Source organism: Felis catus, chromosome B1 (genome assembly GCF_018350175.1).
Source record: "Felis catus isolate Fca126 chromosome B1, F.catus_Fca126_mat1.0, whole genome shotgun sequence".
NCBI lineage: Eukaryota > Metazoa > Chordata > Mammalia > Carnivora > Felidae > Felis > Felis catus.
The window spans coordinates 160,989,175-161,060,997 of NC_058371.1; the positions used below are offsets into that span (position 1 = coordinate 160,989,175).

General features: G+C 42.9%; 1 protein-coding gene across 1 annotated transcript; it reads left to right on the forward strand.

Annotated features, from left to right (window-relative positions):
* Positions 1–10,353: 10,353 nt before the first annotated feature.
* On the forward strand, positions 10,354–57,111 carry KDR (kinase insert domain receptor). The gene is made up of 30 exons (XM_011281879.4): positions 10,354–10,726; positions 14,932–15,025; positions 17,007–17,203; positions 20,447–20,577; positions 20,808–20,976; positions 21,567–21,706; positions 22,411–22,588; positions 24,016–24,130; positions 24,223–24,386; positions 26,487–26,643; positions 27,510–27,633; positions 28,177–28,285; positions 29,627–29,968; positions 32,047–32,193; positions 32,521–32,652; positions 36,331–36,437; positions 36,871–37,006; positions 37,378–37,482; positions 38,805–38,918; positions 39,495–39,583; positions 40,636–40,789; positions 42,691–42,788; positions 45,201–45,323; positions 45,475–45,586; positions 45,785–45,884; positions 46,285–46,390; positions 47,492–47,643; positions 52,676–52,775; positions 53,509–53,594; positions 55,421–57,111. The coding sequence occupies exons 1-30, from the start codon at positions 10,660–10,662 to the stop codon at positions 55,641–55,643; spliced, it is 4,071 nt and encodes a 1,356-aa protein (XP_011280181.3). The 5' UTR covers positions 10,354–10,659; the 3' UTR covers positions 55,644–57,111.
* Positions 57,112–71,823: the final 14,712 nt, after the last annotated feature.

A 71,823-nucleotide genomic window follows, 5' to 3' on the forward strand; every position in this document is an offset into this window, starting at 1 on the left:
GAAGAGTCTTGAGGCACAGAGGATAGTTTGGGGTGAATATCTGAGATTGATTGATCCTCAGATATATTTTTCTAGAAGCCTAGTCAAGAGATGGTCAAAACTTAGATGGTCGATTTAATATAAGAACAAACTAGAAAGAACAGATATGTTAGAAAACAGTAATCGACAAGAGTGTGAGATGTTCTGAATGGGGGAGTTGAAAGACAGGAAGTAGCTTTTGTGACTATTTTACCAGGAGGTGTATTTTATTGAGCGATGAACAAGTGTAAGAGTCTTCTCTTATGTGTAACTTTGGATTCATTCTGCTCTCGCTCAAGCCCTGGTTCTACCACACAAGCTACATGGTATTGGGCAAGTTACTTAACCTCTCTGAGCCTTACTTTCCATATCTATGAAATAAAGAGAGTAATAGTACCTACCTTGTAGGTTGGTGGTGAGGATTAAATGAGTCAACACATATAAAGTGCTTACAACAAGGCTGACACATGGTAACTTAGTAAATGTTGATTATTGCTATGATAATACCATTGGATGAGGGGGATGTATTTCAGTGCAAGAATGAAAAGTCATGTCTTCAATTAATTGGAAGTTTAGAGAAAACAATTATGAAAACTGCACTAAGCCTGACCTCTATCTCACAATATGTTGGGGAAGACAAGACACACATAACCCAAATAAATCTGATGTAAAGTAGAGTATCACATACGCTACAACAGATATTGAATAATGGGTTCTTGGAGTATGAGGAACATTGTCATTAGTTGGTTGTCTCCTTAACAACCATTCCCCCTTGCTCTTTAAAAATCCTTGAGATTTTTCTTTCAGAAATAATCCCTTCTCCATTTCAATGATATGTTTTGATGTTATCAATCCCACTCTGAATTGCAGGGGTGGACTCTAATTGATCTAAGCCTACTGGCATTCTTCCTGCCTCCTACGACCTGAATGTTCAGGTCCCCCCATCCCTCCATATCCATATGTTGAAATTCTTACTTCCAAAGTTGATGGTATTGGTAGGTGGGGTCTTTTAGGGGTGATTAAGTCATGGGGGTGGAGCTCTCATGAATGGGATTAGTGTTTTTATAAAAAAGATCCCAGAGGGCCCTCTCAACCTCTTCCACCCTGTGAGGTTGTAGCAAGAAGATAGTTCCGTATGAAGCAGGAAGTGGGCCCTCCCCAGACATCAGCATCTAGAACTGTGAGAAATAAGTTTCTGTTGATTAAGAGCAACCGAATCTATGGTGTCTTGTTCTAGTAGCCTGAATGGGCTAAGACATGGCCCCTGGTAACTGGTGTAGGTATGTAGGCAAATAAGATGCTCGGAGACACTTGCTGAAGACAAAGAGTCTTCCTTAGTATTTCTCAAGCACTTCCAGCAAGAACTTTCTCTTTCTATAGACAGTGTGTTGTGAGGATGTACAACCATTTTTTTTTTTCCGCAACTATGACGAGACTCTGAGAGTAGGATTGAGAAAATCACAGAAAAATGGCAGGATGACACGCTGAGACTATGGAAAAAGTATCTGAAGCCAGTCTAACTTAATGCAACATGATCTTATACATTTAAGCTAGCTCAGGTTGGCTTCTCTGTTGCTTGCAACCCAAGAAGTCTTACTGTTTAGGCAAAGAGACAGTAATTCACATGGGCAGGACAGGAAAGGAAGGAATGGAGGAAACTTTCAGGGCCTGGTTTTGAAGGGATGCCAGCCTCCTACGGGCAGATACCAGAATGCAGTACATTCCAAGCAAAGAGAACACCTTGGGCATAAACCTGATGGAGATAAGAGACTATAAGACATTTTCTGGAAGTAGTCAGTGGACCCTGTCTGGCTGTAATATACAATATGTATGTGGTATACTGGAAGATAACCTAGAAAAACAGGAAGCAGACAAAGAATGAAGCCTTTGAACACCAGGCTTAGGGTTTGGGGCTTTATGCTGTGTGTAAATGCCAACTGTCAAAGATAAAAGACAGCTAAACCTTGTGTTTTAGAAAGATAACTCTGGCAGCAGAGTGATGGATAGATTGGAATATTCCAGGACAAAGGAAAAATGGTCATGAATCAGGGCAGTCTGATGAACAAAAAGTGGGGGTGGAATATGAGAGACGTAAAGAATGTAGACCAGATTGCATTTGGGTGGAAGGGGAAAGGCAGGGGAATATTCATGTCTGCAAGATATGAAGTATAAGTGTCTAGAAGGACTCTGCACTTGAGAAAGCTGGAGTAGAGAGACAAAGAGTTCAGTTTTGAATACATTGAATTTTAGAGACCAGTGGAACATACACTTGGAGATGTGTAGGAAGGGTTGGAGATGAGAGTCTGGAGTTACAGCAGGAAATCAGAGCTGGAAAACATAATTTTGCAAGTGATTCCCACGAAGGAGATAACTGATGGCACAAAGGAGGATGAGATCCCTGAGAAAGTCATGGAAAAGCACACAGGACAATGACCGAAGTAGATGTGGAGATTCCCTATGTTTAGGGTGGAGCAAAGGAGCCCACTTCCCTGAAGGGGGTTGGATGGAGAGGTAGGCATGTACAATATTAGGAACGTCCAACAAAGGCGGAGCTTCAGCAGGGGGTGGACAGGGGAATGGATGGTGTGGAGATGCTGGGCAAGGTCAAGACCTAGAAGAAGCTATTGTGCTTGAGGAGAGAAGGTGAAGGATGACCTCTGCTCTTTCAAGAGCTTCTCTGATGAAGGAAAGGTAAAAGTAATAGACCACAAAGTAGCTTTAGAGAAAAACAGGGTCAAGCTGTCTTAGGGTAAGAAAATGTATGTGTTTTTGTATACAATCCAAAGACCATTTTAATGTCTAATATTTTCGATGTGTTGCTTTGTTACTAGACTCATTTTCTCCACATCTGGAACTTCTATTTATATTATGTGGTCAGATGCATGAAATGACTCCCTTATGGCCTTTCATCTGCCTATAACCAGCCTGACCAATTTTTGGATGATTATCAGTTAGATCTGAGTTTGTATTTTTTATCTTATTTAAAAATTTCCCTCTGTGTGAGGTTTTCCTTGGTGAGTTGTTTCTTTCTTTCCTTCTTTTCCTTCCTTCCTTCTTTTCTTTCTTTCTTTTCTTTCTTTCTCTTTCCTCTTCCCTCCCTTCCTCCCTCCCTCCCTTCTTTCTTTCTTTCTTTTTCTCTTTCTTTCTTTCTTTCTTTCTTTCTCTTCCTTCCTTCCTCCCTCCTTCTATTCTTTCTTTGTCTTTCTTTCTTTCTTTCTTTCTTTCTTTCTTTCTTTCTTTCTTTCTTTCTTTCTTTCTTTCTTTCTTTCTCTTTTATGTATACCAAGGTAGTGAAGTGTTAGAAATGAACATTCAGAAACACTGCTCAGAGAATTTTTATTTGTGTCTCAAGGGACTACTCACCAATGTTTTGGAAAGTCTAGAGACTATATTTATATACAAAGAACATAAAACTTTTCTGCTGTCATTGACTAGCTCTTAATGCTGGTGAGGTGACATTACTGGGAAACACTCTCTTCTGTCAACATGTGAATAGGATTTTTCACGTTTGCAAACACATATAACTAGGTTGGAAGTGTATACATTTTTCCTGTGAAGGATGAGTGACTTGTAACAATTCTCTGGGAAACAAAGGCTTTTTTTTTTTAAATTCACTCTTCAGTTCTTGAAAATTTCGATAAGCTTTCAAAGGGGGAGATGGTCTTAATTCACTGGAAAATGGTTACAATCTGCAAAAGGCACAGACGTGAAATTCAAATCACACATTTCTTGCACAGAACATGCAAATCTAATAAACACTTTTTTTCTTACCCTCATTATTCAAAATCAAAAACGAAACTCCAGTCACCACAGCTTAATAAATTAAGACCTTTTTCATTCTGTTTGTGTCTATGCTGCCGTTGTAGAGTTCTCCTTATTTCAACGACTCACTCTCTGCAAAGATAACTGTGATGGGTACCCAAGAGGCATGTGATTCTAGGGAGGGGGGAAAGCAAAGCAGAAACAAAGACCACCAGAAAAGAAAATGGCAAAAATTATTTGGAATTTGTCCATGTTATGAGAAGTGAGTATGCACAGACGCTGTTAAGTGCTGACAGCGCAAAATGAATTTGATCTAATTTCTGCTTTTGAGGGAGAATCATTCATATAAACATATGACTATATTATGTATGATATATCATATCATATAAGTGCTGTGTGTACATAGGACAAGGAAAGAAATTTCCTAGCTCTGTGAATAACAAAATATTATTTTGTCTAGGACAAAGTATAAACTCAGTATAGCTCTGGATATATTTATTAAATGTATGACCATTATTTAAATGTGAATTTAAGGGGCACCTGGGTGGCTCAGTCGGTTAAGCGTCTGACTTCAGCTCTGGTCACGATCTCACGGTTCATGAGTTTGAGCCCTGCATCGGGCTCTGTGCTGACAGCTCAGGAGCTGCTTCGGATTCTGTGTCTCCTCTCTCTGCCCCTCCCCCACTCATGCTCTGTCTCTCTCTCTCTCTCTCTCTCAAAAATAAATAAACATTAAAAAACTTAAAAAAAAAAAATCGGGGCGCCTGGGTGGCGCAGTCGGTTAAGCGTCCGACTTCAGCCAGGTCACGATCTCATGGTCCGGGAGTTCGAGCCCCGCGTCAGGCTCTGGGCTGATGGCTCAGAGCCTGGAGCCTGTTTCCGATTCTGTGTCTCCCTCTCTCTCTGCCCCTCCCCCATTCATGCTCTGTCTCTCTCTGTCCCCAAAATAAATAAACGTTGAAAAAAAAATTAAAAAAAAAATTAAAAAAAATAAATGTGAATTTAAGAATGATCATGTAAGATACATACTACATACATAGCTAGCACATATAATTTTCACCCCATAGTTTCTTTGACAATAGCTCTATTTAATTAGACATATCGCTGTAAGTCTGTAGTAGACAAGATATATTTTATTAAATAAGCATCATCATCATGGATTTCACCATTCTTATTAAAACTTAGCAACCATTCTTTTAAAGTTTTATTTTTAAGCTTATTTATTTATATTTTAGAGAAATAGAGTGTGTGCACATGAGCGAGGAGGGTAGGGGCAGAGAGAGAGAGGAGAGAGAGAATCCCAAGCAGGCTCTGTGCTGTCACAGAGCCCAACGTGGGTCTTGAACCCACAAAACCATGAGATCATGATCCGGGCTGCTTAATAGGCTGAGCCACCCAGGAGCTTCTTAACAACCATCCTTTTAAACTCAACTACCTGCTCAGGTAAGATTTAAACCCTGCCTATTTCTTCTGGGAAGATTTCAATTGAAGAAAACAGCTTAACAAAATATGAAAACATACCACTTGGGAAGGACATTTGAGCTGCGTCATGAAGGTTGAATAAAGGTTTCCTAGGAGACTAAAGGATAAAAAAATCCATGATGGAAAAGAAATGCCCCAAATGCACAAATGGTTATGTATATAGGAATAGCTACCTTTCTTTAGAGGAAAAGATCAGTGGTACAGAGGTTGGGTAGAAAGTGAAGATCAGTCAAGCTGGGACTCCTGGTGTGGGTGATGGGGAGATCTAATTACCCGCCTTTCATTCTTTCTTGGTCATTTGTCTGAGAGTGATTCTCTAAGTCACCCTTGGCTTTCCATCTGCTCAGGAAAATGGAAGTGATCATCCTAGAGAGGCTGAGGAAGCCACTGGTGTTGACTGACTCAGCGTCATCCCTTGGAAGGGACCTGCCCTCAATAAGAAGCTGTATCTATGTGCTTGGAGGGGTCTGCCTTAAATGTTTAATACCTCTCTGCCTTTCAGTTCTGATTCTACCATTTGTTGTCGAATTTTAGAAGAGTTAAACCTGGTGAATCTCACTCCTCGCCCCTGCCACAAGCCACTATGAGAATAATTACAGCATCTTCTACATTGAGATGGCCTTCTTACTGTGAACATTAAAGTAAGATACTCCAAGGAAAGTACCTGGCACATAATAAGTGTTCCCCAAATCTCTTTCTCCTCTTCTTTTTAAAACAATTTTTTTTTACGTTTATTCACCCTTGAGAGACAGACACGGCAAGAGTGCGGGAGAGGTAGAGAGAGAGAGGGACACAGAATCTGAAGCAGGCTTTAGGCTCTGAGCTGTCGACATAGAGCCTGATGTGGGGCTCAAACTCATGACCTGAACTGAAGTTGGACATGTAATTGACTGAACCACCCAGGCGCCCCTCCTTCTTTAAAAGCCCAAAAAACATCTTGACTTTTATCAGGTCATTAACTAATGGTGAGCAAACTATGCATCAATTGTTTGCGAACAAATAAGACAACTTTTTTGGCAAGACCTTTAGGAAGGCGAAGGAATAGTCAAGTAGTTAAAAATAAATGATTTCTTGTTTTTACTTTTCTTCTTCACTAAGAATTGCTAATAGTGCTTGCTGCCCTCTTGGGAAGTTGTAAGGATAAAGCAAGGGATGAAGTATTCAGAAAAGTGCCTGCTCAAAGGATGTGCTCAATGAGTGTTGTCTGCTTTTGTTATTTTCTAACTTCCGTCTCCGTGCTGTGTGAATTTTCAGTTAATTATTTGAATTCCCTGCATGCTTTCTACATGTAAAAAAAGTGTTGTATTAATCCTTATGTAAGATCTAATAAAAAACTATATGGGATAGTTTCAGGAGCGCACATAGTCATCTATATTTAACTGGGATTTTTCCTTTGCAGGTGACAACTAATGAAATTCTGTTTCATGTTTCACAAAAAGGATGAGGAGTTTGCTTTATTTTATTAGGATGTAAGACTTTACGAATAAAGCCAACCACTGACAGGAATATGCAAGGTGAGCCTGCTTTGTGGTGCCATAGCCTTTTTCCCTCGAACACACAAACTTATTTTGAGTTTAAGTTAAAAATATAAGTCACACAGACGGTGAAATACATATAAGTGTGTAAGGAAGGTGAATGAGAGATGAAGGGTATGATAGTCATGAGTACTGACAAGCTATGAAATCAAGCCAACATCTGGCAAGGTCGTCACAGGCTCTGGTAAGTTACAGCATAAATGAATATTGGGAACAAGTTAAATGAAGTAAACATGAGAAAGTGTTATGCAAATATGTAATCAACAAATGGCAGTATTTGAAAATAGAACATAGAGTTGATCTTGATTTATATTTTTTATCTGCAAAAGTAACACTTTCTCCTTTTGACAAAGTGTTATAGAAACATACGAAGTAAAAAGTGCAAATTCTCATCCATCTGCCTCTTTGCCTCAACCGTTTCCTAGAAGTAATGTCAAGACACCGACAGTGGAAAAGTTAGTGATAATGTAATAGATCAGACATCAATTTGGTTATAGCTACTTAAAACAAAATTTTTTTTTATCACAGCAAATTTTAAATATGTAAAAGTAAAGGGAATAGTAAAATGAACCCATACATACTTGGCATCCAACTTCCACAATTATTAAACTTTTGGTAGTCTTACTTTTTAACATACGAAGTCCAAAATACTTGTGGTGCCAGAGCCAAATTTGGCATCACAGAGTATAATTTATGTAGGGTGCTCTGGTGATATGAACAATGTATATTCTGTGTACACAAAACCCAAAGAAGTGGCTGGAATACAGAGCACTCTGTGATTAAGTTAAATTTGCCCTGGATGGAGCTACGTGACGACCGCTCATTTATGCTCATATTGCCTTTATTTTCACCATTGTCACTCTAGTCTCTATTATAGTGCTAGCACATAGTAGGTGCTCAAAAATGGCCATTGCAGATTAATGAGCCTTATTTGCAATGTAGAGCTCTGTAGCATGATGGAGGCCACACACTGTGGTATGACTGACCTTCACAGACTGCTTCCCACTGTATCAGATGCTGACTATGTGCTAGGTCTGGGCTCACCAGCTGTTAGGGTCCTATTCTAAGTGCCTTACATGCAGTAACTCATTGAATTCTTACAAAAAAACCCAACAAAGTAGGTACTATTATCCTTCATGTTTCATAGGTAGGCAACCAGTAAGTGGGTCAAGATCACATGGATAGTAAGGGGGCTTAAGTCCAGTTAGTGTGGCCCCGTGGTCTGCACTTAGTGACGCTCTGCTGCCTCACTCCCAAATGTGTCTGAATCCCATCTAGGATCACTGAATACACTTGGGCACTTTGATAGGGGGTGGGTGTACCTGTACTGCAGGATTAACTCACAAAAATCACTCCAGTGGTACCACATAATGGGAAGGTGTTGCCCAATGACTAGACCTTTTTCAAAAAAAAAAAAAAAAAGAGAGAGAGAGAAACAAAAAAACAGACTTTGTCATTTTTCATGAACATAAGGCACTTCTAAGTACTGTGTGGGAGGGAATGTGGTAGACTGATTTCATTGCAACCCTGCCAAATTCTGGTCTTGTGACCATCAAAGACGCATCATTTCCTCTAAGACTGCTAAAGGGGGCTATTACCATGGGCCTGCAGGTTCTGGTTTGCATTGGGAGGAGACACTATCTTCCTAAGTGAGACCTGGAAGAGGAAGTGTCATGAATTGTAAATAAGCCTGAGCCTAAAGAATTGTTTGGAGATAGAAATGGAAAGAAATGGCCTCCTTCAAACCAGGTTCCGCCCCCCCTCCCCTTGCCCTCCCCCCCCCCCCCCCCCCATCCAGCTTTGTCAGGGCTGGTCCTGCTTTATTTGCTAAGTTTACTAGCAGGAAGGGAGGGGATTCTTCAAGGATACTCCTGACTGTGACAAATATAATTACCTCCTAGATTAAATATGAGTACAGCTCTACAGTGGAGCATCGTGTCACTATTAAAAAGAATAAAATGGAACCTTATGGGTCAACGTAGAGTGAGCTTCAAGTTCTAATTTAAAGTGAAAGATGCCAACATGGTATTTATACCAGGGCCACCCTTGGCGATACACCTATACCTATATGTGCAAACATTTGCTTGGGAAAAAAATAAAAAGGTGAAAGGCTTGCCTCTGCTGAAGAAGGGCTTTTCATTCTCAACTTTTTCATATGATAAGAAATCTTAAGCATAGACATTCATTGTATTTCAGAGTTAAAGTGTTTCAGTTGTTGAGCCTGCAAAGCAGAAGAGTAACTACAGCAAATATAAACATAGAAGAAGAAAAGCAACACTTCACGGTGTATATTTCAGGAAGCAGGGTTTGGCCTAGATGCGGAAATAATAATTCTACCTCTCCATCTCTCCTGAAGGATGGTGCCTTAAGACAGAGGGATCCGCAAGATCCCTATTTAATGAAGTTGGGGGTTGTTCGATGTCACTTGCTAAGTATGGGGAGGCATGGAGAGAAAAGAAGGGAAAAAAATGTCTAAAGGAATCTGCCTTCTCCAAACAGCTCCACAAGGAGTCGATACATGCAGAGAGAGTCGTGTGAGGAGAGGTTTGGTAAGCTGTTCTGGATGCCCCGGGTCCGGGACCAGGGGGCATTCTCTTCATTGCTTCAGTGAAGCCGGCCTTCTTCTCCTGGGCCTATGGGTATCTTGGCTAGGAGCTCTGTTCTGGAAAGGGGCCTGCTCAAAAGCCCAGGAAGAGTCATGTAGTCCTTGTCAGGTAACACGGTGGACAAAAGCCCTGTCTCAAGGAGAACGTCACTCACGGATGGGTGTCTCTCATGCCATGATGCTAGGGCCCTGGCTACCGACAGCTCCCCGGAGTCCTGATGCAGGTTAATGGTGAAAGCCAGGGTCTCAAATTTAAATGCCTTTGGGGGCTAGGCTGGTAACTTAAAAACATTTGAAGCTGCCAGGTATAAGAGGAAATAGGGGGAACTTTGGAGAACTGAGCATGTGTATATTCTGACTACAGACATTCAGATTCAGATTTTTAAACTACAATTTTGCTGGCCAAGCAAAACACTCAGTACTGGCTGGAGTCACTGCCTGCCGATTTGCGATCCTGCATTCGCCTGGGTTCTGTATCTGCTTTTCCCTGGTTGCTTCAACCTGCTGCTGCTGATCCACAGCCTGTCGCCCAGTCACTACGGGAACGCGCGGGCGCTGAAGACGGTCCCAAATTCTGGCGCGCCTCCTGAAGGCTCGGTGTCCCTCGCCTGCGCTCACGGCGCTGTCCCCTCCTTCTGCACCCCTACCCTCATCTCGGAGGGCCTCAACCTACTGAAGCTTGGAGTTTCTCAGAAGCCGTTACGGGCTACATTTTATCTCTACGGAGATAAACAACGGAGTTGTTGCACCTGGGACGTTCTGCCTCGGGCGACCCGGGGCCAGATGCAGTCCCAGGCCAGCGGGGAGACGGGGAGACGCAGTTGGCCAGGGGAGCCGGGGATCCAGGCCCGGTACCCGGCTGAGAGGCGGGACCTGCGGCAGAGGGGAGCCCCGCCCCGGCCCCGCCCCTCAAGACCCCGCCCCCAAGCTCTAGAGTTTCGGCCTCCGCTCCTACCCGGCACTGAGTCCCGGGACCCCGGGAGAGCAGGCGGTGTATGGTTGTGTTTCCTCTGCCCGCGCGGGGCATCACTTGCGCGCAGAAAGCCCAGAGCTGTAGCGCAGCCGGGATTTCCTCTCCTCCCGGCACCCGCAGACGCCCCTGCAAGTCGTGGCCGGAGCCAGAGCACCCTCCCCTTTGCGCCTCACAGTCCTGCGCTGCGGCGCGCGTTCCACCTCCGCGCCTTCTTCGCCCGGCAGGCCCGGGGAGAAAGAACCGGCGCCCGAGTTCTGGGCAGGGCGCCCGGCGCGAGGTGCGGGATGGAGAGCAAGGCGCTGCTGGCCGTCGTTCTGTGGTTCTGCGTGGAGACCGGGGCTGCCTCTGTGGGTAAGGAGCCCACTCCCCAGAAGGAAGACGGAGAGGTCGGGTGCGGGCGGAGAGATGGGGATGCGGAGAGGTCCTGGAGGCCGGATCTAACTCAGACTCAGAGAGCTGGAGAGTTGGAAGTGACTTGACACTTTGTGGTGTTTCATTTACCAATGAGGAAACTGAGGCTCTTTGGTGGGCCCAAGATGATCCAGAGAGCCGGTAGTCTCCGGAGCGCAGTTCCTTTTCCACGACTTTGGTCTGCGACAGGGGCCTCGGCTGGAGCAAGTCCTGCAGAGCCGACACACCCTCGGGCTTTCGGGAGGCGGGGGTGGGAAGGCGGGCGCCCGGGGCTGGCAGGGGAGAGGTGTTCCCGCAGGCGGGAGCAGGCGCTGGAACGCTGTCCGGCTGGGCGCACCGCACTAGCCCGGACTCGGGGAAGGAAGCCTTGCGGGGAGCGCAAGCCGGTTCGCTCGGATCTAATCGTGCACTAGGCTCTGCCTCTGTAGGAGTCGAGCAGGGACCCCGGTGTGCCGTTCCCTTCTGGCTGGAACCCACAAACACACCCACTGTATGAGCTGCATTTCGGGGAGGGAAACTTTTTTTCCTTGCTTGGTGCGGGATGCCGCTCTCCTTGCAGAGAGAAGGTGAAATTGGGCTCGGACTCGGGATTGTGACAGCTTCCCAAAATGTCTCCAAGAAACACTCACCTTCTTATGTAAAAGAGTGACATCTTTTAAAGCTTTGGTCTTTGGGATTAGCGCATGATCAGAAGTTCACAATCTGAAAACTTACTCTGCGGGACTCCGTACCTGGATACAGCGCCACTCGCCACTTTCCTTGCCACCTAAAATTTCAGTCCCCTTCAGGATTAGGAACACACATGCTCTCGGTGCAATGAATGTCTTTCTCTCTCTCTTCGCGCTCCCCGTCACCCCTGCCCGCTCTCTTCTCGTATCTCTTTTCTGTAGCCACAGTTTGCGGATTTCCAGATTTCCACTCTTTGGAGGGTGAGAAAGGAGAGAGGGTGGAGAAAAGGAAAAAAAAAGAAAAAGGTCAAATGATTCAGGGAAAGTTCCTTATATTGAAATAAAAGAGTCTTAAAAAAGACACACTCGTACACTGTTAAGATCATCTGTCTATAGTTATTGAATTTTCTTGATAATGACTTGGTTCATCAGGGCCCGCTTCGCCGTGGACACTCATTTGTCCCTGACAAGACGTCTCTCTCCCCCTTTACAGTGTGGAACATGTGGTTGTTCTGTATCCCACAAAGAAGTGAGTTGCTTCTAAGCCTGGGGTGTTTCATAGCGCAGCAGTGTAACTGTAATCGGGTTGCCCTGAATATAATGATGAGGTTGCCCTTTTGGAGTGTGTGACTTACTTAATTGGATTGGACTATAATTGGTGCCATCAAATTCTAGAGACAGAGGCACTGTTGTTTTTCCTTCCTGTCTTTGAGCTGGAAGGGTAATAGCACACACATGAATTAATTTTGGTTAGGGGATTTGAACATAGAAGGGCTTTTTATGGACTAGCAACATATGCGCTTCTTACAGTTATTTCTTCAGAATTTCTGAAGAGTGGAACTTAAACCTGCCAATGAAAATGAATGAAGCTTAAAGGAGCAAAACAAAATTGAATGTTGGTTGGTCTACGGATATGAATTTGAAATTATCATTATTGATACAGTCTTGCTGAAAAAGATTTTTGTTGTGTGCACGTCTCTAGAATAGTGTGGTGTTGTCTTAGCTTCCTATGAATGGAGAACATATCTTTAATGAATTTTTTTTAACATAAGAAAGTGTGGCTAGAGTGTGAGATAATCTGGGACGATAATTTATGAGAGATCTTCAAGAACTCTTGTTTTGGCTGTAGGGTGAACATAACTATTTAGAACTTTGCCTTTACTACCATTTTTTTTCCCTCACATAAATGTGTCCAAATAATGGGCTCTTTCTCATTTGGATCATTGTACAAATTGTTTTAAGTTACTGTTTTCAACACGTTTCTCAACCTAGTGCTTCCCAGTCATGTTTGATATTTGTACGCATCCAACTAAGTTGTTTTCATTTTCCTTTTCTTAAACAAAGTGAGACTCCATTGTTGGGAGGCTTTTCTGTTGCTTTTAAACACGTTGCTTTATTGTTTGTCTACTTTGGGGCAATTATTTCCTTCCATATTGAAAAATGTTGTGCTGATTAACTGATCCTGATATCCCAGATCAATAGCTGTCCAAGAGTGTCCCGTAGACCATGTATGATCAAATCACCTGAAATACTTGTTAAAATGCAGATTTGTAGGGCTAGGGATATCTTACACATCCTAAAGTTTAAGAATTACTACCCCAAACACAAGTCAGTACCAATACCAATTAGTTTCTGAGATTTATTGATATAACTTAATTTCTGTTTTTTTTTTTTAAAAACAAGGATATTGATCAACAAATCTACAATTATATCAGCAACTATTTTGCACATCTGGGTGAGTGTGTAGAAATATGTGTGATCAGTTGTTCATTTTACCTGTAGCTGTTCACACTGGGGTCCGCAGATTCAGTATATTGGGTATTTGCACTCAGTATGTGCTCATTCTGTTTACTCATACTTTTTCATATTTGCTAATACTGTCTTATTTACCCAACAAGATCAGTGCCAGTTTAGGCTTAGAGAATCACTGGTTCTCTTTTGAAAATTATTTATTTATTTATTTTGAAAATTCTAGTGTAATTAACATACAGTGATATATTAATTTCAGGTGTACAGTATAGTGATTCAGTAATTCTATACATTACTCAGTGCTCATCATGATAAGTGTATTCTTAATCCCCTTTGCCTATTTCATCTACCCCCTACCAACCATCAGTTTGTTCTCCATATTTAAGAGTGTATGTTTATTTGTCTCTTTTGGTTTTCCTTGTTCATTTGTTTTGTTTCTTAAATTCTACATATGGGTGAAATCTTTGGTACTTGTCTTTCTCTGACTTAGTTCACTTAGAATAATACTCTGTAACTCCATCCATGTCCTTGCGCATGGCAAGATTTCATTCTTTTTTTATGGCTGAGTAATATTCCTTTGTATATATACCACATCTTCTTTGTCCATTCATCTATTGATGGACACTTGGGTTATTTCCATATCTTGGCTAGTGTCAATAATGCTGCAGTAAGCATAAGGGTGCATGGATCTTTTTGAATTAGTGTTTTCATTTTCTTTGGGTAGGGAGTCATTTGTTCTTAGTTGATACGACTTAAGGACCATATTAAGATTGGTGCTTACCCAGCATCCGTCACTTTTTAAGGTGGTGTTTTGGAGATCTGGATATTAGTTAAGGCCCTATCATGGTGGACGGTTTTTCTTTCTCTGACAGTTTTTCAATACTTACTAGCTCTTTGCATTTTGTTCACAGAGAACTCTGTTGTTTCTTGTTGTGGAGTGACCCATGGTGAGAATCTGTCCCGTTGTATTTGTGGGTAAAGACAGCTTTCTTGTGTTACAAGCTTGGTATCAGAAAGCTCAAAGTTTTGTTTAATAAGTCGAGATTCCTCAATTGTAATTCATTAGCATCATACTTTTTTAGTCTCATTCTCTGAGGAAAAGTATATTAATGGGCATGTTACATGGACACTGGCAAATGTTTTCTTTTCCTCAGTTCTTCTTGTCTAGTTTTAATGTACCTACCATCTTCCAACTCTGGCAGTTCATTTACCAGAGGAAGTGCACTAGAAAATTGATAAAGGAAAATGAGACAATGTCAGGGGCACTCCTCCCCCCTCCAGGGTACATAGACGAACTGTATAGAAATCTCTCTAAGTAGTATTCATTAATCAGCAATTTAGTCAAATGTGTGCATCCTATGCTTTATAAGAAATGTCAGTGGGTCCTTTCCCAAGGGAGTGAGATCATCAGATGAAGGTTCATTTGGTTTCAATGTCCTATATCCTTTTGTAAGACCTTGAAGTTGGCAATGCAGGAAAACAGGAACTCCACCCTAGCTCCGTGAATTGCAGAACTTTTGTGTTGGTTTATGACCATCTGCCCATTCTTCCTGTTATGACACAGCTTGTGAACTTTTACTGGGAATGGTGAAAAGTAAATTCACAGTTTTACACAATGAATTGCTGAAGAGGCCTTTTAAAGTATAGAGTGTGCATTGTTTATAGAAGGTGTTTCCTATTGGGTCTGACTCAATGGCAACTACATTCATTTATTTAATTTGTTTCTAGGTTTGCCTAGTGTTTCCCTTGATCCACCCAGACTCAGCATACAAAAAGACATACTTACAATTATGGCTAATACAACTCTTCAGATTACTTGCAGGTAAGGATTAATTTTAGATTCAGATCTCCTGTGTGAAGTAACTCAGTGTTTATTGAGGGAAAATAATTTCCTTAAGCAGAATTATAATAGAGATGTAATTATACATGATGAGGTTTCTAATAAATGATTTAATAATGAAAAAATGAGAACGCACTTCTCCCAAAATTTTTGTATGATTTTGCTGGCATTTTTTTCTGCTGCCCTCTGCCAACACACACACACACACACACACACACACACAGAATAGCACCTGGAATATAGTATAGAATAGACGTTCATTAAATATTGGATAAACAAGTGGCATTGAGGACTTATCCTTAAGGGATGCAGTTGAAGGAATTTGGGCCCTATTTATTCTATTCAGGATGGCTCTTGGACATTTTATTTTATGGTTTTCCAAGAATTTTATTTTATGATAAAATTACGACTGGGGTAGCAATTTAATATTCAGCCATTAATATTACTGAGTATGTGTTCTACACAAGTAATGGACTTCATGCTTTGGCTTGATGTTGTGGAATGCCTCTCGTCTCATTTGGTAGCAAGAAGTCCTGCCCTTGATTTTTGTAACTGGGGAAGCAGGCTTCTTTGAAAAGAAGAAGAAGCATTTAAGCTTGTCTTACAGCCCCTACCCCGGAAGGAAAGGTAGAAGACTTTGGTGTTTAATGTAGCGACCCAGAGGCTTTGCAGGAACCTCTCAGTGTGTCTTTGGCAGAGACAAACAGGTGGAGAGATGGCTGGAGGTGATGTTGCCCTCTGAGAAGAGAGCTGGGGATCCACAAAGAATCTTGGGCAGCTTACCGCCATTGAGAATGCTTGATGAACACCAGGTGTTCACCACAAGGACACAGATCTATTTTAGACTGCAGAGGTGTAAAGGATACCCCTGTCCCCTTATCAAGGGTGGGTCACCAATACCCAGCCCTCGAGGAAAAAACACGGTAACAGTGCTATTTCTCTAGCTTTGCTATTTGAAGACATATTTCTTAGTGGATTTTCCTCGCAACCATCCTCAATAACAGAGGTTATTTAAAATCCCCACAGATCCCACATTCCCTTTTAAAAGTCATTCAAAAATTTTTTCTTATGTCCTAAAAAAGCTATGGAGTGTGTTAAAGTAACTTCATTAATGTAGCTGCAACTTCATGGAAATTTCAGATTCTTTGAAAGAAGAATCAATGATGTTGCATTCTTCTTTATGTGGACTGTCTTTCATAGGGCTTTGCCGGGAAGTGCTGCAGTGAAAATAACCTTTGTTTGAATGCAGCCTGCATAAGATCTACGAGACTCTTAGAAAGTTGCACCCTCTTCCTTCAGAGCCTCACTTCTTACCTTCCTGTGTGCCCACTCTTATCTGACCACTCTGGCTTCCTTGCCATTCCCCTGATACTCCAGATATTCCTGCCCCAGGGTCTTTACATTTTCTGTTCCCTCTGCCTGGAACACTGTCCCTCCTTACGTTCAAATGGCTTCATCAAGCCCCATCCCTCCAGAACTCTTTACTCTTTGCGTATTCTGTATTTGCTCCATAGTACTTATCACCGCCTTACATTTTATTTACACCATTTATTTTACTTACTTTTAAAGAATTTCGGCTTTAAAGAGGTTTACTCACTAAGTCATTGCCTGTTTCTTCTAACTACACTAAAGTTCCATAACGGCATAGATCTTTGTCTGATTTGTTCACTGCTGTATCCCCCAACTTTGTCAACATTTGGCACGTAGCACATGTTGAATGAATATTTGTTGAGTGAATGAGTTAATTAATAGGAAACCCAGGAATTCTTATCAGTGATGTCTGAAGCCGAGTTCATGGCTTTTTGTCATTGGTGGCTCCAGCCTGTCATTGTTGGTAAAAAAAAGGCTGTGAATCTGTCTGTTGAGTTTATAGATGTTTGAGAACCAAAACCTTCTGTTTTCTTAGAAACAGTCTCCTAGTGTGGCATTTCACATGAATACTTCCCTGGAATTAATTTTTCAGGGGACAGAGGGACTTGGACTGGCTCTGGCCCAACAATCAGAGTGGCTCTGAGAAGAGAGTGGAGGTGACGGACTGCAGTGACAGCTTCTTCTGTAAGACGCTCACGATTCCAAAAGTGATCGGAAATGATACTGGAGCCTACAAGTGCTTCTACCAGGACACTGACGTAGCCTCGGTCATTTATGTCTATGTTCAAGGTAAGTGGGTAAATGGAATGCATTTCCCAAGTTGATTTGCCAGTTATAAAACACAAGAGGCGCAAAGCAGAATTGAGTACAATGGAGTACAACAAAAGGCTCGCTCCAAAGGCTGTCTGCCAACAGGAATACACAAAATTCTCTCTCGAGGCTTCCCCCGAGGATAAGACTCACTGATTTGTTCTGGAACTTGGGCCCTGTTGACATCTCTGTTGCCCACTTGGTGTGGTTCTGATCTTTGTTTCTGAGGGAAATCTGTGTTCACAATTGGCGACGGGGATTTATACAAAGCCTTCTGATGTTTGAGAAAGAGAACCTGCAATCCTTGAAAAGGAAGATTCAGGAGTGAGTTATGGAGAGGTTTCAATGGAGAGATAGGTTATCTAAAACAGGGTAGGAGATTTTCCCAAGAATGCACCGGGAAACAGCCAAAGGCACTGAAGCTTTTTTTCTACCTAAGAACTTTTCTTTTCCCACTTCTACTTTGTGAAAAAACATTTTCATCCTCTTGTGCAAATGAAGACACTACCTCAAAGAGCGTTTCGAGGACAGTGTTTCTTTCCTTCACTTGTGTGGTCTGAGATCTTGGATGATGTGCCACATCTTTCTAGAGTTTGCAATTTGGGATTGACATCATGGAGGTCAATTTAACATCCATGTAGAATAAAACACAATGTTACATGTATTAAGTATTTTTGATATAAATGATTTTTTCTTTTGTGTTTCAAAAATCTTACACTACCTTAATTTTCCTATGCAAACCTAGTTATAATCCTGTCAGATAATTTTGGGGAAGGTAAGTGTTATGTAGTATTTTGCTTGGATATACTAAATATTTTCCTTTACAGTGAAAATGAGCTGTTAAGACATTTTATTTATACATTTATATATTTTTTTATATCCCAGAGGATTTGAGGCAGGTGAAGATGGTTTAGACTTATTTTCAGAAGCATCTTTTACAGAACAGGAATTTCATTAGCTTCGGGAAACACACTTGTGTCTCTCCATTTACATTTCAATAGTTCAATATGGTCAGTGCCGTGGAAGACCGGAGACGACATCAAAATAACGTTGTGTCCCTCCTGGACTGCACAATATTTGAGAATTATTTTTGCCCAGTGTAAGCACAGTCCAAGGTAGATTTCTGTGCCCTCCTCCTTCCTTTGCAGAATTTGAGAGAGACAAGGCTCAGATCTTCGAGAATTTCGGGCTCCTTTTGATCTGGCAGTCTTGGGAGATCAGGCTTTCTCAGAAGATTGCAAGGATTTCCTGCTTTTAGCCTGTCTGGAAGTACTACAAGATGAACCTCTCCCATAATATCTCGTTATTTCCTTCTCCCCGAGTCAGGAAACCTGGAGACATGTGAAAATTCATTTCATGAGTTACAGTAAATATTTTATTTTGAGAGGATGGGTGGTTGTTTGGGTTTCTTTTGTTTATTTCCTTTTTTTGGAATACTGAAATAGAATTGATTTACCGAATAGCTTTATTCTTACGTAAGGGGTTAACTTAGCTTCCAAAGACTTTTTCTGTAAGCAAGCTTGGTAATATTTCATAGCATGTGGCTAAAAGGTAGGTAATATTAAGAAGTAGCAATCTCTGGCACTGTTTATTTGTGCACTGCCTGTCTTTGAGTATACCATTAAATTCTGCTTCCTGTCTAAGTCTAATGTTCTAGGAGGTGAGCGGTCCAAGATTTTGGTCATGAGGTTTAACAATGAGAGAGAAAGGATTGAAGTATTCCCTATGGAAAGCCCTTTATTTAATGCCCCCCCCCCCCCCGCCCCGGTCCCTACCTTACTTCCTTAGTCTTCTGACCCCATTCCCTCCAGCAATGGATGGAGCCAGGAAGTGGGTCTTGGCCTCATAAGATAATGGGTATGGCATGTGGTGGGCTGGATTGGCTGCCTTTCTGTGCTTTCCAGCTGGGAAGGAAATCAAACCTCTGCTGTTGCAGGGAATTAGCTGCCTTTCTCTCCTTGGTTTAATTAACTCTTTCTCTACTTGGACCAACCACCCTGAAGGGCCCCGTCAATGCTTGATCACGTTTGTTGGGCATAGCAGTATGAACCATTATCTCTGTGAGATTTCAAGTGCAGTTTCACACCACAGTGACTCTATCTCTGGGGAACGGAGTAGTTTCCCAGCAGTGTATTAACATTGTATGGACCGGGGCGCCTGGGTGGCCCAGTTGGTTAAGTATCCGACTTCGGCTCAGGCCATGATCTTGCAGTTTGGAGTTCAAACCCCGCGTCAGGCTCTGTGCTGACAGCTCAGAGCCTGGAGCCTGCTTCAGATTCTGTGTCTCCACCGCTCTATGCCCCTCCCCCACTTGTGCTCTGTTTCTCTGTCTCTCTCAAAAATGAATAAACATTAAAAAAAATCAAGAAAAGACCCCCATTGTATGAACAATGTTTGAATGACATGAAAATCTCCTTTGTTTTCTTCCCACTTTTTGCCACGGTGGCTTTTTGAGTTTTTGTCATTGAAGATATTAATGACTGCTGAAATCTAAGCTAAATTCAATAACCATTGAACATTATTTTATAACTAATCTTATATCTAGTCTTCACAGTCTTAAAATACTCACATAAATTTTTCTCTTGAGTAATTGAATCCAAAAATGGTTAGTTATTTTCTGCTTATTTTAAAGATCCTTTGGAAGCCATTAGTTTATTTTCATGGTACTTAGACATTATTCGCCTAAAGAGAGACTATGAATTCTTTTTAACATCAGTAAAACTCAGTAGGTAAAGTGTACACATTTAACTTTAAAATTACTTTAAAATTAAAAAAAAATTACTTTAAGATTTATGTACTTGAAAAATGTTTAGTGTATATGAGGAATGCATATGTGTATATGAAAGTATTTATGAAAAATGAAGTATGCTTCTTCATTTTGAAAAACATGGTAATGATCAATCTGTTTAAATGTGGAGCCTATAAAATATACTCCACTTGTTGACGATCCTAGGGAGAAGAGTCAATTTTATTCTGGGAGTTTTCTTTCAGATTTTTCACACACACACACACACACACACACACACACACACACACACACACTCCGATAGCCACATATCCCTGGAGCTGGCTAGTTGCCAGCAGACCAACCTGTGGATTCCTTTGCCTGGTGTGAAATGTCATTCTTAATCGTTCACTTCTCCGGTTAGAGTTTATGAACTTGAAACAAGACCAACTTTTCTAGTAAGTACCATTAACTAATGGAATTCGATTTTCTTTTAGATTACAGGTCTCCATTTATTGCTTCTGTTAGCGACCAACATGGCGTTGTGTACATCACTGAGAACAAAAACAAAACTGTCGTGATTCCATGTCTTGGGTCCATTTCCAACCTCAATGTGTCACTTTGTGCAGTAAGTTACATCTTCTTCAATCATCTCTCATATTTTCATAATAAGAAGGGCAGCCTCTATATAATATATTATCAATCATGTGTGTTAAAGATCCTTTGGGAAGGGCCAACATGATAATAAATAAAGCCGATTTGTATTCTTTACTGATGAATTCTTTAGTGATCATTTTACATGGTTTTCACTTTTGGGTAGCGCTTCATTCAATATTTGGCATTTCTTTCTCTACCCAGAGGTATCCAGAAAAGAGGTTTGTCCCTGATGGTAACAGAATTTCCTGGGACAGTAAGAAAGGCTTTACTATCCCCAGCTACATGATCAGCTATGCTGGCATGGTCTTCTGTGAAGCAAAAATTAATGATGAAAGTTACCAGTCTATTATGTACATAGTTGTGGTTGTAGGTAAGTGGACAGTTTCTTTCCGTATCATTAATATTAGACGTTAAAGATTGGCTTCCGATATTAAGATCCTGAAGATTAAAGTATAGGGGGAAGGACAAGGGATATTGAAAAAGATATTGATTCAAGATCTGGTATGGCGCAATTCATTATATCTGCTCTTCTCTACCGAATAAACCTCTGTGCAATTGAGTTTTTCGCCTCTCTTGCCAAGACCAAGGATGGAAAAGAGTGTTATTATCGGAGCGTATTTTATGGAAAATTCAATGTTCAAAGCATTGCTTGGCATCCGTTCTTTTAATTATACCTATTTTACGGAAAATTCAGTAATTTACTAAAGCTGGCTTCATTGGCTTTTGACTACTCAAATTTTACTGCTTTTCTATCCACCGGGCAACATCTTTGAGATTCCTGCAAGTCTGCTTTGTAAGCCTCTGTGGGTGATTTTGCTGGGAGTTACCAAGTATTGCTGAGGCCCTCAGGGAAAAATGATGTGGCACGTTTTGAAGCTGCATCATTTTTGAAAAAAAATCCATGCAAAGTTATATTTGTTTTCCCCCTCTTTCTCTGTGTTTTCAATTTACTTGCTCCAGGGTACAAGATTTATGATGTGGTTCTGAGCCCCCCTCATGGAGTTGAGCTGTCTGTTGGAGAGAGGCTCGTCTTAAACTGTACAGCGAGGACTGAACTAAATGTGGGGATTGACTTCAACTGGGAATACCCTTCTTTGAAGGTAACACTAACAGTTCAAAGCCAGACCTCTAAATACTTTGATAATAAGCTTCAATGGAGTTTGCTTGAGAGAGATAGGGACTTGTCTGGCCAGATAAAATGTAAGGGCCTTAACTCTGTCTCTCTCTTTCTGTCTGTCTGTCTGTCTCTCTCTCTCTCTCTCTCTCTCTCTCTCTCACACACACACACACACACACACACACACACACACACACACTTACTTTAAAAGAACTACAGAACGCATAGCACCCATGGAAAACAGATGCAATGCCAAAAACTCGGTTCCACTCTGCTATAATCAGGCAGTGAAGATTAGTTTTTTCTAGGTGATTACATCTTTCCAGGTTGCATTATTTCTCTGTGCTCCAAAGTCTTTGATCTATTTTCCCTTTAAGGGAATTTGTCTTTAAGAGGTGGCATGAGACATACTTCTCCTTAAACAGTGATCATACTTGCTTGTGTTTCTGTGGTACCTGTCCATCTCATTCCCACTATGTGAGGCTTTCAAAATCTTAATTCAGTTGGTTGCATTTATTTCTCTTGAAACCAAATATATTGGTAGCCTAGATGGTGTTAAAAGTTCTGAAGTACCTCTTATTAGCACGAATCGCATTCGCCAAGGGCCAAGACTTGGTCCTGTGGGTATCTAGAAGCTACCAGGGGATGTTATGCTGGACTTTGAAAGTTCAGTAAACTCTTTTTCAGCATCAGCATAAAAAGCTTGTTAACCGGGACCTAAAAACTCAATCTGGGAGTGAGATGAAGAAATTTTTGAGCACCTTGACCATAGATGGTGTAACCCGGAGTGACCAAGGGTGGTATACCTGTGCGGCTTCCAGTGGGCTGATGACCAAGCGGAACAGCACGTTCGTCAGGGTCCACGGTAAGCGACGCTGTCCTTTGGAATCATGCCATGCCTTGAAAAGCGAGATCATCTAAATGACATTAGGTCAGCTAGAGATTCCTGTTTTGTTCATTCAGAAGACATGTCTGAGCTCTTGCTAGGGAGGCCACATGCCCTAGAGATCAAGAGCACGGCTTGGGTTCAAATCCCAACTTTAATAATGAGATGAACCGAGGCAGCAAGTGCTCACTAACTTTCACTTGTTGCAGTTTTTGTGGCTGCCGTTACTACAGTATACTAAGCAGAGTGTTTTTATCTATGATAGTTTTTACATTTTCATTTTATTTTGAGGCTGAGGGGCCTGTGTGAATAAGCAAGGGCTTTGCAATTGAGGAAACCTGGATTTAATTACTATCTGTGGGGCTTTGAGCAAAATAACTTCGTTTCTTTTTTATTCGCCTTTGCTGATAATCATGTCACATAATAACACGTCAGCGTCCCGGGTTAGGTGGTAATTCATTTGGCACCCAACCTTGGGCCCGGGTAATGATTTTGGATTTTATAATACGGGCATTCATAGAAGGGCTCGAGCCGAGAGAGCCACGCTCTGGTTGACGTTTCCGTAGGATTGCTGCGTCTCTTATGCGAAATACTTTAGGGAAGAAAGGGCAGCAGTAGGGAGACCAGATAGGAGGCTTAATTGCATTTATCCCGGTGAGAGCTGGTGAGTGGCTTGGACTGAGTGGTAGAGGCAGAAGTGGGGAGAAGTGATCTGGTTCTGGATATGGTTTTGAAGATAGAGCCAACAGGACCCACCCATTGACTCAACGGCTGAGGGGCCTAAGAGAAACAGAATGCAAGCTGACTTGAATCGTTAGCGTGAGGAGGTGAATGAGTGGTGGTTTTATCGACCGAGATGGGGAAGACTGAGAGGGAAGTAAGATTTGGGGCGACGGTGTTGGGTGTGTTTATTTGGACAGGCCCATCAAACGTCCGAGTGGAGATATTTGATATGTAAGTCTGGAACCCGGAGAAGTCAGGGGTGAATGGTGCTTTATGGCTGAGCCTGGAGGAGGGTGCAGATAAAGAGAAGGGGTCCGAGGACTGAGTCCCGGGGCAGATGGTGGGTAGGTATCGGGTGCAAGGGGGACGGAGGAGAAGGAGCACCCGAGGTTCCTGGAGGACTTAGAGAAAACTTCCCAGAGGAGCAAACGCTTGAACTGAGACTGGAGCAACCAGTAGGCTTGCAGTGGCCCCTCAGAGAGAGAGAAAGGTAAATCCAGAGGCCAGTTGATGGGGAGAAGCTGGACTGTGACCAAGGAAAGGCAGTGTGGGGAATCCCTGAATTGTGGCAACTCACACTCCCTAGATCACGGACTCTTCATTTGAGATGAAAAACTAAACCAAATGCCCATTCACTGAAGAAGTTGACATTCGTAGGAGTAATTATTTTTATTGTTTTCCAGAAAAACCTTTTGTCGCTTTTGGTAGTGGCATGGAATCTTTGGTGGAAGCCATCGTGGGAGACCGTGTCAGAGTGCCTGTGAAGTACCTTGGTTACCCTCCCCCGGAAATAAAATGGTAACTATTAGAAATAAAGGCAAAGCATTGTTCCCCCTGAAAGCAAACCCTTAAATTATACTAATTCCTGAGAATTCTTTTTTCCCCCACAGGTATAAAAATGGAAGACCCATTGAGTCCAATCACACAATAAAAGTGGGGCATGTACTGACTATTATGGAAGTGAGTGAAAAAGATACAGGAAATTACACTGTCATCCTTACCAACCCCATTTCGAAGGAGAAGCAGAGCCACGTGGTATCTCTGGTCGTGAATGGTGAGTTCCGCTCTCCTTCTCAGCCCCAAACCGATTATAAAGGGTACGATTACGGCTTCCTACACAGCCAGGCCACGAGTCCTTTGTCACACCTGCTGCTTCACTCACATCAGGAACAGGCTTCTATGTATAAAAATGATCCAGGGGCGCCTGGGTGGCTCAGTGGGTTAAGCACCCAACTTCGGCTCAGGTCAGGATCTCACAGTTCGTGAGTTCAAGCCCCGCGTCGGGCTCTGTGCTGACAGCTCGGAGCTTGGAGCCTGCTTCGGATTCTATGTCTCCCTCTCTCTGCCCTCCCCTGTTCACTCTCTCTCTCTCTCTCTCTCTCTCTCTCAAAAATAAATAAACATTAAAAAAATTTTTTATAGAAATGATCCAGAGCAGTAGAGTTGAGATGAGGTGTAGGACAGCACGCTCTGGACATACGTGCTTAAGAGGCCACGCAACTGAACTGTTCAGCAGTCACATGCAGCATTGATGTAGATGATACATTCAATGGCTGTATGCTGTGAAATAAGCACCCCTCCTTGAACAGTTGTGTTGCCTTTGACCTTGTCTCACGGAAGTGTGCACCTGGCGTGCAAATGTTTAAGAGCCTTTTTGAATTTTGTGGGAAGCTGCTACTTTGAGGCACAGGCAGATCCCAGTTCAGAAGGCTTTCGCAGATTGACATTGGTTGGCTGGAAGTTAAAAAAAATTTTTTTTTTTAAAAAACAGGAGTCTAAGATCTATCTGACTCTGAGGCTCTAAAGGGAAGATAAAAAGTTTTTGATCTAAGGATGATTTGAACTTTGTTCTTTCAAGCTGAAAGTGTCCTGGATGGGGAATAAAATGGTATTATGGTCAAGGAAGTGTTTGAGATGGTAAGTCGATGGACAACAGGTGTCTATATAGCAGGACTTATCAGGACCTTTAATATGCTTATGTATGTTGCCATTCTCCAGGGGGAGAGACATAGAGAATTGAGGGCTTAACAAAATTATTTGAGCCGAGCATCCCCCTCCAACCCAAGAAATCCACTCATCTCTTGCTCTAGACACAGTTTGGGAAATGCTTCTCTGTTGGCGTTCTTTGTTCTCCCTATGGGCGCAGCACATTACAACTTCAGGATCTTCTCTTGTAACGTTAGGGTGCTTCCCCACATATCCTGCCGCTGCTCTGTGTGTCTGCTGAGCTTGACTTCATTTATTTGCTGGGACATCAGCTTCAGGGAGTATTTTAAAGAAAATAGGTTGCAGAAATGTCATTTAGAAGCCACTCAGGAGGAGGGGATTTGGGAAAGGCGAGAAGCTAGAAAGCTCATAAGTAGGGTAGGGAGAAGCAAATGAGCGCAAAACAAAGATGTAAAAATGGATAGTGCATAAACCCATCTCGAGAATTCATGAAGCCACTAACCATTTGATTCACCTTAGCATTTACCCTGCCAGGTAAAATGAACATAAAAAGTCAAAATTTGAGAGTATAATCCGAATCTTTAAGTTGATGATGATGGGAGAATAGTTTTGCATTAATGACTTTGGAGCCAAAAAAAGGAAAGAAAAAAAAAGGGTGAGAAAAAGGAAGAGGGGGAGGGAAGAATAGGAAGGAAGGAGGGAAAGAAGTGGAAGAAGGAGACGGGGAGGGAGGAGGAAGAGCGGTAGGTGATCTTGGGCAAGTCATTCGACTTTTCTGTTTCATTCTTCTTATGTGTAAAAGGGACAGTGATAGTGGCTATGAGGATCGAATGGATTATTCTGGCTAGAGCACTTAGAACGATGCCCGGCACATAATAAGCGTATTTACTGCGCTAGTCACAACGATTTTATGCCTTTTCCTGTCCTGATCTCTTGAGACTGGGAGCACTGGGAGAGCTATCCCCAACATGTAGGGATAACAAGGCAGAGAGAGGGTGGCCAGACTTGTGCAAAGTCCTCCGCTGGCGAGGAGGATGACTTTTGCTAGAAGTTTCGTGTCCTGTTTCCAAGTCTAGCTGTTCTTTGAGAAAGAAAATGGGAGTGGAATCATATGCTTACAGAAACATAGGCCTTGGTTGATGAAAGCTTCCCCCTTCTGCTCCTCCAAGCCGATTGACCATTCAAAAGTGACTTTTCCCGTCTCCAGTCCCACCCCAGATCGGCGAGAAATCCCTGATCTCTCCGGTGGATTCGTACCAGTACGGCACCACGCAAACGCTGACGTGCACGGTCTACGCGGTCCCCCCGCCACATCACATCCGCTGGTACTGGCAGCTGGAGGAGGAGTGTGCCTACAGGCCTGCGTGAGTAGGACCCCGTCCTCTTTGGCCCTGCTGTTCTGCACTTCATGCAGCCACGCTGTGTGACTCCATTCCCCCTGAGAAGGCCCTTCCTAAGAAAGTTCTGCCCCAAGCGGTGCCTTCCATCTTTCTCCACGTCTTAACATTTTAGGAGATGTCTTTCGTTGGTGTCCCACTTTGAGATCAGCTAGCTCTCTGTTCCTAGGTTGGCACACCTCTCCAAATGCAGGCCCTTCCCTCACATTGCCGATCGCCAATCTTTGTTTCTTTCCCTTACGCCAAGCAACTGGTGAATACCACATCTCTCCTTATCTGGGAGAAGGTCCATCTCAGAGGAAGAGCTGATGGATGAGCGCCTTTGGCTTCTCAGGCCCAGCTTATCAGGTTCTAACACGAGTCCAGACATCCTTAGGAAAAAAAACACAGGCCACCCACTATCACCCTGAGCCGTTCACTTCCTGTTGTTGTTTTTGAGACGGCCTCTACTAGTTTCTTCCTCAGATGCTGACCATTTCCTATACAAAGGCCACAGTCCCAGGGAGATTGCTTTAAGAAGCCCAATGACTTCTTAGTTTCCTTGTCTTCCTTTGAACTAAATTAACTTGAATTGTCTTGTCGATTCAATTTATGAATGGAGGTTTGTTCCCAGAATAGCTGTTTCCCTCCTGTATCCTGAATGAATCTACCTAGAACCTTTTCCTTCTTTGCTGAGGCCTATTTTTATTTGGCGCCAAGTCTTGTAACATGGCAGGGTGCGCTGAAAGTTATTTCTAAGAACATAGTAACCAAAGTCTGACTCCTTTCCTTGCTATGGATTTGAACTAAAGGAAAGTTAAGTCCTAATAAGAGCTGTTATTTCTTCCTTATAGCCAAGCTGTCTTAATGACAAACCCATACACTTGTAAAGAATGGAGGAATGTGGATGACTTCCAGGGGGGAAATAAAATTGAAGTCAACAAAAATCAATTTGCCCTAATTGAAGGAAAAAACAAAGTGAGTTTGAAGTTCTTTAAATTGAAAATCTCTCTCTCTCTCTCTCTCTCTCTCTCTCTCTCTCTCTCTTTGATGGAAGGGTGGGAGGATGGAGTGGAAGCATGGTGTAATCATACGTGAGGGATATTAGAGATTGATAGTCACATTAATTGTACGATAAAATACTAACATATTAAGTCAGTTTGAAAACACCATTGACTGTTAGAAGCACCATTGCCTTATTAGTATCTTATCAGAGGAAGGTAAAACACATATGCTGTTAGCTCTGTACATCGCTTGTAAGGCGATTCTGATTTTACGAATATGGAAATGAGAAAGTGTGTGCAGTGTTAGGCTAAAATACATGATTTCCCTTTTGGTTTCCAAAGTCTGTTTTGTAATGTGTGAGCCACACCAGCATAATGATAATTGTGTGGATTTGAGAGAGGGCAGTGCGGGAGTATGAATGGAGTAGGCGGGTCTTACAGGTTGAATTTGAGTCTGAATGCATGCGCATGAACACAGCCTCCATCGTTTACGGCCTGGGATTTGTTTTTTTCATAGACTGTAAGTACCCTTGTTATCCAAGCGGCAAATGTGTCAGCTTTGTACAAATGTGAAGCCGTCAACAAAGCTGGGAGAGGAGAGAGGGTTATCTCCTTCCACGTGACCAGTGAGTACTGCTCTCTGGGGGGGAGGGGGCGTTGGATCTCTTGCCAAGGGGGTGCTAAGCTGTCTGATAGTCTGTGGTCCTTGGCATTCTTTTTTTTTTTTTAATTTTTTTTTTTCAACGTTTATTTATTTTTGGGACAGAGAGAGACAGAGCATGAACGGGGGAGGGGCAGAGAGAGAGGGAGACACAGAATCGGAAACAGGCTCCAGGCTCTGAGCCATCAGCCCAGAGCCGGACGCGGGGCTCGAACTCACGGACCGCGAGATCGTGACCTGGCTGAAGTCGGACGCTTAACCGACTGCGCCACCCAGGCGCCCCAAGGTCCTTGCCATTCTTGAGTGGCATGGTGGTTTTGGAAAAGGCCTTGGACTGACACTGGGGATGCTTTTGTTCGTAAATGAAGACTTCTCAGGGAGCTCCTGGGCTCATGTGAAATCAGTACAACTGACTCCCGTTCACTTAGGGGAGAGAATGGTTTTACATATGTTTTTTTAATTTTTAAAAAACTTATTTTAGAGTGCGAGTGAGAGAGAGAGTAGGGGAGAGGGACAAAGGGAGAGGGAGGGAGGGAGGGAGAGAGAGAGAGAGAGAGAGAGAGAGAGAGAGAATCCCAAGCAGGCTCCATGCTCAGCACAGAGCCCAACACGGGGCTTGATCCCACGACCCAGGGATCCTGAAATCAAGTGTCGGATGCTCAACCGACTGAGCCCCCAGGTGCCCCTGTTTCACATATTTTTAGCCACTAGTCCTGGGTACTAGTTATGTCTCCACCATCTGAGTCTAGCGTAGTGTGTGGCTTCTTGGGGTTCAGTTGGTGTTGGTGGGCTTGCTGCTGAGCAGTTGACAGCATTGACTGGAGGTAATTGTAATGACATAGGGACAGTTTCCTCCCAATGCTGCTGATTCTGCCTGTTCATCTTCGCTTTATGGATAAGCTTTAGCTGACTGGACTGGGTGAAATAGTTCAACGTGGGCTAATTCGTTGTTGTAATTACAGCCTTAATGTCATTGAGTGTGACGTGTCGATGAGGAACTCATTTTTAAAATTCCGTGTTATAATTATCTGCTGTAAATATGTCTTGGATTTTTTATTTTCATCTCCAAAACTGTGTTTAGGGCTCAAAGTGGAGATTTGATACATATCTGAGGACTACACCTTAGTAAAATAACCTATTTTGAGGCCGAGCTGTCTCGTGCGGTTGTTTCCCTGTGTGACGTTGTCTGGGATTGCGAGGGCCTCACTATTCTTGGTGCTTTATAGCAGTCTAGGGGTGGAAAGAAGACAAAAGCGCGCTGCCCAAATTAAATCGCCACTTTCTAGCCATGGGTTTTGTATTTCAGGGGGCCCTGAAATCACTTTGCAGCCCGGCACCCAGCCGACCGAACAGGAACGGGTATCTTTGTGGTGCACTGCAGACAGAACTACGTTTGAGAACCTCACGTGGTACAAGGCTGGCTCTCAGGCTCTGCCAGTCCACGTGGGAGAGCTGCCTACACCCATCTGCAAGAACTTGGATGCCCTTTGGAAAATGAATGCCACCACGTTCTCTAATGGCACAAGCGACACTTTGATCCTGGAGCTCCAGAATGCATCCTTGCAGGACCAAGGAGATTATGTGTGCTTTGCTCAGGACAGGAAGACCAAGAAAAGGCATTGTGTGGTCCGACAGCTCATGGTTTTAGGTAGGGAGGCAAGTCTGGATCATCAAAGACTGTTGGAATGCCTTTAGTGTAGGGCTTTTGGGGACTGTGAGAAAATATCGTATAGGAGCCTATGAAGTAGACGGGTACACACTCAGCTTATTCACTGAAAGTCCTTGAGGCAGAAAGAGGCGGATAGTGGTGAAATGATGTATTAAAAAGAGAAAATAACATGGTTCCTTCCAGCTCTAATGATAGGATTTCATTAGGACTTCCGAGGGATGAGCCTAAACTGGGGAAATTTCTACTTTATTCTTGGACATTTATTTATTTTAGTAGACACAAGTTCGTGGAATGCCTACTGTGAGCTAAGAAGGTTCCAGAAATTCAGAGTGGTGAGGAGGTAGATAAGATAAGAACACAGGCAACCACCAGGCGGTCGTAGCACATTGAGGTCTCGGTGTCCATGAGGAGAGGAATTGTTTTGTTTTACTCCTTGTAGTAGCTCGCGTCAGAGAACACAATGGCACATGCTAGGTGCTCAGTAAGATACCTACTGCATGAAGAGTGTGACAATGGGGTTGTTTAGGGCCTGTGAGAGCCCATGGGAGGGGTGCACCACTCACTGCTTGTCCCTCTGGGTCATCCCGTGTAGTCCAGCATAAGATCAACGGGATGATAATTTTAGTGAGCAGATAGCTTTGTAAATTCCGCATGGAGCCACTCTCCACACCTTATCTAACCTTGTGTCTTGCGCAAAAGCTATGCAGCCATGCCTCTGTCTCTGGGGAAATCAGACAAACTTGGGAAAGTCTCTTTGTGCCGACTCCCTCCATTTTCTCCTCTCTTTAGTGTCCCTTTCCAGTTTCTGGGATGTGTGCGTTCTCTGATTTTACTGTTAAGATGGGGAACTGCCCAGGTGAATGAATCTATACTAAGGTTTTGGAGGAATAATGTCTTCTTCAGAGGCCTTGGCATATTTTAAGAGGTATCCTCAGATAGACACTAGGGTAGTGTTTGCTCGTGTTAAGACTTAGGTGTCAAAAGAAGGAATTTTTGGGGGTGAAGTCATTCCCAGGGCCCTTTGTATCTTCTCACATATATGGCCATCTTGGGGACCGGTCCTGTTTCAAATTAAAGGAAGAATTCAGAAAGAGATATGAAAGAGACCATGCCCAGGAAATATGTGCTCACAATGACCTGGTTTGCTTCTCTAAGGACTCCTAAGTCGTTTTCCTAAAATTATTCTTAGAAATAGCATAGAGCCCAGGACATTTGCTTAAATCCTGGTGTAGTTCACCACTGAGGTGATCCCATTTTGCTAAATGTTGCAGTGGATTCTTTCAGCAAGATTGCTTTCAATTGCTTTGGACAAGATATTTCTATAATGCTCTGATGAAAGGGTACATCTGAAGTTTTGCTGTACATTGAAACAAATACCCATGAGCTTAATTTTTGAAATCTTTGACTTTCCTTAGGGATTATTGTCTTGCTTGTTTGTGTTTTAGTGGAAATTGCACTGGACTAGTCTTATAAGCTCATTAGTTCAAATGTTCACTGAGTTATAGGGACTTGGAGAAGTTGTTTAACCCCCTTAACTACAGTTATTTCATCTGCAAAAGAAGGTTAATATTCTTGTCCATCGTATGATTGATAATGAGCAACAGAAATAGTGTAAGTGAGTTTTGTAAAAAGTGCCAAATATACATAAGGCATTCTTTGTTGAATTACACTGAAGGTTCGCACTTACCAAGAGAAACATGCAGAATTCAAGGGTGTCACTGTCTAGAACTTTCATGGGAGGGAAAGTTTCCCCTTGGGGAAGCTGTGTCTAGTTAGAAGAAAACCCCATAAAGGTGACAACCTTTATTTTGTGATGTGACGACCAGCTAGAATCACTAATAAGGATGTCCAAAGTGATCTCTCTCAACTGTCCTGACTTATTTCTTCCATTAACTTTATTCAGTGGCCAAGAGTAATGTTATTAGCTTCTATGTATTTTCAGCTTAGTAAATCAATGGTTTACTAAAGTTTAAACTATAAGTTTACTGATGCTAAAACTATTTCAGAAGTTTTAACTACATGTTGTATGATTTTTGTGTGTGTGTGTGTGTGCACAGAGCGTGTGGCACCCATGATCACAGGAAACCTGGAGAATCAAACAACAAGTATTGGTGAAACCATCGAAGTTTCGTGCACCACGTCTGGGAATCCCCCTCCACAGATTACGTGGTTTAAAGATAATGAAACACTTGTTGAAGACTCAGGTGAATAGACTATGTCTATCTCTGGTTGGTTGCAGAATTCTCAGAGATAGGATCTAAAACCCACCTTATGCCTTGATTTGTTTTAGGTAGGAAAAAAAGCAATATTAGTGTCCATGGTCTGGCTCATTTCATAGACTCAGAATTCAGAGCCTTATTGAATTCTCATGGAAGCTGGGACTGGTGATGAGTCAGCAATGCATCCTGTATCACTCTTTGGAATTAGATGCTCATCCAAGAAAAGACATCATTTATAGTTTTAAATTTTTTCCTAAACAACTCCACCACATCACATCATAAATGAAAACAACCATTTTTCTTTTCTTTTAGGTATTGTACTGAAAGATGGGAACCGGAACCTAACCATCCGCAGGGTGAGGAAGGAAGATGAAGGCCTGTATACCTGCCAGGCATGCAGTGTTCTTGGGTGTGCAAAAGTGGAGGCATTTTTCATCGTAGAAGGTCAGTGGAAGTTCATGGACACATCGGGTGTTTTTAGAAAATTAGCTTGTGTTGTATATATACTCATACATTTTGGGTAGGAGGATTATAGGTGATTTTTTAAATGTTTATTTATTTTTTTTTTGAGAGAGACAGTGCACACACATATGAGTGGGGGAGGGGAAGAGAGAGAATCCCAAGCAGGCTCTTCGCTATTAACATGAACCTGACTTGGGGCTTGATCCCATGAACCGTGAGATCATGACCTGAGCCGAAATCAAGAGTCAGATGTTCAACCGACTGAGCCACCCAGTGGGAGTATTTTGGTGATTTTTTATATTCTTTGTACTTTGTAAATTTTATGCTCTAAGTATATATTATTTCAACTAGAAAAAATAATCAGTGTTATTTTAATTCTACTTGCATCATATTTCCCATCCTGGCAGTACTCACTATGGGAAAATTCTTAGCCAGGCAGGTAGAATATCCTCCTTTCCCTTGTTTCTTTTCTTCATTTGAATGGATCGATTAACTTGTTGTAGAAGTGATACCTCTATATTTTCTTGGGAAAACACTGGAATTACTGCTTAATCGTCAAAATCAGTGCTATCCAGACAATCACAAGGGTTCATAGTTCTCATTGGACTGCAGATAATTAAAATTGTGAACAATAGACCATTGTTCCAATGGCGTGGAAGTTTTAGGGTGTCTAAATGTGAAAGGAAACTCCTATGTGTGTGCAGGAGTGATGTGAAATCTGGCATTTTCCCAGATGGGAAAGGTAATTTGTGACAGAAAGAGGAAGAAAGAAGGATGGTGACAGGAGGAAAAACGGATGGAGTTTTATGAACTCGTCCTCACTTGTCTCTCAAAGTCTAGATTTTAGTTCCCTCAATCTGTCAAATCTTGCATCTTGATGACTTGTTTTCACATTTGTAGGCTTATCACCATTTTATAGATTGCACTTGCAAATAAAGATTTCAAGTGTGTGAAATAAATAAAAATTTCAAGTGGCATGGTGCTTTTGTCACTTCCAGAGGGCTTCATGTTAAGGGCAGGTCCTAGTGGGGGCTTCCAGCTCTTTCTCATGCCCTGCCGCGTCTCCCTGAGCTGTTTGCAGCGGGTTACCCCTGCCTAAGTAGGAAACATTGGCACAGAACTTACATTTACTTAGTTCCCAAAAAGAATAATACTAAGAAGAGAGAAGTAGATATTTACTGTGTCGGTTAGTCTTCCTAATGTTAACATGGAGATAATATTAACATGGAAGTTATAATTACAGTAAAGCCTTGAATTGCGAGTAACTTGTTCTGCGAGTGTCCTGCAAGATGAACAAACATTTCTAATAAGTTATTCAATAAGTTATTGTTTAACTTGATAAACGAGTGATGTCTTGCAATATGAGTGTCACATGATCACAACTGAACCAATGGTTCTTGAAATTCTCTTTGAGATACGCATGCTTTGGATTACAAGCATGTTTCCGGAATGAATTATGCTCGCAAACCAAGGTTTTACAGTGTATTAATTATTAATTATATTAATATTAATTATATAGACAATTGAATCTTTGAACTTTTTACTAGGTATAATGGACTTTAAAATCTGTGTGTATGGGGCGCCTGGGTGGCTCAGTCGGTTGAGCGACTGACTTCGGCTCAGGTCATGATCTCACAGTCTGTGAGTTCGAGCCCCGTGTCGGGCTCTGTGCTGACAGCTCAGAGCCTGGAGCCTGCTTCTGATTCTGTGTCTCCCTCTCTCTCTGCCCCTCCTCTGCTCATGCTCTGTCTCTCTCTGTCTCAGAAATAAGTAAACATTAAAAAAAATTTAAAAAAAAATCCGTGTGTATAAAAAGAAAGCCACAAGGTGCCTGTTTGCTGAGTCAGTTAAGGGTCTGACACTTGATTTTGGCTCAGGTCATGATCTCACAGTTGTGAGACTGAGCCCAGGTTGGGCCCTGTATTGGTCCCCACACTGGGCTCCGCGTCAGGCTCCGTGCTGGGCATGGAGCCTGCTTGAGATTCTCTCTTCCTCCCTCTCCCCCTCCCCCTTCCCTGCTTGTGCTTACACTCTGTTTCTTAAAAAAAAAAAATTAATAGAAAAAATTAAATTAAAGAAGAAAGTTTCTCCAATAGAACCACCAGAGAAACAAAATCTACTTCCAGGCGTAGTTGGTACTTGTCCCCAGACTGTTAACTCTTATTCGGCTAACTAGTTACTTACTTGGACTTCTGCCTTTTTCAGGCTGCCTTGGGCCACTTGAACGGCTTATTTGATTCACTCTGCACTCGTCCAGCGGGAAGCCCCATGTGCTAATTGCTTCCTTATCACCTCTCTGCTAATCACTCCTAGCTGAAAAGCTCTGGCATTTAATTTCTCCCACTCAGAGCGTCCTCTGGAGCCCTGAGCATCTGCCGCTTCCTTGCTGACCTCTACCTTTCCTTTCATGGGTGGTTTCAACTTATTTTGCCAGGCCATACAGGATGCCCTCATCTTGGATTTCTCTCTTTTCTTCACTCAGACTCCTGCCACTCAAGGGCAGGGTAGTGTAATGGTTAGCTGGTGTTGGACAGACTTGTTTAATTCTTCGCCATTCCACCCACTTGCTGTGTGCCCTTGACGAAGTAGCTTAACCTCTTTGAGCTTGTTTCTCCACCTGAAGACTGAGAGTTGCTGAGAACATCAAGAGGGATGACATATTTAAAGGACTGAGCACCTAGGAGGTGCATGGTAGCCAGTAACTTGCTGACCACTTGTTTTCTTATATAATCCTTTCTCAAACTCCACTCAGATGAAAACTGAGACTCTCCGTGCAAAACCGGGTATTTATTCCACCCCCCGCCAAATAACTACTTTTCTCCTCTGTAGAATGGAATCTGTTTTCTTTCCATCAAAGACTGCTCTTCCTTCAACCCTTCTTATGATTTTTTTCTTTTAAGACATCAACATTTCTATCCTTGATATCCTTAATTCCTGTCTTTAACTTTAGAATTTTATCGTTGGAGGGGCGCCTGGGTGGCTCAGTCGGTTAAGCGTCTGATTTTGGCTCAGGTCATGATCTCATGGTTTGTGAGTTCAAGCCCTGTGTTGGACCCTGTGCTGACAGCTCAGAGCCTGGAGCCTGCTTCAGATTCTGTGTCTCCCCCTCTCTCTACCCCTCCCATGCTCATGCTCTGTCTCTCAATAATAAATAAATGTTAAAAAAATTTAAAAAAAAAAGAATTTTACCGTTGGAGGTTTTCATGAGCAGTGTTTTGCAAACCTTAAATTATCCATTAAGAATGTTATAGACTCAGGGCACCTGGGTAGCTCAGTCAGTTAAGCATCCAACTTCGGCTTGGTCATGATCCTCCCATTTGTGAGTTTGAACCCCACATCGGGCTCTGTGCTGACAGCTCAGATCCTGGAGCCTGCTTCAGATTCTGTGTCTCCCTCACTCTCTGCCCCTCTCCCTTCCATGCTCTCTCTCTCTCTCTTTCTTTCTCTCTTTCTCTTTCTCTCTCTCTCAAAAAAAAATAAACATTAAAAAAATTAAAAAAAAAAAAGAATGTTATAGATCCCTTCAAGTTAGATGCTTGTGACTATTATTATCTAGGATTTTTTTCCAAGTTGGTAAACTTGAGATCTTGCTTTATTGTTGAACTCTGTCCTCTTATATCAAAAGGTATGAGTTTTCAGCATTCCGTTGTGTCTTTCTAGGTGCCCAGGAGAAGACGAACTTGGAGGTCATTATTCTAGTAGGCACAGCAGTGATTGCCATGTTCTTCTGGTTATTACTTGTCATCGTTCTACGGACCGTTAAGCGGGTAACAAAATCATTTCCCTTCCATCCCATGTACGTTGGTTTTCATGATTAATGAAAGCTGACTGGGGCTCTTTGAGTTGTTTCTTCCCATTGTTATTGGCTCAATGGGCACAATTTTATTTCAATACAATAACATTCTTTCCCACTTTCTTTTGGCTGGACCACTGGGCTTTAATTGATAGAAGCCACTAGAGGAGAAAAGGGCTTGGACTGTCCAGTGTAATTAAGATTTAAGTACTTCATTTGGAGCTCATTTGGGGGTTGAGGGGACACTGGATGCAGGATTATAATAGGACTGACTCTCAAACTCCATGAATTTTATTTGAAAATGAGACATCAGGAATGGGGCTTCCATAAACAACAATAATAAGCACACAAAAAAACAACAGCCAGACAACAGAGTGTATGTGACTGGAAGGAATAATGATTTCCAGGCCAATGGAGGGGAACTGAAGACAGGCTACTTGTCCATCGTCATGGATCCAGATGAACTGCCCTTGGACGAACACTGTGAACGTTTGCCTTATGATGCCAGCAAGTGGGAATTTCCCAGAGACCGGCTGAAACTAGGTGTGTTTTCAAGTGATATTAATTTGGTGTTGGGTTTACCAAGCCATGTCTTCCTCCTTTTGGACAATGACAGATATAGTCTATTCACATGTTGGATTCAGGTTCAGAATATTCATTCTGTCTGTGGAATTTGAGTCATCATCCTTTTGGTCACTTAGAAGTAGGGTCCCTCTACAATAATTCAAAGTAGGGCAGTTGGAGAGTGAAGCGGGGGAGATATTATTCAATGATTAAGCCGAGACAAGGGAGTGAGCTGGAATCTCCGAGTTAAACTGGGGTGTGCGGGTGATCCGATCTAGTCGGAATCTCTGTGTCACTTTGATGCTGTAATAGTCCAAGTCTGTTTGGTTTACTGTCGTTGTTGACTATAGGTAAGCCCCTTGGCCGTGGTGCCTTTGGCCAAGTGATCGAAGCAGATGCCTTTGGAATTGACAAGACAGCGACTTGCAAGACAGTGGCTGTCAAAATGTTAAAAGGTAAAAGCAAAATTACATGGTGATGTATCTCTCTATCTGTTTCATCTGGTCTGCAGACGTAATGCAAGGCTTGTATCAGCAGCCCTGCAGTTAGGTGAGCCCACTAGCCAAGCATGTAGCCAGCTTATGCCTTTGTGCAAATTGGGGACAAGTTCCTCTTTCATAGCGTCCTGCCAGGGTACATGGCCTTCCAGGCAAAGTTGAGGATGGGTTTCAGCTTCATCTACTTCCCCACTTTGCCTGGGAGCCCATGCACAGCTGTACTTCGTGGCCTGACTCTAGGAAAAAAAAAAATACCTTGATTATGTAAAAATTGTTCTTTAATCTCTTATGATGCATTGGTAAGATAATTATAGACCATGTAGAGACATGGAAAGAAACTTAATATAATAAGTAAAAATAGTAGAGTGCAAAAATAGCATGTCTCCTAGGATTGGAGTATGTGAAAGATTTTCTCCTATAAAAGATAATGGTTGCACTAGGGACAAAAGGACCATGGGTGACATTTTAAACATTAAAAGCCTTGTAAACAATTGTTAATCCTAATGGTAATGGTGTTCTGGCCTTGTCGTTTTAATTTGGGGAGGTGGTGCATGTAAAGCTCTTAGCTCCAGTTGTGATGTGCTTTCGTTGATGAGGCACACTGACCCTTGGCCCATAGGTCTTATGCATTGCAAAGCCTTCTCTCTCTCTCTCTCCCTCCGCCTCGTCGCCCTTGTGGCTAAGGGAGTGTGCCATTCTGAGGTGGCTCATCGGGGTCTGAGGTGTGGATCGCGTCTGTGAATTAGAGGGACGTGTACAGGATCACTCTCGCAGTTTTAGCCTCATCGGCCTCATGGGCCAACTGGCCTTGCCAGCTGGCCCTTGTTAAATTTCCTGCTTGGCACCGATTGGCGGGAACTTCAGCGTAGCCCCTAACACATAAGGATATTTAATACATGGTGTTGCTTCCTTACCAGGAAGCACTGAAATAATCAGGCCCTAAGAAGCATAGTCAACCTGATACATGAAAATCCAATTTTGTAAAGGAAAGAAAATCTGGGCGTGATTCCATTTGCAGATGTATTCTCTGCTTTGCAAAAGACTTCACAATGGATTCCTTTAAATATCAAACATTCTGGGTGCACTTACAGTAAGAATTTGATTTAGAGTTGGAAAATATAATTTATATTTGACTTTTAATGCACTTAATCTGTAAATTGGGTTGGTTACAGCTGTGTTGTCCCTGGAGGGTGAGTTGTACACATGCATGCAGTGGGGGCACTGATCCTCTTAAGCTAATGCCCACATTTATGATTTCCCTGTTTGCTGTGTATTTGTAGAAGGAGCCACACACAGTGAACACCGAGCCCTCATGTCTGAACTCAAGATCCTCATTCATATTGGCCACCATCTCAATGTGGTCAATCTTCTAGGTGCCTGTACCAAGCCAGGAGGTGAGTATCTGTGGAGGGTTTTGGTTGCCTGATGATTCTGGCATTTAGTTCTCTGCTGGTGTTTCAGGGAAACCACTCAACTCCCATGGCCTTGATTTCCTTAACTTAGGATACTATGCCAGATTCCTAGATACGAATATATTTCATGGAGGTTTAATGGGCTCTATAAGTTCTTCTGGAACTTCTTGTGAGTTAAAAAATGCTGCCTCACTCTACTGCAGTTTGCTGCTTGTGTAATAGATGTTCAGATGAAAAAAGCAAACCTCTCAAAAAACTTGAAAGCAAAGACCTTAAGAGTAGTTCCCCCTGAAATGGAGTCCTCTTAGGTGATTGTGTTGAAAAGCAAGAGGGTGGATTTTCTTCTGAAATTTTGGTTGATCAGGTTGTGGGATTGCCTTTTGGAAAAAGAAAAGCTACGCTGTAAGGGCATTGTGACCCACTGATTTCTGTGATCCTGTCCCCAGTGAAAGGTTGTAGCATCTTCTATGGTATTTTCTTGTTCATCAGTGTATTAAACACTTGATGGGATACATGAGCGGAAACATTTTCCTCTCTGACATGCTGTGCTGTCTGCAGGGCCACTCATGGTGATCGTGGAATTTTGCAAGTTTGGAAACCTGTCAACTTACTTAAGGAGCAAGAGAAATGAATTTGTCCCCTACAAGGTATGTCATTTCTTAACTCAGCTCTGGTCACATTGTAAAACGGAAGAAAACACAAAGTGATACAGGTTAATCTTCTTTTGTTTAAAACCCCGTGAAGAACTTGTGAGGGGGCGCCTGGGTGGTTCAGTCAATTAAGTGTCCGACTCTTGATTTTGGTTCAGGTCATGATCTCAACAGTTCATAAGATTGAGCCCTGACTCGGGCTCTGGGCTGATAGCACGGAACCTGCTTAGGATTTTTTCTCTCTCTCTCTCTCTGCCCCTCCCCTCTTTGTGCTCGCTCTCTCTCTCTCTCTCTCTCTCTCTCTCTCTCTCAAAATAAATAAATAAATAAATAAACTTAAAAAAAAGAAGAAGAATTTGTGAGGAATCTTCTTGGCTGTTGTAACCTCTTTTACCTACTGGGGAACATACCTTCTCATGTTTTATTTTTTTGTGACTCTAATTTACTGAGCCATTATAGATGGTGCCTGAGGGGGCAGGAGGAGGAGGAAAGGGAAGGATGGAGAGAAGGATGGCTTTGGACTATTTTCTCTCTCTCCTAGCAGTATTTGGCCCCATGGAATGTCAGCCCCTCTGTAAAGAGCACCCTAATGTTGGAAGTGTATCTGGAATAGACTTGAAACAGGCATTTATCTCTAAGCTAAAGAAGGAGCAGGGTGCCTGGGTGGCTTAGTCGGTTAAGCGTCTGACTCTTGATTTTGGTTCTGGTCATGGTCTCGTAGTCCGTAAGTTCGAGCCACGTGTTGTGCTCTGCCCTGATGGTGCAGAGCCTGCTTGGGATTCTGTCTTCCTCTCTGTCCCTCCCTGCTTGCTCTCTCTTTCAAGACAGGTAAAAATAAACTTAAAAAATAAAACAAAGAAGGAGCTAGGCTTCATGGAAGAAAATTTATTATGTAGAACATTTGCCCAAAATTTCAGCCCAGAGATTCCATATTCTTGCAATTGATGTCCTTCTTGTCTGCTTTTAATAGTTACAATTATTTTTATAGTTTATTACATTTGAGACATCTTGTTTGTATTCAAAGAATTTGTTCATTTGCTTCATTGTAGACCAAAGGGGCACGATTTCGTCAAGGGAAGGAATACGTTGGGGAAATCACTATGGATCCGAAACGCCGTTTGGATAGTATCACGAGTAGTCAGAGCTCAGCCAGCTCTGGATTTGTTGAGGAGAAATCCCTCAGTGATGTGGAGGAAGAGGAAGGTACCTGTCATTGCTTTCTTCATACGTAACGCATGCTTTTGCAGAAAAGAGAAGGTGATAGGTGTTATGAGGAATTTTGTCATGGGAAAAGATCAGTACTCCCTAAAACTTGAAAGAGACCTGAATTTTGAGACTCCCACCATTCAGTCTTTCAAAAGTGAAGTGTGGAAGCCCTGAATAAGCAGCTGACTAGGTTGTGAGGCAAAGCACAGAGAGCCTGAGAAATCTCAGGACCCCACGAGGGCTAAGCAGTCGACTATTAAACCAGTGCTTTGAAACTATTGGTTCAACATGGAGTAGCGGGAGGGGCTCAGCGCTCTGTTCCTGAGGGACAAAGGAGGCTCTCTGGTGGTTGATTAGCCTCCCCATTACCCTCGGCAGTTCAGCCCCATCCTGCCTAAGTCACCAGCACAACACAAGACTTTCCATTAAGTATACCCAACCTCTCCGAGGTGGTGTAGGGGTCACCTGCTGTTTCTACCCCAGTCCAGGTGACTTATCGACCACACTTCCTCAGAGGAGTCTTGGTAAACATATTTTTCTTTATCCAGTTATGCTTCCAATGATATTTTAGTGCTCTCTGGGAGTAGAGCTGTATTCCCAAACTTCCAAGACTTCTTTCAGCTCCAGGATACACTATCTGCTTCCCTCAGAAGGAGCAGAGACATCTCCATAGATATAGAGATGGGGCTTCCTGACATCTGGCTCCTCTTGAGGCACGAGCTTAGAAGAACCCAGTCATGAAATAGTGGAAGAAACCTGCTTCCATTTCCCTTGACGCGAGGCTACAGATAGACCTTAAATCTGGCTTCTTCCTCTTAGAAGCCAAATGGGCTGTGCCAAGCTGGAACTTGGCCTAGAGGAATGTGGAGAGGCTATCTGGACCTCATGCAACCTGTGTCCCATCTTTCTCACAAAATGGTGGTCAGGGCACAGGAAACCCAAAGGATTGAGGAATTAAGTTGGAGTAGAAAGGGTGATGGCCTGGAATGTGTCCTCCCATTTCTTCATTTGGAAAATGGAAGGGTTTCACTAATTGTTCACTGAGCGCCCTCTAGCCCTAAGCATAAAGAAATCCTTGAGAAAATGGTTCACAGTCTTTTTAATACTTACAAGAATATTATTTCATGGAGTTTTCATTAACTCCGGTATTTGTCTCTAGGAGAGAAACCATGTCTTATCTTATCTGACCAAAGTCAAGAGATCATGTCGAAACACCCATTAATGTCTTCGTGTTTATTTGTACCAGTTGCACGGAAGTAAATACCACCAGTTTACGCAAATCCATCTTTCCCTCGAAGTTCCTGTCATCTCTCATTCATATCCTTGGAGGGAGAAAAAGCATCCTCTCAGCCCTGTTTTAAAGTGTTTACAGCACTTTCTCAGCTTGAAAGTGAGAGAAGTAAATATATTTCTGGTATTTTTAGTTATCTGTTGTCGATTATAATCCGACCTTTGGCCTTTGTCCCAGGACAAAGCCTGGAGAGAACAGATTCAATGACCCTGAATATTGTTGTTTTATTTTTAGAGTTCTTGATAGGAAACTATTGTTTATCCCTCTGGGTACATGAAAAAAAAAACAACAGTTTGAAACAGCAAACTTGAAAAAGTCCTCTCTCACCCCCTGCTATCTTTGCCAAATTTACCTCCCTTCTGCCTCCTGGATTTGCCGGTTCCATTTGACTAAGATGGAAAAACCAACATTTTTTTGCTAAGGAGTATGATGCAAGCTAATAATACTGGGATTCAGCAACCTTGCAGAAGATACAGGCATTTTCTGTCTGCTTCTGTTTCCAGAAGCTTAACTCCCAAGTTTTCAAATGAAGATTATTCTCACAAACTTAGAAACGCATAGTTTCTGGTGGCAATACTGATCTCTGTCCTTCTGCATCTTCCAACAGTTTCTGAAGATCTGTACAAGAACTTCCTGACCTTGGAGCATCTCATCTGTTACAGCTTCCAAGTGGCTAAGGGCATGGAGTTTTTGGCGTCACGGAAGGTAAGACTGCTCAGGGGGAAGCAAAGCGTGTCTTCAGATCACAGATTCGGAAGTAAGGTGTTCAGTGCCAGCCGCTGGTGTGTGTTTCAAACTGTAATTCATCGTCCACTCCTGGGCCTATTGGAAGAGTTCTGTTGGGGAGACCCCACTTCTGCTAACTTCAGGAGGTGTAGGGATTTCATGACATCAGTTCATGTGATCGACTGAACATCTACGAAGGGCAGGCGGTCTTGTAGGTACTAAGAAGACTGTGTGAACAAACAGGCAACAAGATAGGAGTTCACGTCCTGTCGGGTGGAGCAAACAGTGAACAATGTAAACAAGTCAAATACATAGTAGGTTGGATGGGAATAAGCACTGTGGGGAAAAATAAGCAGGAAAGGGCTATAGAGTATACAGGACTGGTATGTTTGTGTGTGCATAGGCTTCTGTGTTTGTGTACATCAGTTTTAAACAAAGTGAACAAGGAAGGCTTTATAAGAACGTGACATCTGAGCAGTGACCTGGAAGAGGTGAGGGACTGAGCCTTGCAGATATCTTAGTGTAGGAGAGTGTATTTTTAATTTATTTTACATTCATCACCATCCATCAAAAAGTATTTGTTAGTGGTATAATTAGAAACCAGGAAGGACAGGCCTTAGATGTGAGCGATTAAAAAAGCTAAAATTAGAAAAGTAGGCCAAACAAAGACTGAGGTGGGGACGTGACAAGTTACAAATATTCCAAAGGTTGTAAACACCACGGATTCCAGCCTCTGGAAAGGGTAGAATGGATGGTTTTATATTAAGCAAGAAAAATTCAAATTAAGTTTCAGGAAAAGGGATCAGTTGACAAAATGCATTTGCTGCACCCTCCTGGTGGGGGAAGAAAGACTTAATGTTTTTGCTTTTCTTTCTAAATTAGAGTGAAATCTCTAACCCATTTTTCTCTGAATCTGAAAGCTTGTCACAGCTTTTTGAGCCTCCAGATCTCAGATGTTTCTGTGGGGGGAGGTCTTGTCTCCTTTTTCCCAAAGGGAAGGATTTTCCTATGGAGAAAGGCCCTTTGCCTTTCTTGGAGATTCTGATTTTATTTCACTATTTTTTTTTTTTTTTTAAGGCCAGAGCCTGCCATTTGGTCAGGATATCTTTCGACTGGGAAGGGAATCGGGCAGGGGACCTTTAACTTTTCTCACATCTGTCGGCTGGTTTCTTGAACACCACCTGGTTGTTAGACTAAAAAAAGGAAGCTCTTTGGTTGGGGGAAAAGTAGGGAGGACTGCCTGTTTTTTGGAATCTCCTGTCTTGCTTGGTCATGCTTGCCAGTGTGCTTTTGAATATGCCTCTTTCATTAAAAAAAATTTTTTTTTAATTATCAGTTTTTGAGAGAGAGAGAGAGAGAGAGAGAGAGAGAGAGAGAGAGAGAGAGAGCGCGCACAAGCGGGGGAGGGGCAGAGAGCAAGGGAGACACAGAATCCAAAGCAGGCTCCAGGCTCTGAGAGGGTCAGCACAGAGCCCAATGTGGGGCTCAAATTTACAATCGGGTGACCGATTGAGTCACCCAGGTGCCCCTGAATATGCCCTTTTCAGAGGGAAGTACTATACAGACTCAAGGTGTGGGTGTTCAGCAATGCCTGGCTCCCATGGTCACTCCTGCATGGACTTCAGAATCCTCTGAGCCTTTCATTCATTTATAAGTGTTCTCTGAGACTCTATTTCCTCATGAATCTACCAGGTGGAGCTAAAGTTGCTCAGTAGTAGGAGGCTACATGACGATGTGGGATATCGGGAAGGGAGAAACTGAGCAAAGGAAAAGAGTAGAGAGAAAGCAAGAGGAACTCACTTTTCTTCTTTGGTGCGCCTGAGAGCCAACTTGACCATTGAGAGGCTGAAATGTCTTTTGTAGACCTTTATGATGACCCAACAATTTGAAAACAGGATGAGCCCCATGGGGCATGGTTTATCAGAGCTGCTCAGCTTCAGTTCCATGTGGAATGGGGAAACCAACAAAGGGCACCAAACCGATGAGAGCCCCTTGTTCCTGGTTTCCGTGCATTCATTCGAAATAACTTCCATTCTAGGGCCTCCTTAGAATAACAGGTTTTAACCGTATATGGTGCCAGGCCAAAGGGATATGTGGATGTGACCAGAAACACATTCTTGATTGTGTCCAAGAGAAGTCTATTTATGACTCCATGATCATGCTATAACTTAATTATTTAATTCCAGAGTCTGGGGCTGTTTATGGAATAAGCAGATGTGTGTGTCTCAGCGAAAGTCAGACTTTTTTCCTGAAGTGTTGATGAAAGACATTAGCCCAGTGCTTGTTAATCAGTTAGTTTTCTGATGTGGATTTTTTTGAGCATGAGGTCACAACAGATGCAGAAGAGATCAGCTGTTCTGAGACCTAACACACACACGATTCTTTTTGCAGTGTATCCACAGGGACCTGGCGGCACGAAATATCCTCTTGTCGGAGAAGAACGTGGTTAAAATCTGTGACTTTGGCTTGGCCCGGGATATTTATAAAGACCCAGATTATGTCAGAAAAGGAGATGTAAGTTTCAAAGATGAACCCATTGATCTGTTAAATTGCAGGATCCAAATTCCTCTTTGCAAGCTTCAGGACCTGTGTTGGGAACAAAGGAAGTTTTTTCTTCAGATATGTGCTAAGTTGGGTTCTGATTCCTTGTCTTCTACCCTCTTAGGCTCGCCTCCCTTTGAAATGGATGGCCCCAGAAACAATTTTTGACCGAGTGTACACAATTCAGAGTGATGTGTGGTCTTTTGGTGTTTTGCTCTGGGAAATATTTTCCTTAGGTAAGTCACTTCATTTTGTCCCTGCATCCATATTCCAAATAGAATGATATGAGTCAGTGGCCTGACACACACACACACACACACACACACACACACACACACACACACACATATATATATGATGTTCAAGAATCAGGCTGAGGGTTTTCTATAAAAGAAAATCAAATCAAATAATGTCCTATTCCTATTTTATTCTAGGTGCTTCTCCATATCCTGGAGTAAAGATTGATGAGGAATTTTGTAGGCGATTGAAAGAAGGCACTAGAATGAGGGCCCCTGATTATACCACACCAGAAATGTAAGACTTTGGAAGTGTCTTTCTATCCTTTCTTTTCTTACAAAAATTCTCCCTTCCCAGAAGACTTTTCATGATACAGACCTCTTTCATGACCCAGTCTGTGTCCTACTTGTCCCTGGAAGTCTTCCTTGATAATCTGAAGTAGAGAGTCATCTCTTCTTGAAACAACAACCCTATATCGATACCAACCAGTTAGCTCCTATTAGATGTTGATTTACAGCATTTTCTGTACATGATACTCCAAGTGTAGGACTCTGTGTTTTATACAGTGCGGTGTTACTGTTTAGCATCTGGGCTCATGGTGGACGTTTCATAGATGTTTACTCGTTCGAGTGTTTATTTTCAACGTCAGATGAGGAAGACGGAGGCAGTTAATGACATTAGTGTTTTGCTTCTCCAGGTACCAGACCATGCTTGACTGCTGGCATGGGGAGCCCAGTCAGAGACCCACGTTTTCAGAGTTGGTGGAACATTTGGGAAATCTGTTACAAGCTAATGCTCAGCAGGTTCGTGACCTCCACCCAAGAAGCGTATACAAGGGTTCCTCTCCTCCCTAGATCTCACGGCCACCACTCTGTCCTCTCAGCCTCTGAAAAAGGAGCCATATTCTTGCAGATCTGAGCAGCAATGATTTTTTAAAATCTATAATTTCTCTCTTAGATAGATGAGATCCTAATGAGGTCCTAATCCATAACCTGGGAGCAGACCACTCGTTCCTCCTGATGTATCTTTTTGTTGTCTTCAGATGCTTTCCTAAAGTTAAAAAAAAAAAAAAAAATCGTTGACTCACAGAATATCAACAATGGGTGGGATTTCAAGGAATTTAATATACTGTGCAGGCAAAACTGCATCTGAACCCTGCAAAATACGAGGCATTTTCCTTAGTAAAATCCCAGGCCCCCATAACTTTCATTGGAGGATTTTAGAATTGTTAACCTTTACCATTAGAAAGTTATTTAATCTCCAGTCAGTGCCTCTTACCACCAGGAATGGAAGCCAATTTCCTCCTGCTTTTCTTTTGAACAGGTAGGGAACAATGGGTCAAATCTGTTTTTATCAGTAAACCTTTTGAACGTTTAAAGGTATCAAATTGCCCTTTATTTCTTTCTCTTGATGAAATAATGTTAAATTGTGCAACCTTTTCTCAGAAGACCCATTTTCCTGCACATTTATTGCTTTTCTCTAGCCTGTCATCAGATTTTCCATCGCCTTGAAATGTAGAGGCTAAAATTGGATGATCTACCCTTTAAAAGACCTGGCTCGCGTAGGTAGGGCTTTGTGAAGAAATGATTCCTCAGCTCTCCGTGCTTTGCCGCTACGCGTATGGCCCCAGCCTGCTTTGTCTTCCTTGTAACCACAGTCCTCTGTGGCTCCCTTACTCATCTTGTTTTTACATTATCTCTTTTACCGTACTTTCATATACGTGTCCCTTTCAAGTGCCCTTTTGTTTTTGACAGACCATTTTGAATGTTGTCTTAAAGTTCTACATTCAGATATGAAAGCGACCTGCCCGCCAACCAAGAAGCCCCCTTGGCCTTTGTTTCTCATGAAAAGGCTCTTGAGGGGCTGAAGCCATAACAATAGCATCGCTGTGTTTGTTGTTTCAGGATGGCAAAGACTATATTGTTCTCCCGATATCAGAGACTTTGAGCATGGAAGAGGATTCTGGACTCTCTCTGCCTACCTCACCTGTTTCCTGTATGGAGGAAGAGGAAGTGTGTGACCCCAAATTCCATTATGACAACACAGCAGGAATCAGGTACTGTATATGGTCAACATCCCCTAGGGGAGCTGGCATGTCAAGGTTCTTTGAGGAGGGGATGGAAGGAAGGCGTTTTCTAAAGCTGCTGCACCCCACTTCCACATTTAACCTTAGCCCCAAGGCTGCTATAAAGGGAAGTGCTCCTTGAAGAGGGCCGGGGTAGGTGAGTTTCTTCCCATCTGTGGTCCACATTGCTGCCATAGCTGTTCCGTTAGAATTCTAAGCCCTGCAGCTGCAAATAGCTGGAATGCCATAGTTTGTTAATCTCCAGAAAAAGAGGCCAGTTTTATATAGACATCTGTATTTAAATTATCCCCATGTACTCTTTTATTAATGTGAATTAAACGGCTTAGGAAAGATTCAGGAAGGAAGAGTTTTATGCATATATGAAAACACACTTGTGCCTCTCTGGCTAGGGTGCAGTCTGCCAGGGGGATGTGTCCTGAATTTGACTGGACAGCACATCTTCCGAAGCCCCTCCCTAGTCTGACTTTCAGCATTTTATTTGCATAATGGGACTTCTGGGCTTATTTGAAACACATGCACTGCAGTCCTCGCCTGATTTGTAAAGGGGTTCTGAAGGCAGCTTCCTTTCTTCTCTCTCCCAGCACCTGTGCATGAGGCAAGAGTCGGTATGGTTTCTGCCATATAATAGTCAAATTGTCTTTTACTAAGCCTGGGACGTCGTGTCTTTGCTTTGTTTCTTTTCCCACTCTTGTGGGTGTTTTCTTCCTGTCACTGGACCCCCTGACAGCACAGTCCAGCCTGCCCTCTTGAGTGTGCTGTGGCTGCAGGGAGGGGCGCGGAGCTCTAGGTCCGCCAGGCTGCCAGGGGGTGGGGGGGGGAGGCCCCCTGGACCCCCTGACCCGTGGGATCCCATGGGGTGGCGGGAACACTGCCGGAGTGGGTAGAAGCTGACAGGCGAGCTGCCCGTCGAATCTGTGTCAAGAACTTTCAGCGTTTCTCGAAGAACTTTTCCTTACATTATCGGATTTTGCTCACGGGATAACTCTCAGCGTTAGGCCACGTAGAAACTATGATCTTTTCTTGATGTAGATGTTGAATGTGAGGCTCAGGGCAATCGCTTGGTGGAAAGAAAACTTGGTGGTTAAAGATCCAGATTTTAGAGGCAGGTAGAACTGGTTGGACCCCAAGTATGCCTCTTAGTGACCTGGCGCACATCTTCACTGGGACCCAGGTGAAGACACTGGTGTTCAAAAATTATTATTTTGAGAATTACATGGTATATTGTATTTCTAAGTGGCTGGCACTCAGAGCACTCAGTGCACGGTAGCGATTAAGCAAGCTGCTTAAAATCGCATCTCCCAGACAAATCCAGTTCCTCTGATACCTGTCTGAGTCCTATTGTCTGCCACACCCAGTGGGACCCTCAGAGAGAAAAATTAATGAGCTGAAAACCAGTAATTCCACTCTCACGCTTAAAAACCTTTAGTTCAAAGAGCTTGGGTGGCTCAGTCGATTAAGCGTCTGACTCTTGGTTTCAGCCCAGGTCACGATCTCACAGGTGATGGGATCGAGCCCTCTGTGCTGACAACGTGGAGAGACCGTCTGTTTCTCCCTGTCTCTCTGCCCCTCCTGCCGCCCCCCCCCCCCAAAATAAATAAACTTAAAAAACAAAACAACACCAAAACCCTCTAGTTCAAGCTTGGCTGGCCTTCTGGGGGTGGTAGTTATTCCTGCAACATCACTGCCTTCTGCCCGATCAGAAAGCCATTTGATCATCAGCCATATTCCTTGGGTTTTTTGTGACCAGGTGGAGTGAGGACCTGAGCCGGCAGCCTCTTGGCTCGCTTGGACGCTTTGCATATGGTGCCAAGAGTCGATGAGGTCATGTTGGTGTAATGGAAGTGCCGAACGCAATGCCGGATCTAAGTCAGGGCTGCTAACACTTATCCCCAGAAGCATGGACAAATGTGACACCACACTCTGAGCATAGGCCTGGCTCCTATTTTCTGTCTGTGATTTTCGAATTGGTCTTTTCCAGTCCAGTTTCTCTTTTAGCCAGCCATAATTTGAAAAATAAAATGGAAATTGGAATCTTTTGTCTGCACCCCCTCTCAGCTGCCTCCACCTTTTTTCCTTTTGTAAAAACAAGACTCCACAGTCACAGTCGAATCATCGGGGTTAAAAGAAACCCAGAATGGAGGCATCTGCACATGGCACACCTCATGCTGAGGCTCTCTTTGGGTTCTGCCTCCCTGGGGAAGACCAGAGATGAGGCTGGGGTGCTTCTCGGCGGACTTGTTCTCTCTCCTTTTTCACATTTCCAGTCAGGTCGGAAAGCTGAGGAGTCTTTCTCATTCGTTTCCTCTTTATAGTTTTCAGTCTCCTTGCATTATAAATAGAGCTGGACAGAGGCACTGCTGTGGGCACCGACCTCCTGATCCGTGGCCCCTTTAAATTATTTAAAAATATTTGTTCAACATTTATTTGGGGAAGAGGCTGAGAGGTGTGTGGGGGAGGGGGGGAAGGGGACGGATCGCTGGTGTCTAGACTCAGCTTTGCCTCTAATTTCCCGTGTGGATCAGCTCTGGCCCCAAGTTTGCATGCCTTCTGCAAGAAAACACATATTAATTGGACTCATCTTTCCATGAGGGCAGTTTGGGGACCATCTGTGCTTGCTCCATCATTTCCCCAGGGAGTTTCACCTCCTACTCCAAGCAGCTTATCAAAGATTTCTTTTCTCTCCCAGAGAAAGGTTTTGGCACATACCATTTTTCTTCATTTTGGTTAATTGCTGGTGATGATTAAGCGCTCCTGTGGATTGATGTCTGGGACTGCCTCCTGGCTAGATGTTCCTGAATTTGGCTGTGAGATCAGATTGCTTGAAATGAAACTGTCCTTTCTCCACCTTCTGTCTGTCCACTCCCCCGCCCTGTTCCCGCCGCGTGGTCAGTGGGTGCGTGGGAGAGAGAGCAGTGCTGTGCGCATAGTAGGTGCTCAACAAAGACTCGAACAATCACGTCCATTGTTCTTTTCTACTTTTTCCTTCCTGCTACTTTTCCAAGGGAGTCAGTGTGGAGTAGGGTAGCAAAACAAAACGAAACAATGGGCTTTAGAATCTGAAGGCCAATTTCATATCCCAATTCTAGCCATTTCCTCCCTAAGTCTCAGCTTCCTCGACTTTTTTCCAAGACAGCTGCATTATTGCCCAAGCTTACCCTCTCTAGTTGATTCTATATCCTGAATATCTCTGGGATGTGTCTACTTCTCCAAACCCTGTCGGCATCACCTTTCTTAGGCTGCCCTACTTTCTCCTAGATATGTGGAAAAGAGCCCCCTAATTGGTCTCATGGCCTCTATTTTCACCTTCCTGTACCCAGAGCCATCTTTCTAAAGGGCGCATCTGACTTTGTTAGTCTCAGGCTTCAAATCTTTCAGTGGCTGCTTATAACCCTCAAAATAATAATCCAGATATTTTAGTTTTGTGATTTTGGACAAGTTCCTTAACCTTTTGATGCTTCGGTTTCCTCATCTGAACTTGGGATAATAATACCCACCCCTGACAGGTACCATGTATGAAGGTGCTATGAGATAACAGTTGAGGAGCATTTTAGCACAGTGCCTGGCATGTAGTAGATTCTCAGTAAAGGATTCCTGGATCAGGGAATGAGCAAATGAATGGTTAACTATATGGTACCAATAGTTTTTGGCAATAGTCCGGACTGGACTCAGGAGAGGTGGGCTTTTCTCTCTCTCCTTATTTATTAGGTCCTCCTTTAGGTGGAGTTTCCTGAGGGAAGATGTCACTGGTGAACCTCATTCTCTTCTCTCCATAAGGGGAGGAACCAGCCTCCTGGGGCAGGGGAGGGAGACTCGATTTCCATTCTCCTCCTTTGGCTCAAGCAAGTCCTCACTCCACTTGGTCACAGAAGACACAAAGAATACGTAACATGTCCAGGAGCCTGCCTGGGGTGGGGGGCAGTATGCAGGGACGAGCGTGAAAAGTGAATTTGCTGTCCCTTGCTGTGAAACAGACGGACTTCCTTTCTCTCCACTTGGGCTGTCGGTGATCTTAACAGGATCACTCAAGACTCACCCAAAGCCACATGGTAGGGAAGGAGCACCCCCAGAAAACAGGTGATACGGTGTCTGACAAGTCCCATTCTTTGAACTTCTGAAGGAAGCTGGTATCCTTTGGAATTCAAGGAGGAAAACAAGCTTTGGCTGATAGAGCGTCGTTCCTTCTGAGAACATTTGCCACCCACCTCATCAGTCCTCCAGATATCTTAGTGAGGGAGAGAAAGCTATTACCAACACATTTTAGAGGCAGAGCCACCGAGGCAGAGAAATATTCACGACTTTCCCAAGTGTGTGTAGTCAGTGGTAGACTTTGAAATAGACACAATATCTCATGACTCTTAAACCACACTGCCTTTTCCCAAGACCAACAATTCTGTGGGCTGAAAATAGGGGATTGTGAGACAGCCCGCCATCCCATCTACGCACTAAGCCTCAATTACATGCAGAAGGAGGAGGTTGTCTCCAGATCCTGCTGGGTTCAGTGTCCTTTCCGAAACCCAGGTGAGATTCAGTAAGATCTTCAGGTGTCTCCTCTGCCCATCTTTCACCGAATGGTTGCTCTGTGAGCGTTACCTAGAAAAACGTTTCTGGAGATGGCCAGAAAGATGTGTAAGACTCGGCAGTGTGTTGAGAGCCCGGTGGAGGAACCTCAGGCCATCAGGAAGCCAAGCAGAAGGCGATCACTTGCTTTGCTGATGTTGTCTTTAGTCCAGCCCTGGTCCTCAGAAATATGATTCAAAGGAACGGGAGCTCATCTAGGCCCCTCACTTATATTATACTTTTAAATAGGCTTTTACAGGAAATTAAGCCTTCAATGTGCGCTAGCAGAGAAAGATTTTTGTTTTGTTTTGTGTTTCTTTTTCCAAAGGATGTTTTGAAGGTTGCTATTAAACTTGTGGTTGAAAGATAATGAACTTAGGTATCACTTTTGGTATCTGCAGCCAAATATACCACCACTAAAATATAAATATTTGTTCTTTTGCAGTCAGTATCTGCAGAACAGTAAGCGAAAGAGCCGGCCCGTGAGTGTAAAAACATTTGAAGATATCCCGTTGGAAGAACCAGAAGTAAAAGTAATCCCAGATGTAAGTACATCTTTTAAAAATAGTCTTAAAAACAATACAAAGGATGAAATGTTAGCTAGATAAATATTAGCCTAAGCGTTAGAGCCTTGGGGCCTCATTATAAGGCTGTCCTTGAGGGTATGTGTCATGGGCTCATTATGGAGGTGGCACTGATCAGCGCCCCCCTTGCTTTTTACATAAGTGCAGTCCCTGGCCCAAGTTTCTAGACAGTCTAGCGCCATGCACAATTCCACTCCAGTGTAAATAGTATCGTTGAGAAAAGAGGGATGGAAACAGGTCTCCTCAGCTGCTTCTTCCTAAATTCTTTTCTTCCGGGCCTGGGTTTACTACTAGGAAGGGGTTGTTCTCCTTGTAGCTTGTACAGTTGCGGGCTATGATATCTTCACCTCCCTCTGTTGAACCCTGGAGGGTATTGTCTGATAGATGGGTTAAGAAATCAATTTAATTGGAGCTCCTGGGTGGCTCAGTCGGTTAAGCGTCTGACTTCGGCCCAGGTCATGGTCCCACGCTTCGTGGGTTCGAGCCCCGCATCGGGCTCTGCGCTGACAGCTCAGAGCCTGGAGCCTGCTTCGGATTCTGTGTCTCCCTCTCTCCCTGCCCCGCCCCTGCTTGCACTCTGTCTCTCTGTCTCCCAAAAATAAATAAATATTAAAAAATAAATAAATAAATCAGTTTAATTAATTGGTCAGTGTGCACACTCATCAATTGTGCCATCTCATTGTCTCTTAAAAAGGACAACCAGACGGACAGTGGTATGGTTCTTGCATCAGAAGAGCTGAAAACCTTGGAAGACAGAACCAAATTAGCTCCATCTTTTAGGTAAGGCTCAGCCACATAGAAAAGACAAAGCTCAACAGGAATTTTTGGAAGGAACTTAGGACTTTTTGTAGGGACAGTTTTCCCTTTTTGTGTCTTTGGTAGGTAGTCTGATTTGCATCAGCTGAACCAATAAAGAACTGAAACTAATCAAACAAATAAATTACCTGGCATACCTAAAAAAGAATCTGAAATTCATTAGGGTATTTGGTCAGTTTTTATGAGAATTTATGAATACCAGGGTATTTTTATATTTATATGGTCAGTGGTTTGTATGGTACTGGCTAAATAACAAAGGTCATTGGATGCAACCCATCAAATTGAGATGATAAAAATCCTTGTGGACTCCGAAGAATTTTCAAACCTGTACATACGTGAGTGCATCTGTCTTTAGAAGTATGATGTGTATAAAAAAGAAAAAATAAATAAAATTAAATTAAAAAAAAAAGAAGTATGATGTATAAAAAATAAGCCAGTATCTATTTGTTTGAGATACTTAAATATTATTGGCTGGCTTATTTGGCTTATTGTTATTATTGGCTAATTTGTGGGGAAAATACAAAATTTCGCGTTGAATATGATTTCCCCCGTGTGGTTTTGTAGGAATTTGTAGTTGTTTTGAATAGACATGTCTGCTTTTAACCTAACAAATCAATGAAAATCTGTGTGAAAATAGCGAGATGAAGAGCAGTTACCTGTTTGTGAATGAGCTCACTCTAGGTAAGAGTAGAGAAGACTCTGATCTACTTGTAATCGAACCATTTTCTCAAATGGGAATACCTACGGGTTATGAGAGATGTTCACTTAAAGAAAACAAAAATAAAATGAGCCACTGTGCAATTTTTTGTTGGCTTTAGGCCCAAGGTAAGAAATTGTTCGAGCCAATCATGTGTGTCACTCATTGATTTAAAATGTGTTTATTCAGCAGTGACTATGTGCCAGCTACGATGCCATTGTTTGAGGCATTAACCTCATTTGACTGAGGTTGGATTGAACGAGAAATTGTATTTCTAGTTATTTGAAATAACTTTCAAACCATATATGAACATAGAGTGAATGAAATATTTTTTTGGTAGTTTTTAACACGGATAATTTGGTAAAACACGTATGCAGGGGGGAAAAGACCCGTACCTCAGAATGGTTTGAGAAAATGTAAATCCTGAAGTTTTACGCTCTTAGGCTTTGACATGATTATGGTTTGTCGTGATGCCATGCCACTGAAAACATTCTCTAGTTGCTGCTGAGTGATCCAGGCCCCCAGTCCTTCCAAAGAATGTGGTTTTGATGAGTAAAAAGCAGTTTTTGACAGTCTGGCTTGATTGCACACACACGCTTCAACGTATTCAAGTTTAAAGTTGCTCAAGAACTTTATTAACACCGTGCACATGCCTTGTAATCCCTAATTGACAGTGTGAGGAAAGCAGAAGTGGACTTTCAGAACCTCCCAATTTCCTTTCCCATCATGAAAGAGTCCCTTGGGCTCCTATCATTGTATACAAACCTGTCAATCTGCAAGGCCATAAAAACGTTCCGTTGGTTGGAGCCTTTGCATAACTCAGGAGAACTGCCTTTCATCTCCTCGCAGCCTTGAAAGACTTGGACCTGAATAAGAGGACTTATCTGAAACTACTAGCTCATGCTAGTACCTGAAAATAGACATTGTCCGAGTGAACCTGATACGCTGATTAACAAGTGGGAAAGATAGGGGTCGGTGTCTCCAGGGAGATTACAGCCCCCCCCCCCCCCCGGGGTCGAGAACGGGGTTAGGATGCGAGGGGCAAGGACTGCCTTCTCTCCGCCAACTCATTTGGTTTCCATGTCTTCCACAGTGGCCTGATGCCCAGCAAAAGCAAGGAGTCCGTGGCATCCGAAGGCTCAAACCACACGAGTGGCTACCAGTCCGGGTATCACTCGGACGACACAGACACCGCTGTGTACTCCAGCGAGGAGGCAGAACTTTTAAAGCTGGTGGAGATTGGACCACAAGCTGGCAGTGCAGCCCAGATTCTCCAGCCTGACTCTGGACCCGCGTTGGGCTCTCCTCCTGTTTAAAAGGAGGCACCCACGTCCCCCACTCCTGGAAATCACATGAGAGGTGCTGCTCAGATCTTCAAGTGTTGTTCTTTCCACCACCAGGAAGTAGCCACATTTGATTTTCATTTCCTAAAAAAGGACCTCAGACTGCAGGGAGCCAGTCCCCTAGGCATTTCCTAAGAAGATGTTTGTGACTCAAGAATGTGTTTGTGTTTTCTCCCAGTGTTGACTCTCTGTTTATGCGTTGAGAAAGCATGTCTGATGCCTCTTACTCTGGGTCTCTCCGTGGGTTATAACAAAAGGAGTTCAAGGAGTGGCTGCGTCTTTCATGAAGGGGCAGGACCTTGGCAGCTGACCCGTCTCTGTAAAACCAGAAGATAAACCAGGTGATGCGAGTGCTTTAGGTGTTGAAGATGGGAAAGACCTTGAGGGCTGAGTCTGTCCGAGAAGCTCTGTTTGGGACACGTATGGGACCCCAGCCAAGTCTTACGTGTGGGGTTTGGGTTGGCAGAAGGGAAGATGTTGGCTTGCTCTGAGAGCGGACCGGAGCTTTCAGATGCATTGTGTCGGCCCTGGTGGAGGTGGGCACGGGGTCTGTTAGGAAATGTAAAGGCTTCAGACGAGGTTACTGGTTTGAGAAGGTTGCGTGCTCTTCCCCGTTGGGCTAAATGAGAGCTCCTTGGGCTGTTTCCGACTCCTAATGAGAGTTCCTTCCGGACTCTTACGTGTCTCCTGGCCGAGCTCCAGGAAGGAAATGACGCAGCTCTGGCTCCTTGTCTCCCAGGCCGATCCTTTATTCAGAATGCCACAAAGAAAGGACATTCAGACGGAGGCTCCCTGTCGTGTGGAAGCGTTCTGACTGTAGAAACCAGCTTCTGGTTTCTTCTGGATGAATACCCACCTATCTGTCCTGATGCGATATGTCTGAGCCTGAATGCAGTAGGTTCCGTATCAAGCTGTGGTGTCAAAGCTTCAGGAAGGATTTTACTCTTTTGTTCCTTCTCCCCTCCCTGACCCTTCCCTCTCTTCGCACCCCTGATCGGTCAGCATTTTAGTAATTTGGCCTCTACACTCCAGTCAAAGCTGATTTGGTTTGTTCACTCTCTGAATGACTGTTAGCCAGATTTCAAAATTATTTTATCACCAAAGGTTTAACCCCATCTCTTGTATTATTTAGGCTTCTAACATGTAAAGCTATTTCTACTGGTTTCTGCCCTTGTTCTTTCCTTTTTAAAAAAGAAAATGTATTTTTCATTTGGTAACACAGTGTGAGATGCTGGAACCATGACTGTAAAACATGCTGTGGCACATATATTTATAGTCTGTTTATGTAGAAACAAATGTAATATATTAAAACCGTATATTATATATGAGGAACTTTGTACTATTCACATTTTATATCAGTATTATGTAGCATAACAAAGGCCATGATGCTTTCAGCAATAGATGCCATTTTATTAAAAAAAAAAAAACTGAAAACCTCCAATGAGTCCCTTTGCAAGGTTGTGTTTCTGTTCTTCTCATTTTGCTCACTTCTAAAGTGGAGGAGGGGGCGTCAGAGATAGTTGCCATGTGGTTTTGCCTTTTTGCTTGTTCCCTTATTCTTATAAAGGATATTTTCGTAAAGTAGTTTATATTTTTGAAACCAATAAATGTATTCTCAGTAAAAAAAATAACACAACAGTGTAATATGATCGCAGCTATTTGGAGGGAAAGTACTTCTGCCTTTACCCCTTCCTCTTTCATCGCGCAAATAATTCACGCACATGTGAACTCTCGTTATATTCTGAGCATTTTTGAGATTCTTAAAACATGGATGGAGAGATATGTTCTAAGCACTCTAACAGTATTTGTGGCCTTCCAGTAAACCCTGTGCCTGTCACTAAAGCCAACCGTGAAAATCAGAGAGTGAGAGATCCTGAGACAGGTGGCCAGACCCAGGCACTGGCGGGAAGTGTGGAGCCTACTTGTCGTTTTCAATGGTGTTTTACTCTATACTTAAAGTGTCAGGACATCAGACCCAATGCCGCCATTTTGAGTGATTATTTTACCTGAATTCGTTGTGTGATTATCTAAAAATCACTGGCATCCATGAGTGTCCCTACTCTTTGAGGTATTTTTTAATACAAGAGTTGTAATGTTTAGATAGTCAAATACACCTATCATTTTTTGTGGCTTCTGGGTTTTTTAATCTTAGTGCAGAAGTTTTTCTCAATGCTAAAATAAGTTCTCAATATTCTCCTATCACACTTATGTCCGTGTGGCATTCATTTTTGTATATGGAGTGAGGTAGGAATCTAGCTCTGTTTTCTTCAAGCGGTCATCAATCATGGCAGGACCACATTAAATATACCTCTTGATTAAATAACCTCTTTTCCTCCACGGTTGGGGAAATACACGTTGTACCATTTTCAAACCCTATCATCTCATGGAGGCATTCTGTACAGCTTTATGGTGGAGAAGAGGGTGGCCATGGGTGTCTGTGACTCCCGGGGCAGAGCTTACAGATGTGGGCTGTTGGCCGGGCTTAGTGGGTTAGGGTCTCTGACAGACTTTGTTTCACTATCCATCAGGCCTGACCTCGTCTTTCCCGTTAGGACGGTGTCATCCAGTAATGGAATGGAAGAAGAGTCTAGGCGATTCAAGATAGAGACGACCTCATAGGAAAAGAGAATTTTCTTAATTTTAGGAAAAAAAGAGATTCTGTTTCTCATAAGCAGCCCCTGGCGCTGTCTCCAATGCCTGGAATTTGGATTCAGCTGAAACTTCACACTTTATAAAGAAATGCTTTCAGCACCTCAGGCAGAATGATTAGGAGGTGAGGTTTGGCACTCTCCTTCCTCTCTCCTCTGTCTTCCGAGAGACCCTTGTTCTCAGCTCCTTTTCTCTCCTCATCTGCCCCTGTATTGAAGAGAACCTCGTGGCCTTTTAAAGTGCTTCCTTCATGGTCTTATTTTCAGAGCTTGAATTGGAGACATTTGGTGTATTTTAGGTGCGGCTCCGTCCCCGCTTGGCTCCTGGCCCCTCGCCTTCTCTCCCTTTTCTTGCTTTGTTCTTCTGCCTCCTTTCAAACTCCTCTGGCCCTTCACCTTCTGTTTCTCTCTTTCCGCTAACCTTCCTCTGCTCTGCTCCCTCCGGCTCCACCCCCTGCAGCCTCTCTCTTACATCATGGCAAGACAGAGCGAGCTGTGGGGGATTTAAGTTCATTACCCAACTAAGTTTTCCTATGAAGGCACATTCCTTTGTCTTCTTCAATGAAAGAAAAGAAGAAAAGTAAAAGTCCCAAACCCACAACATCGTAGTTAACCCTATTTTCCTGTTTCCCCCAGCAAGTCTTTCTACCTCTCACTCGCATATCAGTCTCCAAGATGATACGATGTAGGCAAACCCAGAAAACTAAAGCCTTTGAGAGACTGGCTTTTCAGATACATCTTTGCACATTTGCATGCCCTTTTCCTGTAGGGGCAGTAGGCGTATAACGTCTATGCTTTCTCCCATACGTAGTAAGCACCACGCAAAGGGGGTTCTAATCTGTTTTTATAACATTGCATTTTCTTTTTTTTTTTTCCTCTCTTTTTTTAAAATTTAAATTCAAGTTAGTTAACATGCAGTGCAGTCTTGGCTTTAGGAGTAGAACCCGGTGATTCATCTCTTACATATGACACCCAGTGCTCATCCTGAAAAGTGCCCTTCTTAATGCCCATCACCCATTTAACCCACCCCCCACCCACCCTCCTTCCAGCAACCCTGAGTTTGTTCTCGGTATTTAAGAGTCTCTTATATGATTTCACTCATATGTGGAATTTGAGAAATATAACAGATGAACATAGGGGAAGGAAAGGAAAAATAAGACAAAAACAGAGAGGGAGGGAAGCATTGCATTTTCTACATGAATTTCTTCCACAGAAGGGCTTATACATAAGTGAAAATCTGGGCAGTCCTTTTTTTTTTTAAATTTTTTAATGTTTTATTTAATTTTGAGAGAGAGAGGAACAGAGTGGGAGCGGGGGAGGAGCAGAGAAAGAGAGAGAGAGAGAGAGACATAATCCAAAGCAGTCTCCAGGCTCTGAGCTGTCAGCACAGAGCCCAAAGCGGGTCTTGAACTCATGAACTGTGAGATCATGACCTGAGCCGAAGTCGGATGCTTAACTGACAGCCACCCAGGCGCCCCTGGGCAGTCTTTTGAAAGCAGTTATAAGTCCAGTTGTTTTGGAATATGTTACAGAATTCTCTTAGGTGATAAATTAAAAAAGGCAAAAAAAAAAAAAAAAGTCATTTACTCTGGGTTTGATGAGAATACAGAGAAGTGGAAGAATCTAGGAGGAGGACCCAGAGAGAAGTCAACAGCCAGGGTGGCCAGAAGCTCTGGAGCGACCCTAGTAGAACACACCAGTCCCAGCAGAGGTCTGCTCAGAGATAAGGGCTCTGAGTTAGAAAAAAGTAGTCTAGGGACGACCACGGAGAAGGCAACTATTACGGTAAACTGTGATTCATATCAAACAAATATTAGTGAGAAGACATCAAACTGTGCCTTAGATTTTATTTTCTTCACAATACTACGGGTGACCTCTGTGTAACTTCTTGGCACCATTAAATTGAGTAGTTTCACTCAGATGTGTTTATTTAAAAATAGGAATGAAAATCTGTGATTTGGTTTTTTTAACTTTGACTTCATTGGTTTATTTCAAGGACTTTAGAACCTAGGACCAGGGTACTTAACCGATAACAGACGTGCTTACTAACACCAATGAGCGCGTACCCTCATACTTTAATTGTTTGAAGCTCAACTTTTAGATACATTGCAGCAGAAAAAGGGCAGGGAAGAAGAAAACTGGACTTGGCTCCAGTATTGTTCCATTCTTTGCTGTGTTCGTCCTCTCCCTTCTTCAGGAAGTGACATTTAGGGAGAATAACCTCAGGAACGTGGGTGGCTTCTTCAGCGTTACAGGTTCTCTCAACTGCCTGAGCCCATGTGGAGCTCACAGGATATGGGGCATAGAAGGACTCATCCAGAACCCTCTGGGCTATCATGGAGCACCTCTGAAGCTGACATGCCTTATCCCGACAAAGGAGGTTGAGAACATTCCGTCCGTTGCCACAGAGAGAACTTGAATGGAAATGAAAACCCAGATGGAAAATAGGGAATTCTGACTAGCTATAGGGTGAGCGATGATATCTCACCTTTGTCCCCACTTGCTGAGAAGAAAATTAGCAGATGGTATCTTGCAGCACATGTTGGGAGCAAGCAAATCGAACCCTTGTGTAGAAATCAAGTACCAAGATTCAAGTACCTTGCTACTAAATTTTTAAAGCGAGTAATATTTTATTTATTTGTTTGTATTTAACTATACTTACAAGAAGCTTACAATGCGTCTGATACTCTTTTTTTTTTTAAGTTTATTAATATTAACTCGTGTATTTCAAAAGGACCTTAAAGAAAGATGGAGGCATCACAAGGGAGACTGGATAGGATACATAAAGGGATCCTCACTGATGGTTTCCAGGAGCGTTTGGTAGGCATTTGTGATGTGCAGATCACCTAAGCAGGCAGTGGTCCTAACTATTCCCTTAGCTACATGGGTCAAGAGTTATCAACAGGACCATTGAGAGGAGGAACCCCAATCTTATTCCACAGCTCTCTGCATATCCCTATGGTCTCGCCTTAAATTGAGTACAGTTCTCATTATTGGCACGTTCTTTATTCAGTCCTTCTTGAGTAAAGACCTGAGTTCAAAAACCTTTTCAGGTATTATAGTACATTGATTCCACCATGGTGGGGGAGGGGGAACTCAACCTGACTTTAGAGTCAGGGTGCGCAAGAGAAAAACCAGGTAAGAAGCCATCTCACAGAAGGCTGAAGAAATTAGGTTTATATTTGTCTGGTTCGCCTCATGTTGCAAAATTTGCATTTGGCTTGTAAAGCGAGATGAGATTCTGATAGGGCTCCAGAATTCCATGTTGGCAGGCATTGTATAGCAACACAGAAGGAATCTTTGGTTTCATCATAAGTAACATTGCATTGTCCTTTATACTACTGCTCTACATTATAAACGTTTCCAGTAGGTGCAAATGCAAAGTACAGAGAGAATACATTCCATCACTGTTGTTAGTTTTACTAGGAATTCTTCAAGAGGGATTATTTTATATAATGACCTCTTCTTGGGCATTTCAAACTATTATCAGGTAACATGCAACATTTCATAAGCACCTCTGTTTCACAGATCAAAGTGTACTCCTGTATAAACTGCCCTGAGAAGCTTTTAAGTAGCCTGTGCTTGAAGTCAATAGAAGTGAATTTTCTTTTTATTCAATCATCGAATAGATGATTGTGCCTTTCCCCCCCTCTCTCCTGTGTGGTATGGTTGGCAAATTGCCTTGAGGATCTGTCACGAAGACAGAAAAAAAGATCCTCATTCTTCTCTTATCACCTTATTCATCAGTGAATTTCTGTGTTCTGCCCAGCTTTCGTTCTCGTAGTCGTTTGCACCAGAGGAGAGCTTTGCTTCTTTGACTGAAGACCAAGGCACCAGGATGTCATGCCAGAAAACATTCCTGAGTCAGATCTGACAGAATTAGTTACTAATGTTAACTTAAAGTACAGTGAGAATTAATTTTGGATGACATAGGTATTACAGTAAGTTTAGTCATGACGGAACAGAATTTCTAGATAAATCTATATTAATGGACTTAACTCTCATTATGCTTCTCTGCTTCATGGTGATAGATATTTCAAGTAGCCCTGCAGTCGCTCAGACCCGAGTAGCTGGAAGAACAGAGAACTAACCTTTATCATCTACCGTGGGCCCAGCATGGAGCAATACACTCCTCAGATATGACCTCATTAAATCCTTGCCATAGGCCCTTGCGTTAGGTGCTGTTATCAACATGTCACAATCGAAGATTGGCAGTTAAGATGCGAAGCCCCAGCAGGCAAGGCCATGCCAGGATTAAATCCAGGCTACTTATACCTTGGGGACATGTTCACATTTGAGATAGAGACTAGGATGGAATCTTCTATCTTGATGGAAGGCGGTGAGCTGACTCATCCTCTGATAAGTCAACTGACCAAATGAAAGGTACATGTTAAGGTGACATGGTACCTTTAAATGTCTTAGTTAATATGTGCTGGCTTCAATATTCCCATCTTTCAGGCAGCTTTATCTATAAGATAAATCCAGGAGACAATGACTAAATGTAAAAGCTTAGTGTTGCAATAAACTTCTAACTGCCAGAGGAAGAGGAAAGAAAGTGTGTTACTTAGTAGCTGTATGGCCTTGGGTGATTTACTTCACCTCTTTAGCCTTACTTTCCTCATCTGGATGAGGCTTGAAGGAGATGTGTGTGCAAAGCACCTATCACCCTACCGGATAGGTGGAAGGCATTCAATAAAAGTTACCATTATTTTATTCTTACGATGATGCTGGTGATAGGTAAGTTAGGTAGATTGATGACTTGCTGAATGACGTTTCTCAAAAGGTTTTAGTTAATTTACCATCGACAAACTCGATGAGGGTCTAATGGTACTCACTGCTCTCCCTGGTACATTATGTTTTAAAGCTTGCATAAGGATTCTCATAGCATGACGAACAAATCACTGGATGACAAGTGCCTGGGAAGACTGTAATGTGATAGAGTCCGGATTCGGAAAGAAGTCACCGGTCAGAATTGAAAGGCTGAGTCAAATAAGTCAATTTGATTTTTCTGCACCATGTTTGGGCTGGGACACCATGGCTCAGCGACAGCTTTAAATTGGTTAACAAGTATCAGTTTGGCAAAATTGGTTAGACAATGAATGACCAATATGCTAAAACTCAGTTTGTCAAATGATCGGTTTGCCCAATGATCAACTCATCAAGCTATGTACCATTAAACGCAAATCTTTCAATGTTACTTATAAAGTTGACAACAATTTATATTGAAGATTTGTATAGGTGATTTCTGTGACGCTGTCATGGACTGGTTGTTACTCTGTCTTCATAGCAGAATTTTGTAGAATGCTCAATTTTTGAAAAGTTGATGGGTATAGGCTTAAATTTCCCATGGATATATTTAACTGTTTTTCAATTATTCATTCAAGCTCACCGATATCAGCAAAGATTCTATTATATATTGCCATTAATATGAAAATTCTGTGAAGGGATCCAAGCTAATCATATTGGTAGGAAGTGATGAGATTTTCTTACCAATTGCTAGAAATGCCAAATTAAGGTTTATATGCCAGTTGAAGCATTGTTGAAATGACATTCAAAAGGAACCAGAAGAACGCAAAAGTGGCTGGCGTGATTCCATTATATTAAGAATGTTACTTCCATCCAGACAGACATTTTTGTCTATTTTGTTCACGGCTTTATCTCCAGGGCCTTGAAAAGTGCCTGACAATAGTAGGTTCAATATTTGGAATGCAAAGATAACATCAGTCATTTGGTAAATAGAATTTCAGCCAACTGATCCTCAGCAAATTGATTTTTAGCACTTTAGCTCACACACCTAGGCACCAGCAGGGGCAAAAACACGCAGGGCTTTTTGTTGACTGTGTTTTGAGGGTATGTTGGGATTTTCAAAGAGGTGAGGAAAATTTTAAGCTGTGTAACTAAGCAAATACGTGGAGACCAAGGGAGGGAGTCATCCCGCTGTCTCCAAGCTGGTCAGATCCACTTGGATTCTGATGCTCCATTCGTGTAACCACATTTAAGAGGTAACTTGACAAGTGGTAGCCTACCCAGAGGAAGGTTACCAGGATAATCTTATATAGAGAATCGTTGGGAAACTGGATATAATTAAATTGGAGAAGATTTAAGGAATATGCTCTCTTTTAATATACGAAGAGGCTTTCGTGGAAAGTACTCTGACTTTCTTTGGTCTTCCCAAAGGGCAAATTCACTCAATGGATAGAAACCATGAGAATGGCAGGCACTGTGTTAGCAGATTCCCAGTCATATGCCCCTTCCTTTGTGCTTCATGGATTCTCCCTTCCCTGGAGTAAGTAGATATTGTTCTGTTCTGTAAGGTTGTCGGAGAGGGGTTAAGAAGTTGTAAGGAGTTAAGGGATCAGAGCACCAGTTGGACAAGGTGACCTCCAAGTTCCCTTTCACCCCAGTGTATCAGAGACCAAGAAGCAGTGCTCTCAAGTAATACAGCGTCAGTTTCCTGGTTCATAAAATAGAGATAATAACACTGCATATCTCATAGGGTTATTGTAAATATTAAATGATGTAATGGATGTAAAGCACTTGTTTCAGTGTCTGGCACAAAGTAAGCACTCAACAAATGGCTGACCTATTATTCTGAAATCAACGAGAAGGAATGTACTATATCTCTACCTTTCTTTTTTCAAGGGGTGATAACCAAGGTTTTAGTCTCAAATGGTTAAGGTGGATGCTTCTAGGAGCTCGCAAAGTTCTTCTGAGGGCAGGGAAGTTATTTTTTTGTTTTCAAAATAGCTGCTTCCACAGATGACGCCAAATATATACACAACACTTCAGTCTTTGCCGTGGACTCCAGACTTCTGCTTTGTTCGGTGGTCTGGGCGGGATGGAGACAGGAAGAGGCACTGAGACACAGTGGCCAAGGAGTTGCAATCCAGGCTGGGTTAAGCAGGGAAGCAGTCCCGTGAGTCACAGGCTGGAAAGCTCCGGCAGGGCCCCTCTGGCTCCTGAGCTCCTCACGCTGGGAGACATTTCCTGCTCTTTGCACTCCCAGGCCCTCCCCTCACCCAAGAGTTCCTTAAGACAAGGTCTTTAACAGAATCGTTACAACCCAAGGGAAGGAGTGTTTTTAGTGTCTGCCAAGGCTGGGAATCTCCCAGGCCTTGAGAAAACTGTGTGAGGCCAGATAATTCTCCTATTGGGGCCTGCATTGCCATCTTGGCCAAAGGAAGATGGTAGCATTCCCTTGTTTCCTCAGGGGTTGGAGAGGCTTAGCTAGCCTGTAAGTTAAAAAGCCAAGTGTTACTACCAAAGTAGTCCTTCCACAGCACCCTTGGAAAGGGCAAAGACTTCACTTTGACTTTGGATAAGGTACCCCATAATCCCCTGGGATTTGTACACTCCAGCTCCATGTTGCATGAAGGTCAAAATAGGAAGCCCATGTCACCTGGGGAGAGGAGCTAATGTGGGTCATCTTGGTCTAGACTCAACCTTTGACAGGTTTATGGAGGGTGGAAGGCTTTGGCCTCCCAGCTGGTTCAGGGAACTCTGTTCAGTCCCCTCTTTAGGCCTGCAGACGGATTAGGCTCCAGACTTTCCTGTGGTCATTTGGAAACTGCACAGGACCTCTAACATATGGCCCTGATAAGGATCTCCCTCTCAGAGATAAGGAACTGTTTAAGGGAATCTGGGGAAGCCTGGGGACTTGTTTCCATAAAGCTGGACAATGTAAAGTGTAATCCCTACACAGATGTAATTAGCTGTTAAGCATATTAAGTAGTGAGGAAGGGGTGCTTTTCTGGTTTACAAATTCATGCGAGTCCACACTATCCACACTGGGGGAACTGAGGGCAGGTATCTTTTCCTGCCAGATCATTAGAACTGCAACCTGATGAAGGACCAAGAGGCTGAGCTGCTGGTAGCTGCAGGCGACCGCGAGACTCCGTCGGACTGGGGAGCCACAGCCAAGAAACATGTTTCTATAATTTATAATACATGCAACATAATACGTGTAATTTATAAAACATGTAATATTACGTGTTCCTGTAACATTGGGGGTCCAGAGAGTCATCTTTGAAGGATGTTTCCAATAAGTCATACCAGGGTTCACTATGGCAGCCAGCTCACTTAGTGTTGTCTGCTCACCCAAGAGCGGTGGCCCTGTGGTTATGTTGCCAGATGGTCGCGGTGAAGGCTGAGAGCCCTACCAGAACTGTCAGTTGGACGAAGCTGCAGCCTGTCAGATGGAAGTCTCATTTGTGGCCAGTTAGCTCCAAAATGACCCTCGCTGCATGTCCTGATGGCACCTCCATGTTCCTTCTGTTGATTCAATATAAATCATAACACTAGCAACACTAATAATGGATAATTATCAAGAGCTTGCTCTGTGCTGGGCAGTATACTTAGCAGTTCTATATCTATTATCTGCTGTATTTCTCATAACAACCCTCTGAGTTAGGTACTAATATTATCACCTCTTTACAGATGAGGACACTGAGGTTCAGGTAAGCTAAACTTATTTGTACAAAGCTCTACAGGTAGTAAGTCGTGGATGCAGGTTTTAATCCCAGAAGCAGATTCAGAGCTAAAATTCATAACAAATACTTTAAGGCTCATTCGAAACCTCTCTCTGTAAGCCTTGCAGAGAAATCTGCCATTTTTCAGACTCCAGTTGATATCAAGTTCCACCAAAAATAAAATGTACTAGAAAAATATGTTGGTAGAGTCTATGACGATACGCTCTTCTGTATCGCCTCTTTGTCTGCCTGGTCTAGCCTGATCTTCGGAAATTCCTTTGGGGATTTTCTGTCATAGTTGACCGAATGTTGTTTGGGACCCTTTTGAGATGATGAGAGAGCAAAGTGATCAGTGAAAAGCAATTGTAATCGTGTCTTTTGAGTGTCTTCAAATTTTAAACATTTTTTTTTCCAACGTTTATTTATTTTTCGGACAGAGAGAGACAGAGCATGAACGGGGGAGGGGCAGAGAGAGAGGGAGACACAGAATCGGAAACAGGCTCCAGGCTCCAAACCATCAGCCCAGAGCCTGACGCGGGGCTCGAACTCCCGGACCGCGAGATCGTGACCTGGCTGAAGTCGGACGCTTAACCGATTGCGCCACCCAGGCGCCCCGAGTGTCTTCAAATTTTATAGAGAGAGGGCATGTTAGGCAAATAACCAGCAGTTGGAGCGGGATGCTAGGGAGAGCCCTGCAAGCTAGAATTTGGGACTGGTAAGCAAAATCCAGAGAAAGTCTCTTTCCTTTGAAATGGCCCACTAGCACGCCAATGGTCAGGCTCTCTGGAGGTCGTGTGCCTGGGGAGGATAAGATGCTTAAGGGCGGTGGTTGGCAGGCTACCTTTTTCGAGTTGACCTTCTCTTTCTCTTCAGGCCTCCTTTATGCACCTTGCAATGAGAAATATTTGAAGACTAAAATTGTCCAATCTGAGAATCCAATTTGTATTCACTGCAGAGGCAAAGTGCAATGTGACTGCTTAGCGACACGATTGCTCTCTTTAAGATGTTGGCTGGATCTTTGATCCACTGACTTGTGTCGGGAAATTCCTAGGGACCGAATCACTCTAAGGGGAATGATTTCTCTGAAATGTCAGGAGATTTTTCCCACCAGGCACTTAATTACAGTTTAGTCCCAGGCTACTTCTGACCTCCGCCACAACCTGCGGGCGTTCTCAGTCCACGGTCTTGCTCGGGCCCTGCACTGTAAAGCACTGAGTTCACACAAGGGGACAGTGGGCTATCCTGAGCCTTTAGCACAACAGGTAACAGACTTGGGATGGAGAGGAAGTGGCTTTGTGGACAGCAAGAACCAGGTGGGCCTGGAGTAGAGTGACCAGGTCAGCTAGGCCATGCCGAGACGAAAACACAGCTTACTCCGTATCTTATCAATTGCCATTTTGCGTGATTTAAGACAGCCCAGTATTAAACGTAAGAAGTGCGTGTGGGGGCGAGGTAGGGCAGGCATGGAGGGAAATCTAAATGCCGAGGTACTCATTTCCAGAGCCTTCAGGAGATAACGTCCCACCAGGCGCTGTGTGGGGCACTTAGGGTAGCCTTGCCCTAAGGTGGAGTAATAATCACAGAGCGATCTTAACATTTTCTGATAAAGCTCTCCCTCTTGCCTACTGGCAGAAGCTGATGAACATTACATTTGAGTTAAGCGCTAAAAGCAGCAGGGAGCCTTGAGATAAACCACTGCAATTATTAACTCGCTTGCTGTTTAATGGCACGAAAACCATCAGTAGTGTGGTAAGCCCGACCGGGTTCCCACAGTGATCCTGCCTTCTTGTGGGCCTGGCTTATTATGTTTTATTGGCAGCCCACAGCTTGTGTTAATTGTGCGGCCATCTCTATGAACAGTCAGTCGCTGACAGGGGCAGGGTTGTCTCTACTCAGACCACTTTGCTTCCTGGTTAGAGAGAGCGGTGGGTCAGTCGGAAAGCTGCCATTCTCACTTGAGGCTCTTCGATTCTTCCACCCCCTTCCCTCCCTGTACCCACCGACTGTTGGCACACACATGGTGCTTTTGATAACCTGTGCTGAGATTGGATGCCGTGGCAGATTTTATCTCTGAGAGCTTGTGGAACTCCTCTCTTAAGCAAGCACTATGTGTAACAGCCTTCTCGCTAAGAGTGATTTTACGAATATTCTTGCGTGAGAAAAGCTTTTTGAAGCTTGTTGGCAATTTATAAAAACAGAATGTGTGAAGATTCCAGAGCCCTGTACCTACCACAATGTACCAACCAAACACACAACATATTTAAATATTGTATTCACTTGATAGTTATAACTAAACTCGATAGCCACTAAATACAGTGACATCGCTGTGCGAAAGAGAACTCTAAACAAAATAATTTTTGAAAACAAATAAACACTTTCATAAAATGAGCAGATTTAGCCACATCCTTGATCCTTCACGTGTTACAAGCAGGCAGTCACATGGACAGGCTCTGGGTGGGTTTTCTTAGCCCCTGCCCCGCCCCCCCCAAAACAAAAAACAAAAAAACAAAAAAAACAAAAACCAGACGTCAGTAATAGTTTATTTTAGAAGCAAAGTCCTCAGTCTCAGGAGAAACCTGTATGGGAAAACCCCCAAGCAAATCCTTGCCTCGAAGGTTTAAGGAAAACAACGATGGAGATGTCCGCGAAGGTGTCTTTATCAGTCAAAACACGTTCAGGTGACACTAACAGAAAACTGATGCTGCTGGGTTTGCCCCTGAAGACCCTGACTTGACTTTGGAATAATCTGGGGATCAGTAGTTTTTAAAATCTCCCTAGAGATTCTGCCACACAGTGAAAGATAAGAACCACCGGTTTAAACCACAAGAAATTGATTACCTCACATGACAAGTCTAGAGAAAGAGGGGGCTTCAGCAGCACTACGATGCCCCCCACTCCAAAGGACCCAGATTGTCTCCATTTCTCTGCCTTCCCATCTTCAGCGGCTGGTTCAGCGTTTACAGGAAGCAAGATGGCTGCAGCTGGCCCAGAGGAGTGTAAGACAGTGCTAGTGTAAGAAAAAGTGCTACTGTTAAGACAGTGCTAGTGTAAGAAAGGAGAGGAGAAACTATTTCACCCTGGGAGTCCCTCTCAGCAGTAAGCAAATGGTCCCCAGTGGTTCCCCACTCCCAGCAAGACTTTACCTGACAGCTCATTGGTCAGAGTTGGCCCATTTCTGAATCAATCACTGGCAAGGACCAATCAGGATCCAGCCCCCTTGGAACGGGAGGCGGGATGGTGAAGCCCAGAGCTTTGCCGGGAAGCCCCATTGTCCCTGTAAACCTGGTTTGTTACCAGGGAAAACGAAGTATGGATGAGGTAGGAAATTCAGACTATACTCACTACGGTATATTTCTCTCTGAGTGATGAGGTGAACTAGAGTGACATGTTTGGCTTTATTTTTCATTTTACTACTTTGTTTTCCCGTCACAAAAGTAATATATGTTCTTGGTGCAAACATTTTAAAATTCAGAAAATTGAAGCCACATTGCTTTCTACCTGATAACATTATTAAATTTTGATTTCTACCCATGTATGTATTCTAAATACATGTATTTAAAATATATACATATGGTACATGTATATATAGTGTATATATATATATGTATATATGTATACATGTATATATGGTACATATATATATATACATGTATATATATGTATATAGGATACAGATATATTCACACACAGAGTACACATATGATTAGAAGCCAAATATATATATATGGTTGCAAGTCAAATGTTAATATTGATAGCACACACATATTTTTTGTGTATATGTGTGTATGTGTATTTTATATATTTACACATATATATGTGTGGATATAATGGAATTATAATAAGCACGGTGTTTTGTAAATCTGCTTTTACACTAAAAACATACTGTGAACATTTCCTCATTTTATTAAATACTCTTATAAATTCTGATTTTTTTTTAATTTTTTTTTCAACATTTATTTATTTTTGGGACAGAGAGAGACAGAGCATGAACGGGGGAGGGGCAGAGAGAGAGGGAGACGCAGAATCAGAAACAGGCTCCAGGCTCCGAGCCATCAGCCCAGAGCCCGACGCGGGGCTCGAACTCACGGACCGCGAGATCGTGACCTGGCTGAAGTCGGACGCTTAACCGACTGCGCCACCCAGGCGCCCCATAAATTCTGATTTTTGATGGTCACAATATTCCATTGTTAAATGTACCATAACAGCCTATTAGGATATTCGTTTTTTGACATTCACTTCCCTTCCACATTTTCTTTATTATAAATAGTAATTCGATAAACATCCTCATGCTGCTCTTTCTTTCTTTGGGGGGTCTATTCCCAGAGGTGGAGTGGCAGACTTCATTCAGATTCAGAACATTGTTTAAAGCCTTTAATAACTATTGCCAATTTATCAACTGATATGATCGGTACAATCTAGGAAAGCAATTTAAAGAATGTATTCGGTCAACTGTATCGAAAGCCTTAAAAATGTTTACATCTATTAATCCTGTTCCTGGGAATTTGTCCTGAAGAAGTAATCTGAATTAAGCAAAAGTAGGGGGAGGCTATCCATACAAAGATGTTACCGGCAGGATCCCTTATAACAGTAAACTTTTTGGAAACACTCTAAATGCTTTAGAAACACATTACTGGAAGAATTCTTGAAATCATATGACTTATCTTCCTGATGTGGAAAAGTAACATCCAAAGAATTAGAGTGAGTTTCCTAAGGTCACACCCAAATTTAAGGTGTTCTGGCTTCCATTTTGGATTGTAGCAGGAGACTTCTACAACTTACACTTTTCAAAAAGTTACAACCTTTTCCATAATGAATACTCAGCCCTTATTGACCGAATCTCTTTTGGGGGGGAATCAGAGAGAGCTTTACCCAAAGTTTACCAATTTTTTTTTGTTTGCCATTACTATACACATTCATTTCTTATTTCTGGTTTCAATTTCTTCTTGCATCCGTTCTTTCCTGTGAGGATTTAGGCATTAAAAATTTCCTCAAACACTGTTAGTCTGAAGATGTCTATCTCACCGTCAGTCTTGAATG

Excerpts from the sequence above, each read along its gene's own strand:
- KDR (XM_011281879.4), top strand. The coding sequence starts at position 10,660 with ATGGAGAGCAAGGCGCTGCTGGCCGTCGTTCTGTGGTTCTGCGTGGAG. Across the intron at positions 20,977-21,566 it reads GTACATAGTTGTGGTTGTAG|GGTACAAGATTTATGATGTG; the intron begins GTAAGTGGACAG and ends TACTTGCTCCAG. Across the intron at positions 28,286-29,626 it reads TATCTCCTTCCACGTGACCA|GGGGCCCTGAAATCACTTTG; the intron begins GTGAGTACTGCT and ends TTTGTATTTCAG.